Genomic DNA, 60948 nt, shown 5'->3' on the forward strand with positions numbered 1-60948 from the left:
TGATCGTAACTTTTAATAGCGTACATAATAAATAGACAATTTTATGTAAATCCATATATTTATTAGTGTTCGTTACTAAACAACGGAACTCTAGTGATCATGTATACTAGGATACCATAAATCATGAGATATATTAACTCGAGGTTGCAAATGTTAATATCGAAGCCTTAGTAATGGACGTGTCGTACACAACGTTTCGACCTCGCACGCATCGTATCAACTTGATTTCCAGGGAAAGCATCGTTATTATATACACGGAATTATCATAATCTACGGTGTTGCTAAAACGCTTAAAGATGCATTAGAAATTCATTATTTCTAGAATGATTTCTTCTCAGTAAATAATACATTAAAAGTAGTAAATGTAATTAAAATAAAATTCAAATAGATATTATGTACTCTGTGTATTAAAAGAATAGAAACTTAAATTGTGAGAAGATTTACGAGAGAAATGACGAAAGTATAATAGGTTACTGTGATTTAATTAATATCATTAATTTTGTCATATGTCAGTTATTTTTGAGAGCAAAATGCAGAAAATTATAAGATTTTTTAAAAAAAATGTCTAACTTTCAATCAAGCTGTTACAAAAAATCATCGTTAGTACTTCCACACGCGTTTATATCCTATCTTACGCCTATTTGTATTAACCTAAAAGACAAGTACCGAGCGTACATACCTAACTGACATACATTTCCACCTGACAAGCATATTAAGCTCACCGGTTCACACTCGTTTATCATGTAGTTTTCACATATAAGAAACGTTTTTAAATTCTGACCTGTCCGTCTTGATTTGCACCAGTTAATAATACTAAATATCAATATTTGGAGCGTTCGAAGGAAAGTTTATAAATGCAAAGTTTTCACTTTACGCCTGGTGTAATTACCTTCAAAAAAGTTTTAAACCTTCGATTTATATGACATACCGGTTTCTCAATACCGGCAGTCTTGCATTAATTGTAATTGAACTATATAGCTGTACAGACTTTTTAATGTTATTCGAATAATAATTCATAGCAAGACAGAATGCAAGATTTTTAAAGAATATCTCTTCTTTAAAATCTTGCATTCTGTGCATCTTTTAAAATAATGTATTGCATTATTACGATTATTTTGCACAACAACATTAGGTATTTCTATATGTAGGCACTCGGGATATGCCTTTACTATTTTTTTCCCGTAGCTATAAAAGACCCGTTTATTATGAAGGGCATTATAAAACAGTGGGTGTAAATGAAGATCTAAAACATTACGCTACAATTCATAATTGTGTTTGCAGGCAAACGAAGAAAAACCGACTTCAATTATATCGACAAGTAATACAACGTAGGTAGACGAAAAAATAGTCAAGTTAATACGCATTATCAAAGATTACTCCCAAAGTTGTAATCAGATCTCGATAAAATTTAAATGTGACCACTTGATAAACATCGGCTTTCGACTCAATTAAAAATAATCAACATCGGTGCACCCAGTTAAAAGTTATGCGGATTTTCGAGAGTTTGCCTCGATTTCTCTGGGATCCCATCATCAGATCCTGGTTTTCTTATCATGGTACCAAACTAGAGATATCTCCTTTCCAACAAAAAAAGATATGTCAAAATCGGTTCATAAACGACGGAGTTATCACCGAACATACATAACAATATATATATGAACGGTCGAATTGAGTAACCATCTCTTTTTTTGAAGTCGGTTAAAAAGTACGAAAAAACAATGACATACGCACATATCTACGCGGACAAAACATGCGCGTCTTAATAGGATTACGGTGTTTACCTATTATTATATGTATGTATACGCACGAGTATATACATATATTATGTGTGTATTATATAAACACTGTATCTTAGGTCTTGGTAAACAACACGCGAAAATGTATTTGTTACTAATTTAAAAATGTTTCCGCATTCATAATTATTGAGAAAACATTTATTTTTTTATTCTTTATTCATTTTAATTATATGTATATGTTTTTATATAAAACTATTTATATAATTGTTATTTAACAGGTGAATAAAGTTTTATAAAAATACCACTTGCAAATATGTGCAAAAATAATAATAATAATAATAATAATAATAATAATAATCTATTCTAGAGCTCAGTCTCTCTGACCTCTTTGCTTATTGTAATAAGTTTTTTAATCTGAACTAGTATGTTAATTTATTTGAATATGCATTTCGGATAAGCACTTACAGCATAAAATGCTAAGAAAATATATTAATCGTAATTTCTATCTGAATTTATTATATTATGGTACGAGTTAATCTTTTTTCACGAAGGCTGTTTCAAATATTTATATTGTACTAGCTGATCCGGCAAACGTTGTCTTGCCACTAAACGCCATTTAAAAAATAGGGGTTGGTGGTAGAAGTGTGAAAATTTAGGGCTGTATGTATTTTTTAACGCCAAATCATAATAAAATAAAAAATAAATAATTTATCTATAAATTAAAAAAAATTGGGGTGAACTACCCTTAACATTTAGGGGGATGAAAAATAGATGTTGTTCGATTTTCAGACCCACCGACAATTCGATATGCACACAAAATTTCATGAGAATCGGTCAAGCCGTTTCGGAGGAGTTTAACTACAAACACCGCGACACGAGAATTTTATATATTAGATTTATATAAGCACTACTTTGATAATAGAATAAAAATAAAATATGGTTTATTTAATAAGGTGATATATGAAAAAAAAGCAATTTTGTATCTGTGAATTTCTAAAAACTAAGTATTATTTTTTATGACTACATCAGCTAATAAATTGTTCTACTTCATATAAAAACATATTTATTAACACATTTTCATTTATAACTCGCTGATTAATTTTTGGAAAAAAATAGCAACCAAACAAAAGGTAATTTAATGATCTCGTTTATTGATTTAAATAATGTTAAGGCTCCGGTTAATGCCGGATTTGGTTAGACGCATCGTTACTATGCGTTTAATTCATTGGACAACACTGCAAATGATCTGTCATTATATCATTACAGCCTATACAATCCACTGCTGGATATAGGCCTCCACAAGTTTACGCCAAAAATAACGTGAACTCGTGTGTTTTGCCCATAGTCACCACGCTGGGCAGGCGGGTTGGTGACCGCAGTGCTGGCTTTGTCGCACCGAAGACGCTGCTGCCCGTCTTCGGCCTGTGTATTTCAAAGCTAGCAGTTGGATGGTTATCCCGCCACCGGTCGGCTTTTTAAGTTCCAATGTGGTAGTGGAACTGTGTTATCCCTTAGTCGCCTCTTACGACACCCACGGGAAGAGAGGGGGTGGCTAAATTCTTTAGTACCGTAGCCACACAGTACATACTACACACTGTCATTATAAGGTAACTGATTTTTGAAAAGTCCACAAAAGTAAAAAGAGTGTATATTCGTCATTGCCTTTTATATATGACTAATTTCGATATTTCTGACATGGACAGTTTCTCATTTTAATGTGTATTTAAAGAAAAAAATAAATTGTTTAGCTATTCTAGTCATCATTTGCAAATAAAGCTATTTGTATCTCGTTGTGTAAGATAAGATCAACATCGTAAACTTTTAATACTCAACGCTAGGTTATCCCCATAATGTAGGAAATTTTTAGCACTAAATACATGCCTACACGGATGGTAAAGAAAGGCTCGAACGGAGAAAAAAGTACGTCGGTTTTTCCAAGGACAACAAAGAAATAACTGACCATAAACTTTAATTGCGAGTAGGTATTAAGAAATTATAGCTTTTTTATAAAATTTTATTTCAAACTTCCAATGTTTTAAATAAACATTTAATTATTGTATTAGTTTAGCAGTAACTTAAAACAATAAATTTCGTTAGGCGAAAGAGCCAAAAAATTCATTGACAACGATAGATAGAGAGAGAAAGAGAGCAAATAAATTTAAATGAGCAATAATTACATTTGGCCCTAATTGCATTTATTTGTATATTTTACCAAAACGTGGTCAAATATGTGTCATTAGCTTCTTCATACAACTTACAATTATTATATTCCATGTCTTAATTTTTTTTTTTTTTTTTTTTTTTTTAATATTCACCTGAATTGTTTTATTATGTTTTAATTGTAAAGTCGCGATAATTTTGAGATACACGATAACTTATTTTCATTAATATGTGTTGAACTTCATTTATATTCTATCTAAAAATACCAATATCTAAAAGCACATAAATCTCAATTAATATTATCCATAAATAAGTCACATAACTCAATTCGTACAAGAGTTAAACTTGTATCTTTTGGGAACAATGGACTCTCCTGTAGTTTATAGCTGCCTTCACGTAAATGGAACGAATAGTAACATTTACTGTTATTAAGAAATAGAATGTAACATAAGCGAATAAAATACAATTAGATCACGAGATGTTAGTGGCTGAACACAGTATATCTTGAAGTACCGATCTATGTAAATGGTTTGCTGGGACATTAAAAGCGGTGCATCGATAATGGTCAGCCGTCGCGCTGTTTGCCATCTCAAGGTTCTCAGTGAAAGGATACGTGAATCTGGATCATCCCGCATCTTAAGCTATGAAACTTATGATCGAACAACTTGAAATATCTATTTTTTTTTAAAGTTATCGCTATTTTTTTTAACACTATCTACTTCAGCCATTCACATGACTTTTAATGGATTTATGATAATTTTTTTTAATCAACTCCAAAAAAGAAGGAGGTTACTCAATTCGACCGTATATATATACATATACAGGGTTACAGGAAAAGTCGACCTACATCCGTTAAGGGCGTATAGTACACACCATTTCTGAATGATTTCACTATGGAACCCCCCATCCTAAACTTAACCGTTTTCGAGATATTCGAGTTTTAATTTTTTTTATGAAAATGCCCAATTTTTCGGCTATTGAATTGAATATTTTAAATTTTTTTGACTCTTATGATTATTTTTTTGGTTTTTTACATGAAGAATGAGATGCTTAATGACCTTAATGACTAAAATTGCACGTAAGTTAACTAAATAGGTCGTTGTAGACGATCGAAAGTTAAGAAAATAAGTACAAATTATAAAAAAATATTTTTCTTTTCTGGATATCTCAAAAAATTATTATGGCACTTGCTCTGCAGATATGCTTAGGAACATCTACATTTTATCAGCTATCCAATGAGGTATAACAACCAAGGGTTGTATTTAAACTCATAGAAAAAAACATAGTTGAAAAGGTTCAGGTAATAGGTCTAACGGGTCGGCTATTGTCCTTCAAGTTAATCCGGTGCATGTGAGCGAGACAACTTAAGATTTATGCAGGTGAGAGTGAGAAAAATAATGTGCAAAAACAAGATCTGAATGGTGATACTTATGAAAATTTCTTAAGAGGTGACTTAGGTGACCTTCTAGATGATCTCCCATTAAAATTACTGCGGGACATGTGGTTTCAACATGATGGCTGCCCTGCTCATTTCAGAAGAAGCGTTAGGGAATGGTTGGACATCTAACTATCCTAACAAATGGATTGGACGAGGTGGGCCTTTACCCTGGCCAGCCAGATGTCCCGACCTGACCCCCATAGATTTTTATGTATGGGGGCACATGAAGAGCCTCGTTTACAGTGAGCCCAACCCCATATCGTCAGTGGAAGTTCTCATAAGACGACATAAGAAGAACATTAACCATTGGTGTAGTGAAAAGTGGACTACGTGAAAAAATGAGAAAATGTGTGCGAAATAGAGGTGGACACGTGGAACATGAACTTCAAAAACATTAGGTGAATAAATGTTATTTTGAACTGATTTATTGTTTCATTTAGCTTACTACAATCACCGACGATCTTGTAATGATGATGATGCTGAACATAAGTCAAATTAATTAAATAAGCGCTATTTATTCTGACTGCCATGTAGCCTTAGAAACTAAGTTTCACCTTTGAGGTTAATAAATACCCTAGAGTGTTATACCTCATTGGATAGCTGATAAAATTTAAATGTTTTTAAGCACATCTGCAGAGCAAGTGCCATAATAATTTTTTGAGATATCCAGAAAAGAAAAATATTTTTTTATAATTTGTACTTATTTTCTTAAGTTTCGATCGTTTACAACGACCTATTAATTAACTTACGTGCAATTTTAGCCATTGAGGTCATTAAGCATCTCATTCTTCATGTAAAAAACCAAAAAAATAATCATAAGAGTCAAAAAAATTCAAAATATTCAGTTCAATAGCCGAAAAATTGGGCATTTTCATAAAAAAATTAAAACTCGAATTTCTTGAAAACGGTTAAGTTTAGGATGGGGGGTTCCATAGTGAAATCATTCAGAAATGATGTGTACTACACGCCCTTAACGGATCTAGGTCGACTTTTCCTGTAACCCTGTATATGTTTTTATAACTTTGTCGTTTTGAACCGATTTTGGTGATTCTTTTTTTGATGGAAAGGAGATATGCTAAGGGTGGTACCATGATAACAAAAACCAGTATCTGATTATGGCATCCTAGAGAAATCGAGGCAAACATTCGAAAATTGTAGTGGTGACTAGTGCTTTTGTTAATTTTTTTCGTCTACTTAAGTTGTATTGCTTGTCTATGTAATTGAAGTCGGTTTTTTTCCTTTGCTAGCAAATACAATTATTTGACTGTCTAAAAGATTAATTTAATTTAAATTAAATAATAAACATACAAGCACTTTAAATTTCAATATTCTGTGGGTGTCTTTTACTTACAGCCTATTTATACCTATATATTATAACCTATTACAGCACTAAAATTTTCATTAGTTGATGGGATATATTGCAAGTTCTTATAAGGCGGACTAAACATCGACACCGTCACGGAATATGCAAATGGTACTAAACTGCTGTGTTACGAAACATCACCGACCGATAGACGAGATAATACCTATAAATAAGGACAAACTCTTAATGGCGAAATAAGCTGATGGTGTGAGATCACGATTTGAAAATTATTAGGCGAAGCAATTTTCCCAACAAAAGTACTGTATTTGATTAGTTACTATGGTCGCGTATAATAATAAAGCTTGCCTATATATAAACTTTTAAGATTATTCACCAACGTAAATGATATATATTGACGTGTTTTATACTAAAATAAACTATTGCCTTGAAGCAAATATAATCGTTTAAATACTTGTCTTGTTAAATAATTTACTGTCGGCACATTTTACTTGTTTAGTTATATGCCGATCTGTGTGTACGCTACTACTTTAAGCATTCAGTGAACATATATTTAACTTCCCCGAGTAAAATGCCTTATTTAACTTTCAAATGTGTGCAATATGGAAATCTAGTCTACGAATATATTTATATGGATCTCGAACCTTTTTCTAGTGCCTATTGAGTTAAAATAGCGGAGCGAAGCAAGTAGCATAAATGTCGTCTGAAAAGTATCATTTAAAACAAGTAGGACCAAGCGAGTCTTCTAGTAGTTTATACTTATATTAAGCTATATCGTTATTAGTATCTTGATTTGACATTTGTTAAAATAGTGACCGATCAGCTAATAACTGTTATTATACAAAAAGATAATATTTTTTTAGTATGGCATGGTAATCTAGCAAATTTTTGTGTTAATTTCAAAACCTTTTATTATTATATTTTTTACAACATTTTGTTTTGGATTGAAAATATATAAAAATAAAATGCGCTAATAATTTCGTATTAATCCCTAAATGGTCATTCCGTAATAAAATTCGGCAATTATATCGAAATCCTTATCGTCTCATTGTAATGACCAGCTATGAAATTTTAAAGTAACGCAATTACCTTAAAGATTACCAAAGCAATTAAAAATTTGTCAGCTATTTAGTTGTTAACGTTTGCTGCACGTTAACACTTTCATTTCTGCTTAATCTTTTACCGCAACATTATTATGTATTCCTCGATTATCTTCCCACCTGTCAATATACATGACGCGGATTTGCTTCTGTAGCTACATTTGATTAACTGGGCATCACAATAACAAGCTAACTTCCAATTAGAAATACTTTTAATTTCCTTAACAAAAGAACATTTGTGTCATAACGTCGTATTCCTGACTCTTGTTGAGTCATGGATTAATGTTTTGTAAATTGATAGTTTTAGCAGGCTTTGAAACATCGCATTGTACAGATGACTGTAATTGACTATCTAAATGAATTTCTATAGTCAATGTTTTGAATGTAAGATTAAATAGAAGTGTATGTGTTGAAAATATTGTAATACAGAAATTGAAATACAAGTTTCGATAATATTTACATTAATGTGACAGTGTAAAATTATTTGTAATTTAATAGTTTAGTAATTAGTTAAAAAAAAACGACATTTTCTAAAAATAAATCTTAGCTATTATATATCGATTTATCGCCCCCCAAATCCCCTGCATACTAAATTTCATGAAAATCGTTGGAGCCGTTTCCGAGATTCAAATTATATATGTATATACAAGAATTGCTCGTTTAATAATATTAGATTTTAACAAAATATTTTATAATAGCATAGTCACCTTAGATTATAAATTCGTTTACAGTTTGAATTCATATATTCACTTTACGACAGATTTAAGATAGTTTTGACGGTTTACTGATGTCAAAATAAAAAATAAAAAATCTTGTGTCGTGTGTGCACTTTAAATTATTAATGTTACATTAACGCGGAAGTTTTATGAAGCCGTAGTTGTAAACGAGTCAAGTTTTTTATTGAAAGTACTAATGTCCTTGATGCAACAGGTAATGTTTCATGTAAAAATGTAATAAAATGTGTAACTTTCTCACTTCATACTGACCCTAATAGAAATTAAAGTGTCACTAATAAAACGAAGTCAGACAAAACACGCATTTCGCAAATTTAAAATAATAAAACTAACTGTTCTTATATTTTTTGGAAGCACAAACATAATAAATCTTATATATAATGCCGTGTCACTAGCGACAATACTCCTCCAAAACGGCTGGACCGATTTTTATGAAATTTTGTGTGCTTTTATTGGGTAGGTCTGAGCATCGGCCAACATCTATTTTTCATTCACCTAAGTTATAAGTTGGGGATTAAGGGGGCTAATAACATATATATAGCAAAACAACGTTTGCAGGGTCAGCTAGTAATTATATGATAACTAGCGGATCCAGCAGACGTTGTCCAGCTCGGAAAACAGCTACCGAATTCAATTGCTTACACACCGAAAGCAGCGCCACCTACCGGATCAAATTGAGATAAAAACTACCCTATCTCCCAAGTTGGACCAAATTACAGATGCGTATAAAATTTAATAAAAATTGGTTCAGTAGTTTCGGAGTATATCTGGAAAATACATCGTGACACGATTTTTTTTTATGTATAGATGAACACCTAAATATGTAACGCGTAAATTTTAAAAATATAACTACATTTATTGGAAACTAGCTGCTGCCCGCGACGTCGTCTGCGTGAACAGCACCAAAAATACCTACGATTATACCTTTTAAAATAACATTCATTTACCCGTTTCTTCTTGACATTTAATATCTACAGAAAAATCTCATAGATGGCGCTGCTTTAAAAATGTCTTGTCTACTTATATTCATTTAATTATGTTTATCGGCTTAGTTACTTAAATTGCGTGATTATTATAGTGTGGAGCTAGCTTATATAGCATGGTTATTAACATAATAACAACAACATTCAAACATGCGTCGTTAGATTACACGTTGTTACAGAATACGTTGAAGAAATAAAGGTTCACTGCTCGTTCCCCGTAGGTGATAGCGTGATAATTTGTAGCCTATACGTTGACCCGACTTCTTAATAATATTCGTGCTAAATTTGAAGTAAATCCATGCAGTACTTTTTGAGATTATCCCGGACATACATTCAGACAAACAGACAAACAGACAAAAATTCTAAAAACTATGTTTTTGGCTTCGGTATCGATTGTAGATCACACCCCAAGTATTCTTTTAAAAAGATATTCAATGTACAGTTTTGACTTTCCTACCATTTTATTATATGTATAGATTTATACTTTTAATAAGATTGTAACGAAACATTGTATTCTATACATTGTAGTTAGTTTGAAAAAATTTTTTCTAAGGTATGCTATAGTTGATACTGAAGTGAAAACTCAGCTTTTTTATTTTTGTTGGTAACATAAAAATAAATGCAATAAATGCCGTAAGTTGAACGCCCATAACTTTTTCAAATGTTAATGAAATTAGGCATAGTTCAAACTACTCACTTGGACTCAAGTCTAAACTCAGAGATGTATGGTTATGTATGGTTCCTACGCAATAGAGCTGAACATTGAAATGTGTCATAGTGAACAAAGTTTCGGGTACAGCTTGTTTTACAATGACACTGTAAACGCTGTCTTAATACAAGCATGAAATAAGTCACAGTTGAAATTAAAAAAAAAATTAAAATTTATAAATACCCATTAATATAAAATTACACGTTGATATCGTCGGTACAAGGGAGCACCGAATAACAGTGATTAAATACTAAGAGAGTGAAGGTAGGTTCGCACGAAACATCAAGAGCAAACCGGATCCAAATCGGGGGAGCGTTTTCTGTAACTGGAGCAGACGGCCGTCTCAAATATCGCCCCTTATGTCGATAATAAGATTTTCTTTTCAACGCGGCAACGCTGCAATTTCTCTTTTTTGTAAGTGCACCTGCGATGTAGGACAATCATGACTTTTTGACACAGCATCGTGATTGATCGTTATCGCTCTAATCGCACTCTATAAATATTTCGTAAGGAGGTGAAAATTTACCGTTGTCGATATAAACGATGGTTATTTTATAACAATAAAAGCAATTAAGCTCAGTGTCATCTGTACTGTAAGAAAGTTCATTAATTCATTTGTGATACAAACAAGTATAGAAAGAAAATTCGTTCAAAGACAACCAGCAATAGACATCGAGTCGTATGTCTTAACGATGTTATAATATGAAAATAAGTACAATAATGGTTCCTGGTGTAAATATAGTAAATATCACAGGAAGTTTATTTAACGAGTCATAGCATAATATTCATTTATGTCGATACATACATAGTAGTTAGTATAGTCACTGAATGCCAGTTGCGGACAGGCCGCTAGACGCGTGGGAAACTCGAGCAGTGGTACTGTTAAATGTACTCAACCATATTTTACGTCAGAATTCGACGCAGTCCAGTTACCAAACGATCGCGTAAGAAATCCACGCCATTAAAGACGCGAATAGATTGTACATCCTTGCGAAGTCGTCACTTACTGCCCTGCTCTTACATTTATAGAAACTGTAGAACTGGAAGAATCTAATATGCTAATTATATATATTCAAATCCTTAAATGCTATCTTGCGTCTGCCTTAAATTGCTGCTATGTCGTACTTTGACAAACAAACTGATTCGAATAACTAAATAGAATTTACTAATTATAATTATAGAAATAAATATTAGAAAGTAAAGGTTTTTAGAATTAATTCGTATATGGTATAATAATAATGTTATTCTTTCCATGTTTAATACTAGGACAAGTATTTATCTATTATGCCTTTACTTAATTTTCCAGGACTAATTATATTATAGGTATTCTACTATATTATTATTTAGTTATACGTCAAAATTTATATATTAATCTAGGATACGAACTAGACATGACTTTCACCCATCTCCTTAATGGATAAAAATTAAATAAAGATTTTCTTTAGTGTGTGAAAGATAAATTGCAAGAAGTTGTCTGGAAAATTCCTGGCCAGGCTATATTATACTAGGCCACTGCCATTCAAACCAGACTTTTAGCAGGTAACCCTATGTCATTGTGTTTGCAATGAAACAGCACTCATTTTGATGTAAGATTTATATATTAAACATGTGGATAACTGAGATAATATATTATATACTGTTCTATTTGCCAATCCATTAGTTATGCCAGGAAAATAATAGACAACCCAACGTTTGTATTTTCTACTGCCTTCATACTATCGGTAGGTATTAAATTTATTATATAAACTCTAAATAAAACTTTAAATAAACTTAGATTGTTCAATTTTGAATCAAATGTAGCCTGGTAAGGATTTTTCAGGCAACCCTTTCGCGTTCTAATATACAAAAATACTCATCATCCATGCAGATGGGTGAAGTTTGTCTTTTTTTCTTATCTCCTACAATAAGTTGAAATTTAATTTAACGTCAAGTTGATATGAAAAATAACATAATTGCTATACATTTTAGTATGCCGGAAAAAAATATGTTTACCTTTTCACTTTTAATACTATTGAACTTTAAAACACTACAGTCGAAACAAAATCGTACGAAACACGTGTGTAAGAAAGATCAAAGTTTACCACGCAAACGGTCATCTTCATTGAAATGTCAGAGGTGAGCAGCGCGTCCAAGTGTGCCGATCTCGACTGACAAGATGACGTTCTGGTATGCGCCAGCGCTCCATTTTAGTGCTCAACTCGTTTATTATTCATGGATCACAGGCAGTATTTTGTTATCATAGTCTTATTTTTGCATGTCCATCCAAATTAAACGTTCAAATGAAATAAAGTTTCCGTTGTTAGTTATTTGATACAGCGCATATATATATATATATATATATATATATATATGTTGCACTAGAGGAAGTAAGATATTGCATTTGTCACAACGCAATAGGTGCTTAATAACTCAAATAAATACTGGTGAGCTGTGACTCTTACATAAATCAAAATGACAACTGAAAATTTACTTGCCAATCACGCGCTTCGTGGCGCACCTGCGCGTGTACTTCGATGTCCCGTTTTCGAAAACGAACAGCTTCTCGAGTTGTTGTAAGACATGTCTATGTAAGAGCGCCAATTAAAACCGTCGCATTGTCGTCGAGCGCATATCGCGGTTGGAAATCACAGACCATAGCGAGCCCCACGGCCGCGCGCGGGCGACACTATCGCTCCCATCTAGATTATACCATTAATTGTTGCTTATTTTTGCAGTAAATAAATACAATACAATTTGTAGACATCATTCGATCACTGTGAAAGATAAATTGGAGTTTTGTAGTATCGATTGGGGTTATACGGCTTCATTTTAATTAAGATAAGAGATACCTAGTTTTCCTAATTTACCAATAGCCGAGTAATTTATTTAAAGTTAGATTGGGAGATAAATTATTACGAACTAGATTGCTGAGTTATGATTAAATTTACGTACAAGCTTGTTGGAGTCATATTACTTGTTTACGGCTCTGATTACCCTTAACAAGTAATGCCTGATATCATGATACAGTCCTACAGATTTATTACTTTAAAATATATGCATTTTGATTATTAAAAAAAAAACAGCATCAAATATCTTAAGTATATGATTTTTTAGCTTATTCAAATTTGTATATATTATGTGTATTTTCGTCCGCTTGATTTTTAACTACCTGAATTTTTTTAATCAGTAATAGGGCAAATGTTAAGAATTTCTTAACGCTGTTCGTTTATTTATATTTTATGCCTTTTGCGACTGAGATTTTATTTTTATGATATGAAAAAATAAATTACAGAAATTGTACATAAAGTGTAAAATAAAAAAAATGTGTGGAAATATTAAGAATCACAAGATGTATTGTAGGACAAGATGCCGTGCGCAGTATAACTTGTGTTGTATTTCGATATTTGACGTTTTATGATGCACTAGTCCTGAAGTAGGGCAGACAATCTCGATTTTAGAATCCGCCGAGATTTCGCAATGTCGTAAATCCAGATACGTAAATTCTAATTGAAAATTAAGTAAATATTGCTAACTTCATCTCGTAATTATTTAGAGACATAAATATGCAGCATAAATCACTTGTAATTAATAATTGTGTTTGTTTGCAAACGAAAAAAAAACCGACTTTAGTTACATCGACAAGTACGCATTATCTATATATTAATATGTGAAATAAAAACTTTGTACCCCTTTTTACGAAAATCGCGCGGACGGAGAAGTATAAAATTTCGTACACATATAGTTTATGTAGAGAAGGAATGTAGAATGCTAATATATATTTTTAAATTATGTATAAAAATATATTAAATAATAAAAATATATTAATTATTGAAATCGGGCCACCCAGTCAATAGTTCTGAGGTAACACGCATAAAAACACAGTCGAATTTAGAACCTTCTTCTTTTTTCGAAGTCGCTTTAAAAAAATAATTAATGCAGCAACTTTTATTATTACAGCCTATACAGTCCACTGCTGGACATAGGCCTCCACAAGTTTACGCCAAAAATAACGTGAACTTATGTGTTTTGCCCATAGTCACCACGCTGGGCAGGCGAGTTGGTGACCGCAGTACTGGCTTTGTCGCACCGAAGACGCTGCTGCCCGTCTTCGGCCTGTGTATTTCAAAGCCAGTAGTTGGATGGTTATCCCGCCACCGGTCGGCTTTTTAAGTTCCAAGGTGGTAGCGGAACTGTGTTATCCCTTAGTCGCCTCTTACGACACCCATGGGAAGAGAGGGAGTGGCTATATTCTTTAGTACCGTAGCCACACAGTACACAAGCCTTATGCTGCAGTAAATCTTTGCATATACATATTATAATATAATTATGAAAGTTGCGTTCTAAACTTTATACCAGAGTATCTAAGCAAAAATTCAGAGTTCTTAACAAAATTATAAGAGATGATTTCCTGCAAAATATAGTCTTCTATTTGGTCTTAAAGATCATCTCTCAGGTCTCATCTCGATTTCGAATTTGATTTAAATATATTTATTTATTTTCCTTTACTTTTAGAAACAAAGACTGTTATAATACTGAACAAACAACAAATAAAGTTTTGTTGAAGTTAAAGTTTTGTAATTGTAGTCTACTAGTGATTAAAATAACAATTTTTTAACAATACTTTTAGATAGTACTGTCGTTTTTACCCTAGGACGCCGCGTTGGCGCAACGGTTACAGCCATGGATTGTACCTGTTGCGTTGGCGGTTGCGGGTTCGATCCCAACAACATTTGTATTGGCCATACAGCTGTTTGCCTTGGTCTGGGTGTTTGTGCAGTCTTTCTGGGTCTGCCCGCCGTGCCTCGGAGAGCACGTTAAGCCATCGGTCCCGGTTGTTATCAAGTACACCTGATAGCGAACGTTACTCATAGTAGGGAATATATCCGCCAACCCGCATTGGAGCAGCGTGGTGGATTAAGCTCTGATCCTTCTCTCACACGGGAAAAGAGGCCTATGCCTAGTAGTGGGATATTACTGAAGCTGGGCTGAAGCGTTTTTTTACCCTAGAGCCAAAAGGCGAGCATACGAACTAGATAAATTATAGTATTATAACTAAAAAAACGTCAGCCGAAAAATTTCATTGAACGTAATAGATTATTTATTAACACGTTCAGGTTTCACGTTTTTACTTTTCTCCCTTAATTTATGGGGCTGCAAATTAAAATGCCCGGAGACGCTGAATCTTAAAAAATACTACTGACTGTCTGAGTCGTGTCGTATTGCATCCACAATATTGGTTTTACTATATACTAAAATAAAAAAATAAAATAAAAACATTTATATAAACAGTATTTTAAAATTTTACTTTGTTCCAAAATTATGTACATAGATTAAAAAATATTTAAATTCTTCGCAGGGATATAATAAAATCTTTCCTCAATCATTTCGTAACTTCAAATAATTAGTATTGTTGTCGATGAAAATCGTAAAATGTAAACGAGAAGCATTATGATTATGGTGATATTTTCATATCGATTATGGCACAATACGACGATTGTGTCGTGATCCAATTGCTCGGAGGCGCAACGTGGCGACTGCGCAGTGGCGCAACGCTCGTTAACCCACATGTGCAGGACTTGAGTTCGAATTCGCATCCCTTCATATTTATTTAATACTAGCTGACCCGGCGAACTTTGTATCGCCTAACAGTGACTTTTAAGTATTATCACAAATCTTTTGTATGGGAGTATAGAAAAGTGTTGTTTTTAGACTTTTTCAGGAAATTTAAATTTTTTTTTTTTTTTAGAATTTTTCTCTCCGTAAGAACCATCCTCGTACTTCAAGGAATATTTTTAAAAAAGAATTAGCGAAATCGGTCCAACCGTTCTCGAGTTTTGCGCATAGCAACACATTCAGCGACTCATTTTTATATTATAGATAACTCAGCGATAAAAATAAAACATAAACCTCCTTTAATGATTGGCCGTTGACTTGAAAATTAAGAAAGTTGTCATTAACTTCATCCGATTTTTCTTTGTATTTGGGCATAATTAAAATAAAATATATTATTGTGTTTTGTCGTGTTGTTGTTTAAATATTTCATTTGAATATATAGTAAAAGTCGAATAAAGAAACTTCTTATGTATACTAGAAGTTCATTTCTCGTGTGAGTGTGAGCGATTACTTAAAGTCGTAATATAAAGTACGCTATTTAGTTTTAAATACCTTTGTGATGCAATGACGTAAATTACTGATGAATTTCGAACTTTATGAGCCTCAGACCGATGTAACATGCACAAGTATATAGATTAATTTACGATTCTCATTATATAAATTTACTCAATTCTCTTACTATGTAGTAAGCTTAGTGGATAACAAAAATATATTAACCACTATTTGTGGTAAATTGAAGTTGCGACAACGAGTGATAATTAACCGTGGATAGTAATTTCATCTAGTAAAGAGCATGAGGTCAAATGATAAATAATAATATAGGAGCATAAGCTTAAGTTAGCTTTACAGTTTTAATATTTAGCCATCTTAGCAGGTTTTCTTATTTATTATTTTAGTACTACTATACTGCCCTTCTTCCTTGATTTCTCTTTTAATTAACGTACACGCTCAGCAATGTTGATAAACATTTTATATTAGACCTATTATTAGACTTACAATTTTACAATTATTTACACATCTTAAATAATAATTATTAATATCTCTTAAGTCTTATCCACAACAAACATTTAGAGAACATCAAACTCTTTAACAGTTATACAACTATATTATGTTTTGCATATTATATTTGTATATAAATATATAATTGGATCAGTTAACAGATGTAATATAATATGACGTGTTTCGGTTCGCGGACTTGCTCCAATTCATCGTGTCGTTTGACAAACCTTTCTCATTTTACATATAATTATCATGTAGGTATATGTATTTAAATTGAAAAATATTTTTTTGTTGGACTCGAAACATTAAAATATATGCAATTGTATTAAACAAGGTAAGGTATGGAATTTTCCATAGACGATTTTTTATGTACCTACGTACATTTAAAAAATCACTTGAAATACTATGTCACATTTTCCTATTCTTTTTAGGTTAATTATCTTTGATTTACCATGACAGTCAGAATTTGTCAGAACTTTCGATGATATTTTATTAGTGATGATGTAATATCTAAGCCTATAGAATTTATACTACAGACTAGGAAATCTTTTTAAATTCCTACTAAAGTATTTATCAGTTAAAAAAATCAAATAAGGAAAGGTCATGTAAAATATATTATGTAACAAATGTTTAAAATATCAAACCTAAATTTTCTCATTTCGAAACGTATATTTATAGAGACGTATTATGCTATTTATATTTTGGAATATCAAACCTAAATTTTCTCATTTCGAAACGTATATTTACAGAGACGTATTATGCTATTTATATTTTTTTGTTTCTTTTCTTTACATTAATACTCGCCAAGAGCTCAGCGAAGGCGTTACGTGATGCCTGGTAAGCACAGCGCGTGACTCGATCGCCCTGATTTTGTACAGGATCTAAGCACACGAACCGACTAGATTATTAATTAAGCATTCAGATATGAATTATTTTAATATGATCAATATAAATACAATCAATTGTCTAATTATAATGATTTTTTTTTGTAAACAACCAATTAATTTAATGTTTTTGTTTTGTTTTCAGATAAAAAAATCATCTCGAGCAACTTCGCTGGATATCGCTCTTATACATGATAATGGGTATAGTTAAACATCTTAATAGATCTTCAATCAAGTGGACGAATTGAGTCTTTCAAGAACAGTGTACGGCTTTGGGGTGAATAATGGGAAAAAGGAACGTTCGGATTAAGTTTGCACATTCCATTGGTCCTCCCATTGATTTGAGTCCATTGGGCACTTTCGAATAGCAACCCAAACCAAGTCTTAACGCACTGTCAGTTACCGACGCACTAGCGCTGCCAATAAAAGTACAAGTCATATCGGGTTAACTATAACTCATTTAAACTTAGATTTACTTACTTAAGTACAAAAATAATAGCAAAAAAGCACGAGATTGTTTAATGTACCGAGTTGTCGTCCTCGGTTAGATTATTGAAAAGGTAGTCATGACGACCACTGCACCAGAACTATCTAAATCAGATTTTTTTGATTTTGTAACTTCAAATGAAATAACTGATGCTCAATATAAGCAGCAAATGCGATCTGTTAATGTATTTATGGAATCGCCTGATTCGAGATCAAATCCATTATTGTCTGAAGACCCCAAAGAACCCAACAACAATAATCTGCTGAGTGTAACCAACGTGCAATCTTCGACAAGTAGCAGTATGACAACCACCGCGAGTTCGAATCCACTTCAAAGTTTTGACTCCATATGGAATGTGGACCGAGATAGAGATCGGTTGGAGACGGCAATGCTAGAAGATCTTAATAAATTTTATTGGAATCAAGACAACGAAATTAATGGGACACATGCATCTACTGATACTGCGATTTCGAATAAATTAATTAGTAATAATACTGATGGGCAGATATACACACTGACTGTTCTTAATCAAGATATTAATGAATCAAGTACGAACCGCACATACAATTGGGGAAAAGAAGAAGATGTTTCAATGTCTAGTCCAACAGATTTGGAACCAAATTCTTCATTAGACCTTGAAACAATATTGAACATGAATGGATTTCCTAACGATTTTAGCCAAGACACACTTAGTTCAAATATTCTACCAAAAGTAGAAAGTTACAATTACGAAGAAGGCGATCCCGAAAATCCTATTACAGAAATAAGTACAAGAAACTTGGTAAAAGTAGAACCTTATAATTACGATGATAGTGAATTTAGGAGTAACGATAAAAAAGATGACTCAAGCCACGGCACTATTATCAGCACGCCAACTTTGTTAGAAGTTGAATACAATAACAACAATAATGATTGGAAACTGACAGATCAAAATACAGAGTCAAATGAGTCTTTATTACGGAGTGCCTTGCAAGGAAAAGCTTTTATTAGATATAGTACAATACAAAAAAATACTGTTACCAAGCTTGACGCAGAAACAGAACTAAAAAGGGTTATCATAAATAATAACAACAAAGCTGATGTACCGTCTATGTATCAAGACAATAAAGAAACAGATACTGAATTATTAATGTCGATGGGTCCACCAAGTGGCAATGTTAGTATATCTATACTATTAGAAGAACCTACTGCCGCTGTCGTACCTAATGGCGAGAATCCTACATCAACACAAAGTGTAGACGACATTATACTGTCACAGCTGGATACCAGCTACCCCGACGATTACGAAAAGTTAAAACGGATAGCAACAGAATTAGGTGAATCGGTTCAACCATTTTGTACTGTTGAGCCAATTGATCCTACGCGTAGTGTGTATAATATACACCATGTAAATGGTGAATTAGTAACAATGATTCCTGCTGGAGAGGTTCAGTTACCGCAACACTTACAAATAGTAACAGCATCGCCTACTGTTTCTAGCACAAAACCAATTGGAAAAAAATACAGTAAACGACCCCCAAATAAAAATTCACCGCCATCGACCCAGGCTCAGTCAGGTACAGCTGTTCAAGCTGCTACATCCACATCTAACGGTGTCAGGAAAGAAAGATCGCTACATTACTGTTCCATTTGTTCGAAGGGATTTAAAGATAAGTACTCTGTAAATGTACACGTAAGGACACATACAGGTGAAAAACCCTTCACTTGTTCTCTCTGTGGAAAAAGTTTTCGACAAAAGGCGCATCTAGCAAAGCATTACCAAACTCACATCGCCCAGAAAAGTGCCGCGGCTAATGGCGCCTCAAAACCCACCAAACAGCGGTAACTGAAATGCTCACGCCGTATTAATTTTTCCGTTCCATTGATAGTCAATTGAACTTAATGACTGATAGCGAGTGTATTTTTAAATCAAACACGTAAAGGCTGACATATCACAGATGAATTTGGTAAGGTGCTAAATAAATGAATAGTTTAAACGTTTAAGAAAATGATATAAGGAAAAGATTCTCAGCCATTATCATGCTTGTTAATTTGTATGTAATTCCGCCCGTTACCGATTACTCTTAGCTTTAGCTAGTTTTAGCAATGTATGTACATGTACAAGTAAGTGATTTTATAAAAATATATTTAAACTCTACACTCCATATAAATTAGTCATATTATTATATATAATAATATTGAAATCATGGTATAATGGACTCTATAATGACGTCTATATGCACCCAATATTCTTTCGGTTCCTGATATAATAAAACTGTCCATGAATTATTTATAATTATATTTTTTGATGTATATTATTAACAAAAGAATATTTTAACTAATCAAATAAATAACCAACAATAATGAGCAAATTTAGGATTACCAATAGACAGCTTACACTGTAATTTCTCCGACAGCGCGACCAACCAAACTTTCTAAAAATAATAATAAAAAAAAAACAAAGTAAAATAACGAACATTCAGTACAAACTCTCTTTCACCGCTCGACTATCGTATCTCTATACTACCTTGCTCTTAGTTCGTTCGTTTTTTCCTCATATTGACTCGTGAAATTGCAAAGCTTTTCTTAAGATTAGACATTACTTTTTTGTAACGTTATTTTATTTGCAAGTTACATTACATTACATTAAATATTTTTCGAATTCTTTTACTGTAAATTAGGTACTATAATCTATTGATCGATTACATGGCTATTCAATATATAAAAGAGAATGGTGAAGGGTAACTCACTCCTGAAATTAAATCTCGCCTGATACTGAGACCTGATTGCAGCCAGATTGCTATAAATTTCAAATAAGAGTGATTCAATCGCTGTCTTTAAAATTGTGCTCCCTTTCTCATCTTACAAATTGGCCTTTCTTTGTTCCTATCGTGCAGTACCGCGCCCTTCCATTTATAAGAGTAACTATTACGAATAGCAAGAAGTATAATAAGCATTTATATAAAACGATTTTTAATCAATAGATGGCTATTAAGTAAAATAACTATAAATTTATTTTAATTGCTCATAATAATTATTTAAAAAAATCATCTTCTCTATCACAAATATTTTTATATATTATAGTTTAACAATAATCAAGATATCACCACGATATCACAACAAAATGATAGTTCATTAGAAGATATTATATAGAAAAATTTAATAAAAATCTGACTGACCTCTTTAACAGGAAACGTGTGTCTTTTATAATAAGTACCAATCGCGTCGTGACACAGCAGTAATTGTGTATCGTTGTAGCGTCAAACTGTAAGTGTTATAGATTCGCCAAGATTCATTGTTCAATTTTATTCACCTTTTAATATGTGTGCTATAGGCACTTTGGTCTTTCAGGTATTTATTATGAAAAAGGCATATAAAAATAAATAAAAATAATTAATATATAATTATCAAAAATCACTTTTTTAAAAGTGTGTACCTATTGGAAATATGTATTTGTAGAACTTGTATTCATATAAATAGTGAATTTTATCTTCGATACACACTGTTCTCTTTTTTGTGACTTGACGATATTAGTTTAACTACCAGTCACGGGCTAAATTTAAGATAATCAGACTTTATGCGGCGACGCGGAAGCAGAAATTCTACGTCCGGGTGGTCAAATAGTACCTACAGCTTAAAATCTTATTAATGTTTTTTTATTCCTTAATATCGACAACGAGTCACAATTTCAGTATTATGCTAGGTGATGACCGCACAAGTAAAATGTAATTACAATAATATGACAACTTTTAATACTCATTAAATGTAAAACTTACACAAGTCTGTAAACACTATTTGCATTTTAAGAATGTAATATTTTTATAGGGTTATGAGTAGACATAATTACTTCAGTATAAACCGATATATTTTTCTTGCCAAGAAAATTCTGATAATGCATATTTTTATTTTAAGTAGGTAACAGAACACTGCCTTTAAATGTTTCTATGTTATTGAAAGACTAATTTTCTGTCAGCATAATTATTGCTAAGACTTTTTCACGATATGTATTAAAGTATAATTTTTAATGAACATTTTGTTAACTGTAAAATGAGCCTGTTTTGTAAAGTTTTATTTTTGGACTCTGATCTACAAAACTATAACTTTTAAAAACTTTTAATTCTGCCCAATGTCATTAAATACGTCATACTGTTATGAATTGTTTTTAAACAAATTAGTGCATGATATGTATTGTTTGTTTAATATTAATATTAAGTTGTAAGTACATTAGAGAATTCCTTTAACAATACTCATTATTTGTATATATACCTATACACGTGTAACCTACTGGTTAAATAGGGGATAACTAATTTGTGACGTAAAAATTTATTCTTTGTATCTCATTAGATGGTATTTGAAATATTAGCGAATTTATAGATATTTTATGATAAGCATTAAGAAACATTTAAGAGATTTACCATTTAGTTATAGGAAACTTTGGCTACCTTTATATTATATGCGGTTGCATAAATGGTTGTTAATATATTCATGTAACATATTAATTTATGTTGGTTTTTGAATACTTATTCGAAAAGAATTCTTTTTCAGTTTAATCAATTATTATTGCATTTGTTCCTGAGTTGATTATTATATTTTATTGATAATTCTTTGTTTATAAGATTTCTATTATTATTGATCGAAATAAGAGTAATTTAATGTTAGAATAGAAACTTTAAATCGAGGACGCCGTTGAAGTGTAATGGAGTGATTGTTGAGGAAGTAGCCGACACCTTGTAAATATATTATTATTTATTTGGAATTTTCATTGTTGCTCAATATGTGGACCGCTAAATTGAAACATTTCACTTCATGGTTATGCTGAAGCCGTCCTGTACAATAATTATATTATTTATTTATAGAATTACGGATAAGATGAAAATGGAAATACAAAAGATAATTTTATTTCGATTAACCCGAGCTGTGATTTTTACTAATGTATTTCTATTGATACAGTATCAGTTTCAAGGTAAAATCGAGTAATAAAGTCGTAAAGTGCAAGTCTTGGACGTATCAAAGTCGGCTTAAGATACAATTTAAGGTAACTACTTCGAACAATAACGAGAAGTAGTTTGTTCGGCTGCCAACAGCGAGTGTGATACGGCTTCAAAGTTGAAGCTGGACAAAATTACTAAGGTCTTCCAGTGCTTATCTATTGTTACAGATGTCTATCTTTTGCATGGAAATATAAACCAACAAACATTCTCAGATCTTTGTTTCTAATAGATGTAATTTATTATTTTAAATACATACAAATAGATATTAATCTATTATTTTAAATATATAAATTTATGAATAAAAATATAATAATGAGTTTGAAATTCCATTAAATGCAAAAGATACACATGAAATTACCTTTTGGAATGTTCGCTTAACTCTGGTCATTCATATCAGTATCAATATAAGCTCTATACGTAACGTAATGAAATTTGTAGCTACCATAATTTTTACACATTTACAGTTTTGTATTAAATTTCTTATATTTTTTACTTTCCTACTTAAGTTTGCTAATAAAATGTTTTTTTTTATAATATAATAAACATGTTTTATTTTCCAACGTCAATCCTTTTATGCACTTGAAATACATTTATTTTTTTAATTTAACTAAGTTTTGAAGCGATAGTATAAAAATATATAATTTATAGTGCATTAAAGTAAATAAAAAGCTAATAATATAAATAATTAATCTTGACATTTAAGCTAACCGGAACTATGATATTTATGGAGAGACCGCTACCGTAAAGCACGTGAAGATATTAATTTATAAATATATAAATTGTGATGCGAATCTCACAAAATACTTGTATATACCTATTTTATCTCCATTGATAAGGCTTCGCTTTTTCTTGGGAAATTAAAAAAATAATAATGCAAAAAAATCTATAATTAGTCTACATCTAGTTTGGATTGATTTTATGTTATTATTAATTTTATCACAGTTTTAATGTATTAATCATAATTGCATACTTTTATGCTGTTTTGATATAAAATGGATATTTTATTTTAAAATTGAGTGAAAGTTCAAATTATGCACTAATGAATACGTGATCAGCATATTATGCACATATTACAAAAAAAAAACAACAATGATTACTGTTTTAAATTAACTTGTTACATTTTGCTAGATAATTTACTAAAAATATTAAAATCTAGCAGTATCACAAAAGAGAAGTATATACTAGTCTACTATCTCTACTCTGAAGCGATAAAAATTTGAATAATAACTTCATTATAATGCCATTAACTCAGTAAAAATACTTATTATACTATTTATATAGCACCACGTAGGTATACTGCAAAAAATGCTAAATAATAACTCTAAATTATAGAGCTACGAGTAGCTACAATACAGTTTTATTTGGATGGTATAAATAATTCGCTTAATCCTATTGTGATAAAAGTAAGACAAGTGAACAAAAGGCACATATAAGATAGATAGCAGGTCTCCGGCGCAGAGGGGCATTGTTTCGGCCGTGTTCCGGCCGCGGCGTCCACACGTCGTAATTAGCTCCATTGTGGGCAGAGCGATGCTATCGACGACGCTTCCGATGGATTTACCTATGCACGTAAGTAACCGCTTTCCACTCATTGTTTACTGCCTTAAGCTTATTCCATACTTTTGCCATAAATGAGCAAATACTATAATCGTAATCTTTTAAGAATATTACGTGCAATAAAAATCAAATTAACTTTCTTTGAAAACCGTATGGCTAGACGTTGATTTCAGAACCGGTTTCCTTATTTTTGTTCAATTAAAATTAAATCATTGTTACCTAAAATAAATAAAGGAGTATCGTATTAATGTGTCATTACTGATTTATGTTAATAAACTGGTTAGAAACTTGATTGAAATAAAATTAAGTTGTAAATAAATCATATGTGTCTCTCCTAGTATAATTAGTTTGTAATAGTTTATAGATAGTAATAATTATAGTCTTTGTTTAAAATTAAATGTTTGTGTTGTTTTAGGGTAAGGTGTAATAATGATAGTCTGACTAATTTGCCTGTTTTCAAAATTAAATTAAGACTGTTATCTCAACTGCACCGACTAATCTCCTTCATGTATTCTCCACTCTACACTACATTGGCAGAATCAACCGTGCCCCACTAGCACAACTGAAAGCCATTAAAGCAATCAATCAATCAATTAGAAACTTGATCGACATGTTTAGGATTATAGAATTATTAATCAAACAGTACTTTGGTTAAGCATTTCATCTGTTTATCTTCCACATTAACTTATAAATTACTGAAATGGTGGATAAAAAGATTGTTATCTTAATAACAAACTACCACGAGTACAAAGATAAATTGCTACATTCAGTCGGCGACAAATTAATGATACTCAACTATACTCCAAAGTTCATAAGTAGATCTAGAAAGACTGATGTATAAAATCCAATTTAAAAATTATTGCTAAAATAGTTATTTCTTACATAACCATAGTGCAATACGACACGATATAAAAGTAGCGGAAGTCTGAAGGTGTATATATATATGTGTGTGTGTGTGTACATATTTATTTTTTTTGTTTCAGACATAGTCTATATCTTAATGTTAGTATTAGAATTACAAAAATAGCTTATATATAATAGTTAGTAAATCAATATAAATATATATAAAAATATCAAATAACCAATAAAATCAATAAAAAGCAAAAGTAATAGCTATCCGGAGATGACCCTCGTCAGTCAGAATGTAGCCGTTTCCAGTGGCGCAGTATTGCCGAGTCCCAGAGGTCCGCCAGTGTACTCAGAATGCCGTTCGAGCTGGTTCGCAGCCTCCGGAGCATGGATGCACGCCTCTTACGAATAATGGTATTAAAGCTATCAACGCGCCTCGTAGTAAACATTTCGGAGGCACTGAAGTAACGCGGCAACTCGAGTAGCACTCTGAATGCATTATTGTACTGGACTTTCAGGGCGTTGTACGCACGCTGCGTATACCTGATCCAAAGGCTGCAGGTGTGGAAGGATTGGCAATATGCCTTAAACAGAGTTACCTTCACACTATCAGTACACCTTGCATACCTTCGGGCCAGCATGTTGCATCGCTGAGGTTGTCCGAAACCCAGTGACCCAGATACTTAAAACGTTCTACTCTATTTAAAGTAACACCTCCAAGACATAAAGGTGGCACATTCGAATAGACTTTCTTGCCGGCCTTAAGAGCCATTTCACAAAAATCGGTAACAATCCGCGAAATTGTAATATTTTGACGTCGTTAATCTCAGTATTGGATGCAATAATGTAATTTATATTCTTGAAATATAATAGAGCAACCTTTGTTGTAGTCCATAGTCAGATCAGAATTTTGATTTATATTATGTGTATAAAATTATTAACCTTTTCATCAGCCTCCTCCCTGGGTAAACGGTCGCAATGTATACTTTGAAGTCCTACTTTTCAATAACCTCTACGTTGAAACTATTTTTAAAAAATATCATAATATGTGGAATATAATTTTGTTGCGCACTATCGCAGATTTTTATTCCATTTGTATCTCTATTAAACGATAAAAAAAATTTAAAGTTACGAATATTTTCCAAATAAGTACAATTTTAAAAGTGATATTTCTCTTAGAAAACTAAGAAATTTTAACGAACTATCTTCATCAAAGTAAACTTACATCATTAAGGAATACAAAAAAAATAATTAAAAGATGTAATTATTTTTAATACATTTTATATTAAATAATAAAAAGATAGTATATATTGCCACGCATCAAGCCCGGTAAATCAGTCGAGCGCTAGCGCTCTTAGAGGTAAGGTCCACGCCAAATTCTGCGCAGCCGTCTCTTTCGCTCACACGCGCCAAGCGCCTGTTGTTATAGCGGATAAAACGCATTTGATAATTTCATAATAAAATATAAATAAAATAAACATATTATGAAAATGACTGTAAAATAATATAATGATAATTTCTGTAAACAAATGTATAATTTAATTTTCTTTTCTCACACTATCAATACAAATAGGCATTTCAATCTGTTTGTCTTGTTATTTGTTAATTAATAAGTTTGTCGGTGTCGATGTCATTAAATGCTTTTTTATTCATATCGTAAATATTAGATTTATTCGTAAACTGAAAAAACTAAATCAATTTAAAAAAATTGTTTCATAAAATTGATTTTTTTTATTTTATTTTAAATTTATTGACTGTTGTTATATAACATACTTGAAATTTTTAACAAATGAATTATGTAAAAAACATTTTATACCATAGTTATAATTTTTATTATACATCAGAAAATGATCACGATGGTCTTTTGGTTGTCACACTATACGTACTAGCACAAAGATCGCGCGGCTCGTCCGACTCGCGCGATGCGACCAAATTTACCTAAACTTGCAGAGCGTAAAATTGTGAAATGGCTCTTAAACACTAGGAGTTCACTCTTTTTCGAGTTGTATCTGAGTTTCTGGGCCTTAGCATACTTTTCACAAATCCGCAATAATTTGCACAGTGCACCTATACCTCCTAATGTTAAAAATACAAGTATGTAAACAAACAATTAGAATATGAGAAACATACATTCACTTACATAATCTATACATATAATAAAATGGTAGGAAAGTCAAAACTGTACATTGAATATTTTTTAAGAATATTTGGGGTGTGATCTACAATCGATACCAAAGCCAAAAATATAGTTTTTAGAATTTTTGTCTGTTTGTCTGTTTGTCTGTATGTATGACCGGGATAAACTCAAAAAGTACTGCATGGATTCATTTCAAATTTGGCACGAATATTATTAAGAAGTCGGGTCAACATCATCATATCAGCTCACGGACGCCCACTGCTGAGCATAAGCCTCCCCTAATGCTTTCCACGACGATCGGTCCTATGCAGCACGCATCCAGCGGCTTCCCGCGGCCCTGACCAGACCGTCGGTCCACCCCGTTGGGGATCTGCCAACGCTGCGGCGTCCGGTACGCGGTCGCCACTCGAGAACCTTTCCGCCCCATCGGCCATCTGTTCTTCGAGCTATGTGGCCTGCCCATTGCCATTTTAACTGTGTGACCCTTCGAGCAATGTCGGTTACCCTGGTTCTCCTACGGATATCCTCATTTGCGACTCTATCATGTAGGGAAATACCGAACATTGCCCTCTCCATCGCCCAATGAGCGACTTTGAGCCTTCTTATGAGGCCCATATTTACCGACTACGTTTCGGATCCGTATGACATCACTGGCAACACATACTGATTGAAGATTTTCGTCTTCAGACACTGCGGGATATTGGACGCGAAGATTTTCCGTAGTTTCCCGAACGCTGCCCATCTGAGCTGGATTCGGCGAGAGATTTCGTTCTCGAAGTTGGACTTACCTAACTGTATTAACTGTTCTAGATATATGTATTGGTCAACAACTTCGAGAACAGTGTTCCCAATGCGAACTGGAGCGGGTGCAACATGGACGTTCGACATAATTTTTGTCTTATCCATGTTCAGCTTAAGACCCACTCTTTGGGAGACACTGTCGAGATGCTCGAGCATTGTGCTCAGGTCTTCCAAGGTCTCAGCCATAAGGACGACTTCATCGGAAAACCAAGGGTATAATAATATATGCAATTATGACTATTTGGACTTAAATATATAAATATTGCGTTAATACGAGTATATTGGCTGATGTCCGACGTACGGGATGATTATAAATAAATTATTATAAATAGTTTTTTTTTAATTATTTTTAAATATCTACACAATACACACACGGTCATTTGTTCCTAAAGTAAGCAACTTAATGCTTGTGTTATAGGTCTGCCGACTTGTATAGCTACAATTTTTTTTTTTTTGATAAACATACTTATAAATAATACATATATATAAATAAAATATTTATATTACACCCAGACTCACCCCGAATCGAACACACAGCTCTCGGAGCAGAAAGCAGTTCACATGAACACATTATTTTGTAATGTGCACGTGATGCGCTTTCATTTGAGACCCCACTAGATTATATTTGCAGACATTCGGTTATTCTTCAATTGCAATTAATTCCAGTAGGCTCGATAAGAGCAGGAACGTCGATGGTGTACAAGAGGTCTTTTTATAGTTTCATTTAGGGAACCGTGGCGGAAAAACCTACCTAAACTCTTGTTGCAGGAAAGGCCGTCTAGGCCGAACGAATCAACCTCCTTTCCGCACGGACATCTATGTTCAAAACACAATGAAGCTCCCAACCGGAGACCGACAGCAATTCTAAAACTTTCATTAGTTTGAAGTGTCCCAAGGTTTTTTGATGGCATGCGTGCAACTAGTAAGCTGACTCTTTATTTGACACAGCTGGCACGGTTTTTGTCACTTGTAAGATTTAGCGTCAAATTTATATGAGTGTTGTGAGCTGATGGCACATCCCAAAGTTTTGTTTTGTAACATTTTTGGGGTATCGCCATTAGGACAGCTTAACTTCCAATTTTCTATTGCATTTGTAATTTGGACTGAATTTGATTCTAAGATGTCGAAACATCAAAGAAAATGCGGGAAGAGCGAAACAAGAAATTTTTCTCACTTCGATGTCACCATTTCTAATTAGTAAAGCAAATTGGGTCCACGAGTTTTTATCAAATGATTATTTTCACTTTTTTTTTTTTACTGAATTTCGCAAAGTGGCATCATATTTTTCAATCTCATTACCTACCTTACAAAAAATTACGAGCCACGTGAACTGTTGCTTCAAACAACAAACTACATGATATAGGTTATTCGCACCATACCTTTATTATCGTTTTTTAACGTCAAGCAATATTTAGATATACTCGTAATTATAATATACCTATAGCCACTAGCGAAAATTCGTGGTTTTCTACAAAGTTACATTTACATGGGTATAGCAGATTTAAAAAATCTGTGCCAGTCTGGATTTCTGCTTATATATATTGATATAAAATATTAGAAGATTAGATATATCGATGCTTTTAACATATCTATAAATAAAAATGAATTTAGAAGGACACCAAATTTATTTATTTTTCTGTTGCAAGATTTGTTTGTATAAAATAAAATTTGAAAAAAAAATTCTATTTATTCACAAAAAAATAATGCCGGTACAAATTTCACCGTGTTGGCTACTTTTTAATAAACTAAACTAATATATTTATAAATATAGCACAAAAAAAAAACAACTTTTTTCTTACTTTCAGTTTACAACAACTAAAAGTTATTGTAAATATTAGTAATTTTTTTTTCTAAAATTACATTTAAAAAACCAATTATAAGTATTTTCTGGTATGTGCGTCTATATATAAACTTGTTGTGTATACATTACCTTGGCACATATGATCATAAATATAACGCAGATTAATAAGTTATTTCGCAAGTGTTTACAAAACACGTTAGTTTAATCAACTGCTTGAGGTTTTAAGAACATTATTAGTTGCAGTATCTGTTAATAATTCGTTTAAAGCATTAGCGAAGATATGCAGAAATCGGTAAAGACGAAGAACGACCTTATGTCTTATTAAGAAGAAAAAGGTTTAGGTTAAAAAAAAACTATATAAGACTACACGTGTAATAGACTATATGGAGCCATCAAAGTTCAGTAGTATACGTGTAAGACAAATTAATAGAAATGAATTATTGCTAACGAAAATGGTACAATCGTTTTTTTTTATCTCCTCTTGAAGGCAGTAAATTTGAACACAAATAAGTGCACAACGCCCCTAACTAAACGAGTTGAGCCACGCAAACAATATAATATAAGAAATGTAAACTTACAAATGCTTTTTAAAATATATAAATAGCCGCTTGCGATTATTATGAAGCACGCGAACTTTCTAAATCTGATGGATCGTCAATTTTATAACAACAAGTTCTCTACTATGTAATTTGTTATTATTAGCAAGGTTAACTTCGGTTAAAGGTACAAATTTTTATCTCATATAAATTATATTTGAAATTTTAATAGGTGTATTTTACCTACAAGGAATTGGATTTCTAGGAACTGAATAAGTAATATCTACTCTACATAATTTTACAAATGGCTTTTCTTCTAACTCTTAGCTAAAAACTTTTTACACATTAAATAATACATTAAAATTTAGACTACGATAAGTTACTACTTATTTGAAGTTCAAAGCTTTTATTGACTGATATTTTATAACTAATAATAAAATAATAGGTAATATATAATGGCCTGTGGTGTTTTGGTCTACTCGTATAATTTTGGCAACACAGTGTGGACATGTATTTTTTGTTATTTGTGCAGTCATTATTCTAATCTTAATAACCTGTTTCAATACCGGTGGGCAGATTTTTTATTTGAATATTTCTTATAAAATATTTAAAGTACGTAATAGTTGCTACTGTGTACCTACTTATTAAAATAATTATCACTGGGTACAAATGTGGTGCTGACAGACGCTTAAATATTTAAAAAAACTACCTAATGGGTATATTTTTATTTTAAAGTAAAAATCAAGAACGTATTTTGTATTTAGCAAACAGGTTTCAAAATAAAATATTTGTGTTAAGTGTTTGTCGATTTTTTTTATTGTTTTAAATTAAGTAAGAAATAATTATAACTTAACTTAATACTTTGATATTAACTGACATTATTCTAAAAGTTACAAAAGGTAACATTACAAGTTTTTCTTTGTATTCAAATACTAGTAGAATATACCAATCATACATTAGTTACAAAAAATAATAAATTAATAGTAATATTACTCTTATCGTAAAATATATTTATAAAATTCGGTAAAGGGTAACGTCTCTGTTTAGTTACAAAAAAAAAAAAAAAACAAAACTCAGTCTGTAGAGGCTAAGTCAAAAGCTTGTTTATTTTATACTTAGAGTCAAATAACTTCTAATGCGGAAAAAATAAAACCTTGAGAACAAAGATAAAAATAAGACTTAAATCACGCCTAGGTCGAGATAATATGACTCAGCCTCCAACGTCAAACTATGTAGTAGAAAATAAATATTTCCTTGTTTTTTTTTTGTTGTTTACAAAAATACTATTATTTAACCAATTTGAATTTAATCATATATTGCCCAACATAAAAGCAGATATGTCACCGTTAATTTAACAATATGGATTTATTTCTTGGGGTCTCTATAGACTCCCATAAAGAGCACTGAGTTGGTTGGGCGTTCGTAAAGGATGTATACGAAGGGGAAGTTGGCAATGAACTTGCTTGGCTCTGCGGGACGCGATGAACGGAACCCGAAGATGGCGGTAGCGGCTGCAGCTACGGTACCTAGAAGTAAATAATTGTTGGGTCTTCGTTATACGCATTTCGTAATACGCAAAATATAAAATATACACGACCTATCGACAATTAATAAAAACAATAAATAAACATTTGTTTCTATTACTTTCAGTTTGTTGTTAAAATTCAATAATTTAATATTTTTTTATATAACTAGGTCGTAAAACAAGCGTACAGCTCACCTGATGGTAACGATTACCATAGCTTATAGACATCTGCAACACTAGAAACATCGTAAACGCGTTCCCGACCCTATCCCTATTCCCCCAAGAGCTCTGGTCACCTTACTGACCAACAGGAACACAACACTGCTTTAAAACGTTATTATTTAGCTGTGATTTTCTTGTGATCGTATATTAATATAATATATTGTTTTAGTTACTTTCACCCACGGGTTTAATAAATAAATCTAGCATCAAAATGAGCGCTATTTCATAGCGAATGCGATGACATAGGGTTGTCTAAGTCTGGTTTTGAATGGTGGTTGCCGAATATAATATAGCCTGGTTAGGAAAATTCCAGCCATCATTTTGCGATTTATCTTTCACAAACTAGAGAAGATCATTATTTAATTTTTATCTAATAAGCAGGGTGAAGATCGTGTCTAGTTCGGATCTTAAACTATAATAAGTATTATAGGTACTTATTTAATTTTAAAACGTAACAAACACTTATTGAAACTAAAAACATGAACATTTAATAGTTCATAACAAAGTGTGTAAGCCAAATAATATTGTGTGGTTTGAACATACCACACATTCGATAAATGAAACAAATCTTAAATATAATAAAATATTAGATTATAAATTACGTCGAGATGTCAGTGACACTTATCTTAAGGAGCTAAAACTAAGCAAAACTTACCTTCCTCATCAACCTGTATTTTGGCTTTATGGATGGCATCTTCGAAACTAATGCCATGGTCATTAGACAACGTGCTGAAATCTGCAGTTGAGTTGAATAAGTCACCTACACCAAGAGACTCCAGGATCTAAAAGAAAAATTATACATGAACTACAGGTACATTACATATCTCGTAAATTAATAATAATTTACGGCGAATTATTTTACTAACATAATTTTTAGTTAAATGACACAACTCCATAAAAAAACTTGTTCGCGTAATATGTACTTCTAATGAATATAAAATAAAAAATAAAATAAATAAAATTTTGTTTTGAAAACATTTATAATATAAAAAATAAACAATGGAATAATTTCTTCTAATGTAATATTTCATGAGTGAAAACGTTTTTAAAATGAAGATAAAGTAACACGTCCTGACTGATTGACTGATTAATTAACTAAGTAATTTATTGTTATTGTGCCTACGCTATTAAATAAGATATAATTTTGTATTGATGACATAGGGAATTACGGTTTCGAGTGCATCCATAAATTACGTTACACGAATTTCACGATTTTTTGACCCTTTCACCGTCCTTGTCACATCTTGTCACATTCATGAGATCCCCTACCTAGTGAAACGTATCTAGTCAGATATTTTGCCATTTGGCACATCGATTTCGACTTTCTTTTTATTTTAATTAATGTTAATTAGATAATAAATTCGCCACAAAAAGAATTTAAACTTTAACTTTTTAAATTAATTATTAATAGGTAGGTAGTGAAAATGTAATAGTAACTAATTAGATGAGGATTGCGGAAAACTGGGATGTCTGGTGCGAACTTGGAGAGGCCTATGTCCAGCAGTAGACTGCAATAAGCCAAACTGATTGAATGACCAACTCAGGTAGTTAAAATATCATGTTTCAATACTTACAAAAATTTTGACCCCTCCCCACTCCTTTTCATACAATGTCACTTCATAGACTTCCCCTCTTAACGTGTGACGTAATTTATGGGGGTCTTTTGTGAGAGCCACTAATTTTTTAAGCAAGAATTATGAAAGTTTACTTTAGGGTTTTAATTATAATATAAATAATTAAACACATATTTCAGTGTTGATAGAAAATAGTACTTCAATTGCAGAAACATAGGTATGTCACTGAAATCCTGAATGATTACGTTAGTCTATTTTTTGTGAGCATGGGCGAGAATGCCGTTTTTATGGAAGACAATACTCGCCCGTATACAGCTCAGATAGTGTTTACTTATTTTCGAGAACTCGGTATAACGCACATAGAATTGGCAAACATGGGCCGAACTGGGACGACGTATAGGTATATCAGGGGAATCCGCCATCAACCGCGCTATGTGAAATGAGTGCTCTAATAGAGGAGTGGCAGAATATTCTGCAGTATCACCACAAAAACCTAGTTAAAGTACTAAAATGCGCGCAAATGGCACATCTGTAGCCAATCTTCATTTACGAAAATAGTTGAAAAACTACGCGTATTTATTAACTTCACATTTATTAAAAAAAAGAAAAGCTTGAATTCTTTTTTTATTTTATTAGTAACACTTTAAAAATCTTCTTTAATTTGTGTTTTTTCATAAAGAGATATTGAAGATTTTCTAACGGATTCTTTTTCTTTGCGGTCCAGTGTAATATTGTTTTTGAGTACGAATCAACCACGTAGAAGTTTGATTACATTAAACCATCTTCCGAAAGAATGATTTCCATACGGCGAAACTAATTTTCTTAAAGTATATTTGAGATTAATCTCAGAAAAGTTCAAATAAAAGGTAGAACACAATAAGTCCATTTGTTTTGCCAACTGCAATGACATAACTTACGGAACTAGCCTGTACCTATTTACATATCTGTTAGATACATAATATCTAAGTAATAATACGAGTATAATCGAAAATTCAATTTAAAATTATTTAAATGAAATGATAATATGGCGTGGAATTATTTTCTTTAACACAAAAAGAAGAAGAAGAAGAAGCAAAAAAATGAAGAGTTGCATCACACTCGATTGTAATATAGCAGAAAAACCGTAACCAAATCTTATAACTATACCATATAGGTACTTAGATTTTGCAGTCTATACTATTTATAATGCATCGCGGTAAAACTAATTAAAATTCAACGAATACTACCATACAATAAATATACAAGGTATCATTTAAAGAGATGAATAGCACTCGAAAAGTTGATTGAGAGTTTTCAATGAGTGTTTTGAGCTAGTTCAACACATTACTATATGAAAAGGTTTAGAAAGTAGTTTGACAGAAAATAAATACTAATATAACTTTTTTTCGGCATTAAGTATAAATATATTTAAAAAATATTTTTACAGTTGCTTATTAATATAGGTATTTAAAGTATATTTCGAACTCTCTTTAATAAAGATCCTGTGGTTTAATAACACTAGCTTAAAAGAGGATTATAGTATTATTGCTGGATAATACATCTCTTAAATTCTTTTGACACTTCAACTTTTGACACTATTTCAAAGATGAATAATGTTAAGTGGTAGTTTCCTATTACATACATACATGATATAATTGAATATGATATTTCAAAAGTTCTCTTAAAACCAAGTTCAGTAAAGTATACTGTGATACGTCACTATGACATCGCTTTTAGTAAAAAGTATAATTATTACTATTCATTATCATTATACATTAGTTGATTAGGCAACTTAGTCATCATTGGAAAAATATCATGCCCACGTACATGAAATATTAACCCAACCCTTTTTAAATGATATAATACTTTAAAGTGGACGTTATTACAACAGGATTTTTTTATATTGACTAAATGTAACAACTTCGTAGAATTATAAAAAAAATTTGAATTGAGTCACCATTTTTCTTTTGTTATTCAAAAGTTTCCGACTAGAAAAAAGGTCAGGCTCAACCAGATCATGTATCTGGTACGGATCAGGATAGAATGAGGCATGCCAGATCCGGCAAGCTCTATCAGGACCAGGTCTGGTCCAGACAAGGATAGCCTGATGTATAATATAATCAAGTGTGGTAAGGCATACTGGATCAGGACCCGGTCCGGTGTATATTAGAAGTTAATAAATAAAATTTAATTAATAATAATAATTAATTAATAACATAAAAATAAATAAAAATAATTAACATTTAAAGTAAAAACATAAATAAATAATACATTAAAAAAAATAAACGAAAATAAATATCATAATAATTATGTTAAGTAACATATTTATAATATCAATTCGCTTTTTTTTTGTTAATTTTTTCAAGAATATACATTCGTGTTTTTTAAAAGGACCGGACCGAAACGGCTGGTCAGGATGAAATGACATTTCCTGATCGGGTCCAGATCGGGAAATCTCATCTCATCCTGATCAGGTCCAGACAAATCATCTCCGTTACATGCCTTATCTAGTCCTGATCAGGCATGCCTGGTCCAGTCCTTATAAGGAAGACGAAAAAATTTCTACTCGGGTTGTATGTATTATACAGAGATTTATAAAATCAATCTTAGGATCAATTTATTATATTAAACAAAATTTATAACCCTTCGTAATCATAGTAAATATAGTGATATGTACTTACAGATCTCATAGGTAGAGTTCTTTCGATTGTAAACTTAGGAATTTCGACGATAACTTCTCGGCCCATGTAGCCCTCTTCCACGACGGCAGCGAGTCGCTCCGGAGTCAAGTTGGCGATAATGTTTGTCACACCTATAATGCAATCAAAATAGTTATTTTTTTATAAAATTCTATGTTTATATGCAAATTAATAGAAATAACGCCTTTCTTTTCTGCTTACGCAAAGATTTATTGTATATTAAGTGTATTAAAAATGATATGAGGACATTTTTTGTCACGCAATTTTGGAGAATATTGACTTTTATAAAAAGCAAAACTTATTAAAATTCGGGTAAGAGGCCACCGCCGCGCCACAATCGTGACATCCAGTCGTCGGCTCCCTTTGGGCCGTCCGACACAAGTATTCACCAAAGCAGCCGTGCCCGGTGAGAACTTGGGTCAGACGGAAGGTGAGGGGCTTGCACTTACGGCGCATCCATCGCTCAAGGACCGGGCGCAAGGCAGCCGTTACGCGACTGTCATAAGGCTGCTCCGCCAGGTCCTCCTCCCACCTCCGCATTAGTGCTTCTTGCCCCATCCGGCGCACCCGTAGGATTCCGTCCAACGTGGGGTTCTCACCGAGAGTCCTCCTACCCGAGAAGTATGAATAGGTCTCGGCAAGGACCTCCACCACGAGCTCCCACGGGGGGGTTGCCAGCTAGAGCAGTAGCTGCAGCCCACGATACCGTACAGTACCTCCGGATCACCCTCACCGCGATGATCCTCTGCGCAGACCGCAGCGCGGCCTTATTCCTCGCAGTGAGGCGATCCGCCCAAACCGGGGCACCGTACGTCGCCATACTCCGGCAGACTCCGGAATATAGTTGCCTGCAGGCGGCGCTGGGTCCTCCGAGGTATTTAATCTAAGTCTAATTTATCTGATGTTGCCCAGCTTAATTCATTAAATTAAAATTAAATAAAAGATCATGTGATTATTTTAAAAGCGCAAAAAATATATGTATGATGAATGATGATGTTGTTGTCATACTGACCTTCCTTCATCGAGTAGGGAGGCAGTAAGATGTACATGCTGATGTCATTTCCTTTGTACGGGAGCTCCAAGATCTGCGCACCGAGTTCATCGCTGACCACTAAGAATAATGATAACAAATAAGGAAAAAAAATAGCACTTTAGTCGAATGTTAATAAGAAAGTTATTAAAAATTAGCTGACTTGGTAAACTTCGTACCGCCACAATTTTAAAGTGAAACTTTTATTACATCGCCCTAAAATTTTTCGTTCATCTATCGCATGTCGCATGTTGCAAATGTTCCTCTTCATTTGTGAGTTTCACTTGCATTGTGGTTTCATAAAAACCACACAACCTTTTTTTAATACATCAACCTTTTTTTTTAAACAAATCTAGTTATTACAATAACAAACAACACGATCGGAAGTTATGCGCGAAAATACATTTCAGCGACTCATTTATATTTATAAAGTATGCCTAAGCATATTTTTAAATGCATTATTTTGAATATACTCATAATATTAGTACATTATAAAACAACGAAATTAAACACTGTCAAATTTTACCAAAATAATATAGAAGTACATTAACAAAGTATTAGCAATTTAAAGCTTTGTCATGATTTCATTTTTAATTATATTCGTATAACTACGAAACCGAAGACACCGAGTTGGCGCAACGGTTACAGCCATGGATTGTACCTGTTGCACTGGCGGTTGCGGGTTCGATCCCCGCACATGATAAACATTTGTATTGGCCATACAGGTGTTTGCCGTGGTCTGGGTGTTTGTGCAGTCCTTGTGGGGTCTCCCCACCGTGCCTCGGAGAGCACGTTAAGCCGTCGGTCCCGGTTGTTATCATGTACACCTGATAGCGATCATTACTCATAGTAGGGAATATATCCGCCAACCCGCATTGGAGCAGCGTGGTGGATTAAGCTCTAATCCTTCTCCTACATGAGGAAAGAGGCCTATGCCCAGTAGTGGGATATTACAGGCTGAAGCGTAACTACGAAAGCGAAAACAAAAAAGTACTTACTATAATGGAATATTCCTTTCTGTCTCATGAATGGTACTAGGGTCTGATAAGTTTCAGAAACGAAAAACACCTGTTTCTTCGTTCTCTCAGCGAGGAACTTTGAAGCCCAAACGCCTTTGAAATAAGCAGCGTTAGCCAAAACTAATTTCGTTGCTTCCGAGATGCCATCTTCAGGAATCAAATCCTTGATATTATTTTTAGTGATACGAGCCACCCAGTCGTTTATCTGTTGACGCGACTGTTGAGGGTTTTGATGGAAGTTCTGACAACAAAAAACACATAATTAAAACCATCAAACTAATTTTGTATTAAATAATAGACATATCGGTTTTTATATTTTACTAGCGAACCCGACAGACTTCGTTCTGTCAAAAAGATTTGGAATGTGGCAGTTTTTTGTTCCTACCTATTTTATAGTCTGCGCAAAAAAATCTCCTGACCAGAACCGTCACCCTGATGATAGGGTGGTGTGTAGGTTCAGCTCGAGTGACCAAAGTATATTCGCTTCCACAAACTTTGATGTCTGCTAGAGGGCTTCAAACTAAGAGGCGAACTTAGGGTTCAAACCTGATTGAAAAATAATCTAAAGGGACAGAGGGAACCTAAAGGTGACAATTATTTAAAAATTGTGTGCCTCAATGGTATAACATAGAGATAGACGGGTTATTAACCGACGTAATTGTATTTAAAAGTGGCGCAAGTCTACGTCACAGAACCCACGACGCATCGTGCCCGATCGCGTCGATTTGCCCTGATCGTGACATGATATTAAATTAATAATTAAAGATAATAAAGCCCATTTTTAACGCGATTTGTTTGGCAGATGTAATGACTTGAAAACTAATGCATTTTATATCGCTTGCCGAAGCTAAAACAAAAGAAATAATATCGCGAAGCCAACTAAAATAAAAATCAGTACTAATGATCTATAGCTGTTACATTTTTTGACTATTCAAATTGGTTGGGTTCGCGATATTATCACTTTTGTTGAGTTTCCGAACGCGACATTAGATCGTCCAACGCGAACACGCACACTGTTTTGATAGATATGATTGGATTTGAACTTTGTGCAGCGATAATAAAGTGCAAATGGACTCTTTAACGTTAGGAACACATCTACATTGCTTAGACAACAGTGAGTGCTTGTAATTTAATATGAACTTTATTGAATAGCGATAAAGTTTAAATTGACTCTTCATTTTAGTTAGAAAACGGTTGTATGGAAAAAAGAAAAGGGCTGTTTTTAGGGTCTTCCCAGAAATTATTCGAATTTTTCTCGCCGTAAAAACCATCCTTGGACTTCAACGACATTTAAAAAAAAGAATTGGTAAAATTGTTCCAGGCGTTGTTGAGTTATGCGCTTACTAACACATTTTGCGATTAATTTTTATATTATAGACTAGCTTTTACCCGCGGCTTCGCTTGCATTGATTTTTTTATAAACATTATGGTACGTTACTTCTAATACCTCCAAGAATATGTGTACAAAGTTTCATGATGATCGGTTAAGTAGTTTTGGCGTAACAAACAAACACATTCACATTTATAATATTAATTATAAATTATTAGGGATTACTTATACATATATAGTATAATAGTTGCCTTTGTTCAGTAATTTGTACAAAAAATATAAATAAAGATAGAAAAAAGTCAGAATCGTTTCAAGGAAAACATATCCGAATAAACACACACACACACACACACACACACACACACACACATATATATATATATATATATATATATATATATATATATATATATATATAATTATTAAACTTTGAACCCCTTTTTACGAAAATTGCGCGGACGGAGTATGAACTTTCGCACACTTATAGTTTATATAGAGAAAGACTGCAGAATCCTAATACTTTTTTAATTATAATTATCGAATATCGAATATCAACTGTGGGCGACCACTAATATATATATGTTAATACTCGTATGTAATTGGAGAATAAAAATAAACATTCCACGTATACGATCATTGTAATAAATATCATCATCATCATTTCAGCCTATTGTAGTCTTCGGTCTGTATATTTCAATGCCAGTTGAATGGTTATCCCGCCATCGGTCGGCTTTTTAAGTTCCAAGGTGGTAGTGGAACTGCATTATCTCTTAGTCACCTCTTGCTTCACCCACGGGAACACATCGAGGGTGTGGCTATATTTTTTACTACCGTAACAACACAGCATACAGATACAATAATGTAGATTTGAATACACAGACAGTTTGAGAAAATTTATTCAAGTAGGACACTAATCAGAATTATAATTGTTCACTTCTATATTTTTATTGACCCTATTATATGTCATATTATGTATATGGTTTGAATATATTGACAAAAGCTTATATTATTAAAAGAACAATTTTGTTTTAAAGTAAGATGATTTGCGCGATGATGACCGCAATGATATTTACGACTACCTCTTGCCTATGCCTTGCCTATATAGTCAAAAATATAACTTATACCTGAAAAATTGGCTTCCTAAAACAATAAGAATTATAAAGCCGAAGAGTTTGTTTGTTTGTTTGAACGCGCTAATCTCAGCGATTGCTGATCCGATTTAAAAAATTCTTTAAGGGTTAGATAGCCCATTTATCGAGGAAGGCTATAGGCTATATATCATAACGCTATGACTAATAGGAGCGGAGTTTCAAAGCGTGTTTGTTTTTCCTGTTGAGAGCTTCCACTGCGTGCCCTGCGTAAACAGTAAAAGTTTTGCAAAAATCATGTATGACAGAATTGTTCTATTCCACGTGGTCGAAGTCGAGGGCAGAAGCTAGTCTTTAATAACGGTCATAGCTTAGTTTTTTTCATATGTTTTAAACAATGTCAATTTATGCTTAATTATTATTCTAAAGAAATAAGATACTAAGCGATTAACACTATTTCACCCGCACATTGGTTGATATTTACGGTCATTGCTCTGTGAGATTATGTGACACGACGTTCTAATAGGATAATAGAGTAGCTACTAGATAATGAGGTATTTATACGTTTTAACTTTTTTACCAGATTTTATTACCAACAATTTATTATAAACATCCTAACGATAATTTTAAAATTTTATTTAAATATTTTTATTATTATTATTATTTGATAAAGTACTCAAGCAGAGCCTATGAAACTTCGAATATAATATTATCTACAGTTATTATTGTTCATTAAATATAACTTAATGTTTAAGGTTGAACTTGCTCTATAGGAAAGCTGGGTTCATTTCGAAGAAACTTTGAATACGTCTTTATAATTTAATATTTTTTGTATATATATTGAAATGATAAATTTAGTTTTGTCTATTGTACCATTTTTATCGCTAACTAACACTTGAAAAATGGTCCCAATAATATTTTTTCTCATATATCTTCCATATAGAGACAGCGATCGATTACATTTTTATTATTGATATTTATTTCATTTTATAATAATTAACACATTCTAAGGGCTTTTCCTATAAGAGGAATGAAGCCTTTGCCCAGTTACAGGACTGTAGAGGCTGAATCAACTTCTCAACTCTCATTGAACTTTGAGGATTACGGAATTTTTGCCAATTCTTCTCTGAAAAATCTATACCTATTCCGAATCGGCGGTAGCTTCACATCAACAATAATAAATTTATCAAAAATTAATATAATTTTTATTTTGAAAAGGATGAATCAAAAAGTGCTTTTGAAGCTTACTTGAATGAAGTAAATCCTTTTTATCTAAGATTTTGATTTTTTTTTTAGGACAAACATTCATTATTGGAGTGTGAATATAATTACCAGAGCCTCGATTTCTTCTCCAAGTACGTCGAGAAGACACTGCCGTAAGTTCAGCTCGTTGTCTACGTACATCTTGTTGGCGTTCGTGAACTCGTAACTGTCGCTGTTGTTGTTGTAGGCTCGCGACCGCTTGTCGACTTTATATGCCATTAGCAAGTTCACCTTGTCCTGTAAACGGCCACACTACTCTTAAAACTTATTATCGTTTAAAGTATGGTTGGTAATATTTTATCAAAGTAAATGTGTATGATTCATAAATATAATAATAATAAATATTGAATTGTCAATTCAGTTCATGTTAATCTTAATAAACTTATTAAAACAACGTTTCATATATAATACAATTTTGTCAAATCATATAAAAATAACTAGCTGACTCGGCAAACGCTGTCTTGCCGCTTAATGATATTTAAAATAGGGTTGGTGGTAGAAGGGTGATAATTTAGGGCTATATATATTTTCCAACGCCAAATCATAATAAAATAATAAATAGTTTATCCAAAAATTTAAAAAAATAGGGGTGGACTACCCTTAACATTTAGAGGGATGAAAAATAGATGTTGTTCGATTCTCAGTCCTATCCAATATGCACACACAATTTCATGAGAATCGGTCAAGCGGTTTCGGAGGAGTGTAACTACAAACACCGCGACACGAGAATTTTATATATTAGACTAGCGGACCCGGCAGACGTTGTCCTGCCCGGAAAACAGCTACCAAATTTGATAGCTTACATACCGATAGCAGCGCCACCTACCGGGTCCATTTGAGATAACTACCCTATCTCCCAAGTTAGACCAAATTACAGATGCTTACAAAATTTGATAAAAATTTATTCAGTAGTTTCGGAGCTACATACAGATAGCAGCGCCACCTACCGGGTCCAATTGAGATAAAAACTACCATATCTTCCAAGTCAGACAAAATTACAGATGCTTACAAAACTTGATAAAAATTGGTTTTGTAGTTTCGGAGCTACATACAGATAGCAGCGCCACCTACCGGGTCCAATTGTGATAAAAACTACCATATCTTCCAAGTCAGACAAAATTACAGATGCTTACAAAACTTGATAAAAATTGATTTTGTAGTTTCGGAGCTACATACAGATAGCAGCGCCACCTACCAGGTCCGATTGAGATAAAAACTACCCTATCTCCCAAGTTGGACCAAATTATAGATGCGTACAAAATTTGATAAAAATTGGTTCAGTAGTTTCGGAGTTAAATACCAATAGCAGCGCCACCTATCGGGTCCAATTGAGATAAAAACTACCCTATCTCCCAAGTTGGACCAAATTACATATGCTTAAAAAATTTGATAAAAATTTGTTCAGTTGTTTTGGAGTTACATACATTTAAAAATTTTATTGTTAACGCTCACCCGCGCAATCCTTATTGGGGATGAGTTATCCTAAAATTCGCTCATTGATCATTTCTACATCACATAAAGGAAATTCGTACCAAATTTGGAGTCGATAGTTTAAAAACGGGAATTTTCCATTGTTAACGCCCCCGCAAGAACATTATAAGTAATGTGAAATAGCTAGTTAATATCATTTTTACTGTATGTAAAATTAAATTAAAATTCGGTCTACAATTAAGATCAATTTAATCATTAATAACTTACGTAAAATGCGCCCTAATATATTACTTAACATGAACTTTATTGAATAGCAATAAAGTTCAAATTGACTCTATATTTTAGTTAGAAAACGTTTTTGTGGGAAAAGAAAAGGCATGTTTTTAGGGTTTTCCTGGAAATAATTCGAATTTTTCTCTCCGTAAAAACCATTCTTGGACTTCAATGAACATTTAAAAAAAAGAATTGGTAAAATTATTCCAGGCGTTGTTGAGTTATGCGCTTACCAACACATTTTGCGATTCATTTTTATATATAAGAGAAGATATATATAGTTATTATATATTTAGTTCAAATTGACTTTTAAGTATTATCACAAATCTTTTGTATGGGAGTATAGAAAAGTGTTGTTTTTAGACTTTTTCAGGAAATTTAAATTTTTTTTTATTTTTAGAATTTTTCTCTCTGTAGGAAAAAAGAATTAGCGAAATCGGTCCAACCGTTCTCGAGTTTTGCGCTTAGCAACACATTTTGCGATTGATTTTTATATATAAGAAGATAATTTAAGTGTCAGTTCAGTCCATGTTAATCTTAATAAACTTATATAAACAACTTTTATATATATATATATATATATATATACATAGGTATAATAGGTATAATTTTGTCAAATCGTACAAAATTAGTTGGCTGGTATATTTGTCAATTTAAAATTATTAATTAATTCTAAAAATACTTTGCGATTCTCACCTGTGCATCACTAATGCGTAAAGATTCTTTCAAAGACTTTTCTGTTTCACCAGCTGCGGCAAAATATCCAAGAAGTAAGGCATGGTACACCGAGAACGGCGAGAAGAAGATATTGTCATCGGGTACAGCTTTGTTTATAGCATTGAAAAGATTCAGTGTAAATTCCATTTGATTTTTGTATAAGCTCGAGCGTGCTTCTGGGTTAGGTTTCTTCGCAGAATCATCTTTGTAGAAACATTGACTGTACACCGTCGTGGTTATAGCGAAGAGAAATATCAAGCTTAATTTTAGCATCTTGTTCCTGAAACAATAAACAATTTGTTTTATATAATAATTGGACCATAAATGTACAGTACAGTTAATGTTAATATAAAATAATAGGTACTAATAGTGACGTAGGTAGTAATGTGACAATCATAGCAAAAGTATGTAAGTATCTAAATAAAAAATATCATACACTTATTTTATAAGTATGAATTTGCGAAATGGGGGAAAAAATATTTAGCAGTACAACAGTGCAAAGATAAATTTAAACTTATAAAATCGATATTTTATTATTTAATACAGAACTAGTTTTTAAAAATAATGTTGATATTACTACTACGATCTCCATAAAAATTAACATAATTGTGTTTGCTCGCAAACGAAAAAAAAACCGACTTCAATTACATCGACAAGTAATACAACGTAGATCGACGAAAAAATAGTCAAGCAACTACACGTTATCAAAGATTACTCAAAGAGTAGTTATCAGATCTCAATAAAATTTATATGTGACCACATGATAAACATCAGCTTTCGATTAAATTAAAAATTATCAAAATCGGTACACCTGGTAAAAAGTTATTACGGATTTTCGAGAGTTTCCCTCGATTTCTCTGGGATCCCATAATCAGATCCTGGTTTCCTTATCACGGTACCAAACTAGGGATGTCCTCTTTCTAACAAAAAAAGAATTATCAAAATCGGTGCATCCAGTAGAAAGTTATGCGGTATAATACAACGTAGGTCGACGAAAAAAGCGTCAAGTAAAAACGCATTATTAGATATAACTCGAAAAGTAGTTGTTAGATCTCAAATAAATTTAAATGGGACCAATTGGCACACACCACCTTTCGATTAAAACAAAATTTGTCGAAATTGGTCTACCCAGTCAAAAGTTCTGATGTAACATACATAAAAAAAAAAAAAAAAAAAAAAAAATACAGTCAAATTGAGAACCTCCTCCTATTTTGGAAGTCGGTTAAAAAAACCAGATGATTCACTGCCTAATGTTTCACAGGAAAGAGTTTATCTCAACGGTAATCGTAACGTCATGGACATTTCACCGTCGCTTTCTAGCGGCCAACGCTGCACGTCGCTAAATACGCAACGATAGAGAGAGAGTAATATACTAATTGTATTTAATGAACTCGGCGACTTCATCTCTATGTAATATATTCTTTATTGCACTCAAAAAAAAGAACAATAAAAACACAATATATTACAATTTTTATGTGCAAAGGCGGACTTATCTCTAGAGGAGGTCTTTTCCAGTCAACCTGCAGTAGTGAGTAATCTCGAGTCGAGTATACTAATATTATAAATTTTTAGTTTTATAACATTAGTATACATTATATAGTATAGTCTTTAGACTTTGTTTGTTCGTTTGCTTGAATGCGCTAATCTCAGGAGCTACTGTTCCGATTTGAAAAATTGTTTCAATGTTAGATAGTCTATTTATCGCGAAAGGCTGTGAGCTATATATCATCAAGCTATAACCAATCGGAGCGGAGCACCGATGAAGAATTTTAGAAATCCGTTTTTTTTTTCCTTTTGAGAACTTCTGTTGCGTGCGCTGCGTAAACAGTCAAAGTTTCGCAAAAATCATGAATGACAGAACTGTTCCCTGTTAAAAGTTCTAAAAAAGTCAGCATATTTCTATATTTTAAGGTTGGCTTACTATAACCTTTTTTATGCTAAACAAATTTGTTCTAAAATAGTGAATTATTTGCGAATTTGGCATTTTGCGTTTGCATTTGCAATTTTACATTGTTTTTATAAACATAATATTAATCCTTATCCAAATAAATTCGATATTCATCTCAAGTATTTTATTTAAAACAAAATTACCTGTACATCATTCGATTTCAATGAATATCTTAGAAGATATCGCAGTTATAAAATAACATCGCAGCAAAAATATTAAAAAGCTGTAGTTTGTTTTTTTGTTTGTTTGTTTGTTTAAAAGCGCTAATTTTAGAAACTATTGGTTGGAATTAAAAAATTCCTATTTTTTCCTTAAATTAACGCATGTGACCGCGGGGCACAGTATACAGGAGCTAGTAGTATTATAAAGCAGGCTAAGAAGTGCAATAATATGTAGTACTTTACTATCACTAAAGAAATAAAATGTGATTAAATATTATAATATATTATACTAGCTGTGCCTACGACTTCGTCCGCGTGGAATTAAAAAAAAATGTTTAGTTCGCAGTTGCAAAAAAAATGTTAAATAAAAGTAGCCTAAATTACTCGTTATTACATCAGCTATCTGCCAGTGAAAGTTCTGTCAAAATCGGTCAGCCGTTTCAGAGATTAGCCAGGACAAACAGACAGACGACAAAAACTGTAAAAAAATGTTACTTGAGTATATGTACTGTCCATATGCATTTAGTAAAAAGGGGTTATTTTAATACTAGCTGACCCGGCGAACTTCGTATCGCCTAACAGTGAATTTTAAGTATTATCACAAATCTTTTGTATGGGAGTATAGAAAAGTGTTGTTTTTAGACTTTTTCAGGAAATTTTAAAATTTTTTTTTAGAATTTTTCTCTCCGTAAGAACCACCCTCGTACTTCAAGGAATATTTAAAAAAAAAAGAATTAACGAAATCGGTCCAACCGTTCTCGAGTTTTGCGCTTAGCAACACATTCAGCGACTCATTTTTATATTATAGATTAGAAACAGAGTGACACTCCAATTTTATTTATTTGTATAGATTTCACTCTAAAGTTTAGAAAGTCATTGAAAAAATAGTATATCGGCTCCACCAGTTTTTTATGTTTTCTTATTTTTGTTGTGACTTAAATTCAATTAATTGTTATTTTACGTGATTGCGTTTTTTAACATATCTTCTCACACTTCTATCTTCACTTTCAAACTGTATTCTACCTAATTTAAAGCCAAGTTTTATATTACTTTTTTTCCATTCAGTGTTCGTATTAAAGCGTCTGTTCTTTCTTTACTAAGGAATATAGAATTGATACACCAGTAATACTGATGCTGCTAAAACTTATCTTTTTTTATTTTTATATTTAATTTTCATATATTTATGGTATGTAGTACAGTTTGATAACGTTTTGACTTATGCAAACGATTTTATTGTCTTTTTCTTAAATTTATTCTCAGCGACATCTTATTTAAAGTTTATTTGTTTAAAATGCAACACAAGTGCAGGCGTCTACGCGTCTGTATAGTACTCAAATAAAAACTAAATAAAAAGATTATACATAGTGCAAAACTGGCGTTAAAATAATCTCAGGAACTGCTGGTTCAAATTGAAAAAATATTTTTTATTTGGACGGTCATCATCGTAATGGTTTAAAAAATTTTTTAACCGACTTCCAAAAAAGGAGGAGGTTCTCAATTCGACTGTATTTTTTTTTTTTTTTTTTATGTATGTTACATCAGAACTTTTGACTCGGTGGAGCGATTTCGACAAATTTTCTTTTAATCGAAAGGTTGTGTGTGCCAATTGGTCCCATTTAAATTTATTTGAGATCTAACCACTACTTTTCGAGCTATATCTAATAATGCGTTTTTACTTGACGCTTTTTTCGTCGACCTACGTTGTATTATACCGCATAACTTTCTATTGAATGTACGGATTTTGATAATTCTTTTTTTGTTGGAAAGGAGATATCCCAAGCTTAGTACCATGATAAGGAAACCAGGATCTGATGATGGGATCCTAGAGAAATCGAGGGAAACTCTTGAAAATCCGCAATAACTTTTTAATAGGTGTGCCGATTTTGATAATTCTTCTTTTGTTGGAAAGAAGATATCCCTAGTTTTGTACCATGATAGGGAAACCAGGATCTGATGATGGGATCCCAGAGAAATCGAGGGAACTTCTTGAAAATCCGCAATAACTTTTTATTTGGTTTACCGATTTTAATGATTTTTAATTTAATCGAAAGCCGAAGTTTATCATGTGGTCACATTTAAATTTCATCGAGATCTGATAACTACTTTTTGAGTAATCTTTGATAATGCGTTGTTACTTGACTATTTTTTCGTCGATCAACGTTGTATTACTCGTCGATGTAATTGAAGTCGGTTTTTTTTTCGTTTGCGAGCAAACACAATTATTTTTGAGTTTTTTCTTCAAATAAACGCGGGTAAAATCGTAAAGCGCAGCTAGTAAGATAATAAATAAAACGACAAAGGCTCTCTGATATTCATCACAATAATGTTTATATATTCGAAATATTGTATGGACATATACTTACTTAGATAAAGTAGGATTCGATTTAATAATATTTTAGTTAATAAATAATAATTTGCTAAAATTCTCCATTGTAAGCAAACTGCTTTCAAAATACATTAGTCGCATGCCACAATATTAGCATAATTCTATATCAATCTATATAAATGAATGTTGCTAAGCGCATAACTCGAGAATGGCTCGACCAATTCGGCTAATTTATTTTTTATATGTTCCTTAAGGCCCATGGCAGGTTTTAATAGAAAAAAAAAATTGTTATCGTTAAAACATTAAAAATATACAAACAACAGAAATAATACCTAAATAGCATTTCTCGAACGTCACTCGTAACCTTTAATATTAGTCACACTGGATCGTACTGGCAACGATACGACTACGATAACCCTCAACATACTGGGAAATCCTAAATGAGTCGTGTGCATTGTTATTATGATTATTTAACAAGCAGAAAAGTCAACTTATCAGTGAGTCGAATTAACTTACTACGTAAAACATTGATATATTTGTTTATTTTAATAAATCTATGTAAATAGAAATTAATTACCGAAATGCGTGTCTGTTGTCATTCTCTTTTTAATAATAATAATAATAATAATATTTTTTTGATCCGTTTGATCTCCCTGCCGGGGCGTAATCCTTCACCCGTTTATATTTATATATAATTTATATATAATTTTGTAAGTATATGTAAATTTATTATTTTATTTATATAAAGTATTTATTATACTGTATGTATATATTATGCGGGTGGAGTGATCCAGTCAAATAATAATAATAAATTATTTATTGGAGCAAACATTACAATATCTTTTATTTTTGTGTTCGTTATTGTAAGGACTAAGTTTGCATAAAGGAAAATACAAAAAAAAATGCTATATATCTACAAATTATTGTGTTTATCAAAAAAAGCCGATTAATCATATTATATTATATCAACAAGTAGTAAAATGAGTGCATCATCAAAGTAGGCAGTCGAAAAAAAAAAAACGCAAGCAAATATTACATTATTAAAAATTACTTAAGAACGAGTCTGATCTCATTTAAATTTAAAATGGTACACAAGACAAGCACCAGCTTTCGATCAAAAAGGAATCGTCAAAATCGGTACATCCAGTAAAAAGTTATGTGGAATCACATAAAAATTCTAGTCCAATTGAGAAACTACTCCGTTTTTTGATGTTGGGTAAAAATATCTATAACTGTAATTATTATTCGACTTTATGTCAATGTGTTAAAGTGGAACGTGTGGATGCTGCAAACATGCGCTTATTACTACAATTAAACGAGACATAATAGGTAATTTCAAGTTAACATTACTTTGCTATATATAATAATTAACATTAGAAAAAATAGTAGTAAATTTTGAGTGTATTTTTTTACTTTCACTTAATAACAGTCGTAAATTTAAATAAGTCTGTCTAGAAGATTCTAAGTTGCAGTAGAGGATTCTGGCAGCGGCAATCTCGTATTAAAACAAAATATAACAATGGATGCAAATATTTAATTTATTAAAACAATACTATATATAGTACTATACTACAATACTATATAAACTCTTAACTATAACAATACTATATAAACTCTACGGCCCCAGTGCATTGTATATACCGTGTCGAATACTCAGACCATGAAAAACATCTGGTATTCCCATTTCAGGAGTGTATCCACTATATGTGTCTATGTATCTCTAAACTATAATTTCTAGCACAGCCAGTTGCTAAGTTGTCCATCACCGTCGTCAACGTTTAATGAGTAAAACAGTTCATGGAAAACCCACTCAGAAATAGACGTCAACCAAATTAAGACATTTAACACGTCCAATACTAAAAATCTTTTTGTGTGTTTTAAGCTCAGCAAGTTTGCGTTTTATTTGGAAATGTGTTGCTTACAAGCAAAACCTTTGCGATAAGTGGAACGATGGTATTGCGATATCGCTAACAGAACCTAGCAATGGAAGCATTAATTAAAAGAAATACACATAATTAACCAATAAACTCTAATATGCAATAGCAATAGAATCCTTTTTAGATTGTAAATTAATACACCTACAATATTTTGTTAGGTACACAAGTTTTAAAACGTTTTAACAGAAAATATGTGAATACGCGAATAGAATTAATGACTACAGATAACAGTAAAGTCCCGTGAACAATAAGGGTAAAAGTTGTGTCACTTATTGAATATTCCTGCATAGGTAATGTCGGCGGAAACATTTTATTAAGAGAATGTATTTTTAACCATTCCAATAATAACTAATGTACTGATTACATCAGAGGGAATCCCAAACATCCTTGGACAATAGCTTCATAAAGCGCGTATTTCCCTTCGTGTTTCAGATCAGTGTGCGGAGAAAGTCGACGCGTCATCAGCGTTTGTTACTCAACAACCGGACCATAAAGCGTGTCAATTCTTGTTATGTTTTATCAACGACGAATCAACTCAACAATGAATGTTTGTGCGTATATAAAAATATCAGATTAACAAATTTAAGATAAGTGTAATTAATATTAATTTCTTAGATGTTGTTAATATTTTTTTTATTAAATTAAAAGTTTAGTGATAACTTAAATAATAATTTTACAATTACTAAACTATTACTCATTTTAAGCATGAGGATTCATTAATAATCCAATACCAGTAAAAAATAATATATTTCTCATACCTGTGATAAATTATAATTTGATTGAAATCAATTGTTTGATTCTTTGTTATGTAAAAAGTTGGAAATTATGTCAATCACTTAAACCGTATCCTTTATTACAAACTAAATCATTTGTTACACTAACAGCTTCGTAAAAGGAAAAATGTGTTTCTGGCAGTACCGTTAACAATAAACCGTTGCATATTATGATTTAGCAAAATTAACACAGCAGAAACACATAAGAAACATATAAGAATGTTTGTGTTCATCATTGCCAAAATCATTTTTGTTAAGTGGTGCGAGTCATCTTCTTCATACTGGAGCCCGCAGATTAAACTCAGAATTTGTATCTGTCCAAATATTTGTTTCTGGTCTAGGAGTCCATGTAAGTATCAGGCCTCAGAGAACGCGTAAAGCCGTCGGTTCCGGTAATAATAACATATACCTGTTAGCGATCACTACTCGTGGTAGGTTGGTGGATTATGGATTAAGCTCAACCTCTTCTCCTACATGAAGAAGAGGCCTTTGCCCAGCTTCGAGATGTTTAGAGGCTTTCAGGCATTCAGTTTAGTGCATTTCCCATCACTGATTTACCATCATCTAATTTGTTGTCACATTATATTTTAAGTAAAAAACTAATTACAGTAATGGAAGAAAGAAAATAGCGTATGTTAAAAATTATACCATTTTTCAACATTTTTTTAAATAAGTATTTATTGTTATGTTAACCAAAAATTATAATAACAATGATTTAGTCCATTCATACTTTTTCAATTATTGAATATGTAATATATGTGTAAGCTGTGTAGCCTAAATATTTTAAGGTTAACATTTTCGATTATGTTTAGCACGAAATTACTTACCAAGTAATAAATAGTATAGGATATTTAACAACTTCTACTTTAACACAAACTTTGTGTACAGTTTTATTACACGGCATATTATAATATTTTTCGAACATCTTCAATAGGGTTTAAAAAATAAGCGTACCCACGATTTCGTTTACGATAACACTTTTATCTCTACGCCCAAGGAAACAAAAAAGTATCATAATTCGTAGAATGGACTCAAATCGTGCCTAGTTTAATTCTTAACCGTAGTTTCTGTAAAGTCCAACAAAAATCAAATACTCGCAAAAATGCAAAAAATACAAAATTACCCTCAATTTTTTTGTGAAGAATGGATGTGCAGGCTTTTTACAAATTTGTTGAAAGTATAGATTTCAGTTACTACTTAACATCTTAAATTTTTGAGAACAGTTTTTCCCAATTTCACTTATCTTTGAACTTTTTGTTCTTTTGACTCATTTTTTCATATATTTCGTCTAACTATAATTGATAAAATACTGAGATGCATATTTTACTTTATCTTTTATATGTAAAAGGTAAAGTTTTAAAGCGATATCGTAGTATAAAATATAATAAAATGTACTCTACTATAATTCCACCAGAACTTGTTTACAAATGCGTTCCTATTCGCCATAAAGTGATGCTGACTGATAGTGACGTCTCCGATAAACCAACATTTTCTTACGCAAAAAGTATTTTTAAAATCAAAAATATTGCATTCAAACAAAAAGGAACTCTTACGCTTGATATTATGAATATACGTTTTTTTTTAAATTTAATATTAACATCCACGGGCTCAAAACTATTACTATTATTATTATACCACAGGCGATATTTCATTAAAACTACAAATCAAAAGTCCTGTGACTACCTAGTAAAACTAGGATGTGGGCCGACGCATTATGAATAAACTGTAGATTAGATAAGTTAAAATCCAAATTGTTTTATTTTGTTCCGGTACGATGTCTGTAATACTTACGTAAGGGCGATGCCATGGACAGGACGCCCATTGATTTACAATTAGGTACGTTTCATGTTAGTGATTTTGACACCATTTTGAAATTTATGTTTAATTTATGTTTAATTCATAATAGTGTTACAAAGTAGTTGACATGTTCCAGAAGAGAGGGTAGTCTTAAATCGAAACGAATTGTGGAAGGTTTTAATCCAGCTTAACCGTCATCAAACACTGATTAAATGATCGTGAGGACAATTTCTTAATTTGAAGTATGTTTGAAAATTATTATGAGGAAAATTTCTTATTTCGGAGAATGTTTGAAACACGTATCCACTAATCTCTATTTAGCACCTCAACCTTACAGAACATTACAGACAAGTAATGTTGTTTTCTTATAGTAAGATAGCCCTCTGGCTCTATACTGGAGAGGGTCAAAGATTACTGGGTTCTGGTGTTACATGCCTCTATATATAGACTATAGTAACAGCTAGCTATCACGTGGGATGTAAATGTGTTTGCCATCATTTACGTATAAAAAAATAACGTGACAGCTTAAGCTCTAGTAATAATACATACTATCTAATTCTACGATTTTTAATGTATTTTTAATAATGATTATGCTTATCCGTTTCATTTTCTAGTTCCAATTACTTGTTATCAAAAAATTGTCTTTAATTGCGATATTTACAGAAATAATTGCCGGAGATTTTCATGTCTTTATTCATATTTGCATGACTGACAACCTCGTTTTAATGTTGCAACGGTTTAGGGTTTCGTATTCATAATAATTACTTGACCCAATTATATTTTTGTGGTCATGTAGGTTGTACTTTTTTATGTGTATAATTTTACAGTATCTGGTACACGATGGTATTTTTTCGTGGAATTTACCGAAGATATTTTCTTGATATTAAATTATTTGGATGCACAAATGGTATTTGGATTTTCGTTAAAGGAACTTGTTTCAACAGCTATACGTGGAATCCAAAAACGGACTTTTTTAAGTCTCTTAAGATTAAATATCGATACGATAGAAAGCTCCTCAAGTCATGCTGCTAAAGCATTGTAGCTTTTTATCCAAAAAAAGTATCAATATTTATGCAAGCGTTATTTTATAGAAATATTTCGCTACGGAGTCACGATTAAAATCTGTGAATAACAAGCATAGACTTTTAGAAAAACCTCAGGGTTTCTCGGCAGGAATTTTACATAATCTTATCGGCAATGAGAAGGCGGATAGTAGAATTGAAGTAACCTATGTATATCATAGATTAACTTGTCTAAAAGCTGACCCTAAAGTTCTGGAATATTGCATACAGCGGACCCATCGTAAAGCGAATTTATGTTAGTGAATAATTTAACTTTAAACTAGATACATCTAGATACACCTGTGTCCTGTCATCTGGTAATGACTGGCGATTACTACGTTTTGATATTAACGATTTGTCTAAAAATGTTTACCAATTTAAGTGTAAAGGAATCTAATATACATTTTATAATTTTATATGTCCAGAAATCTAGTGGGAGAAAAATTAGTATCCTAAATAAAAAAAAATTAAAAAAAAATTAGCATTACAACAACTATGAAAATACGTCTGTTTTTGAAACTGTGTACTTAGTATAGATACTATAATTATCTGCTAGTTATTTACAGTTATTTTAGCATTATTGATTTCCAGCCGAATCACTTGTAACATTGTATTATATCCATATAACTTTTATGACGGTTAAAAATACCCACTTATGTATAAAAATAATCTTCTATATATTAATACGTGAATCAAAAACTTTGTACCCTTTTTTACGAAAAGTGCGCGGACGGAGGAGTATGAAATTTTGCACACTTAATGTTTATATAGAGAAGGAGTGCAGGATGCTAATATTTTTTTGAAAATTATGCATAAAAATATATTAAATCAATAAAAAAAAAAAACTTAGACAACTACCATTTATTTGACACACACACGCATCTTATACACATACTCTTTTGTTGATTGTCAAAGGCTGTACTCAAATTGAAAAATTAAAAAAAGGTTCTTTATTTTCATTATTTTTTGGTTTTCTTTAATTTAAATTTTTAATTATGGTCGAATTTCGATCTCTGGGTGACCACTAGTATTAATAGTAAGTATAGTAAAATAACATCTAGCATCTCAATAAGAAGAACGAATAAAATGCGAAGCCAGTAAAGTGGTTGCGGCACACTTTCCACTTCTCATTTAACATACATTTCGTAGAAAAATATTGTTTAGCGCGACGTAACACAAATATTACGTTATTTTTAGGCCAGTAAATAAGTCCGGTAACAGAGTTTGCTATTGCTTGTGTACTACAGATTAAAGTGTTGTTAATATACCCGCTGATAGAGTTAATTATACTTTTAAAAAAATAAGTAGTTTAGTTTTTTAATCTCAATGTAGACATTTTTGTTTTCTTATCAAAGTTAGGTCAAGCCAAGTTGAAAATTAATGTAATAAACACATTCATCAAAAAGTTATGATTAATGTACTATATTTACTTCACACAATCACACAGGTATCTTTTAAATACTCCTTTCGATAACAATATAATTAGTTAACACGCTTTTAAAATAAATATTTATTGTAAAACAAACATACATCTTTACGATTTGTAATTTTACACTCGTATACTAGGTATCACTCACATACTGAGGTATCATAATAAATATTTACGTAAATTTAAAATGTAAAAACTGGACTCACCGTTTAGCAGACGTTCTTCAATTTAGTTTTTTTTTCACAATAGTAATTTTTGCTAAAAAGAAATATCTAGACTACCTATATCGTTAATTTCTATTTCTTAATTCGACTCACTCGACGGTTTGTTTCTTATTTATATCCGGATAAAATTTTTATATATAATATTGTTAGCTTCGTGCAAAGTAACGTCGTGCTACACTGAGACTCTAACTCTGACTGAATGAGGGCCAGCCGCTATCCTCTTTTATGTTTGTGTTGGTAAACTGGTATTGCTACTGCTCGTGTTCTACTCAAATGCGCCAGCTGCAATGGCAACAGATACACAACTGAAGGAAAATAAATAATAAAAAAAATTATCTCAATAAACGCTTTATATTTATTTATTGTTCAACTATTTTCCTAATAACTTACAGACCTAGTTTCTGATCAGTTGAAAATAGGGTAGGGATTGCAATCCTCCTAATTAAATTCCCGTTTGAATGAACCGTGTGATCAGTGTCCAATCCGTTTAGCGATCCCACAATCAACGTAATCAACAAAATCAACAATCCCGCGGGATTCCTCACTCTTTAAATAATAATATAAAATCTAATTGAAAGTACAGGTTTTAGTTTATCATATCATACTGTACATAATAAAATTTAATTTGACACGTCATATACAATTTTACAATCATAACTTGTTTCCTAACAAAATAATAATAAATTATAATCAAGTACAAAAATCAGTGATTTTAGGCCAATCGGGTAATTTTCCTGTCAATCGGAAATGCGACGATTACGATTAGCTAAGACATGGTCAAGCCTGATATCGATATGTCTAGAGTATGACTAATTTTTAGGGTTCTGTACCTCAAAATGGAAAAACGGACTCTTATAGGATCGCTTTGTTGTCCGTCTGTCTGTCAAGATCCTTTTTCTCAGGAACGCGTAGAGGTAAGCTAAAATTCATATCAAATACTGAGGTTTACTGTCCCTTGGAGTTGTAAAAAAATCAAACTTTTATGCCAACGCAATTAAAAGATACAGCCGCTTATGCTGCAAATTTTCGACACTCGTAAGGGAATCAAAACCTACAGGATACTTCTCGTGAACTCAGAATCTTGAAATTTGGTCCGAAGCAACGTTTTATAGTACAGATGAAGGAAAAATTGCGAAAATCATAAATTTTAAGTTACATTTTATAATAAAAATGTTTTTAATAATTTTCTTTTGTACGGAACCCTCGGTGCACCAGTCCGACTCGGACTTGGCCTATTTTTTTTAATATTTTACTAGGCGTGAAAAGTATATTAGACAGAAAATGTTTTAGTCTCTCGCTTGTACCGTAATAGTAAAGCCTCAGGTACGATGTTCTGCTTCCATCGGACTCAAAGCACGCCATTTTTTTTTACTTATAGTCCTGTCGATTTTTATTAATTTTTTACTTATTTTTTGAACATTACATCCACCAACCCACAGTAAAGCAACGTGGTGGATTAAGCTTCAATCCTTCTCCTACATGGAGAAAGAGGCCTATGCTCAACAGTGGGATGATACAGCTGAATGCGAATGCAAATGCGATTGAACAATTACAATGTTAGTACATAAATCATTTCAAGGTACAACATAAGCTTATAATAAAACTTTACAGTGTACGTCTTTTTTAACCGACTTCAAAAAAAGGAGGAGGTATCTCAATTTGACCGTATATACATATATTTCTCTACGTTTTTTTGTCGAAAAGTAGAAGAAGATATCCCAAGGGTCTAGCTGGTCTAATCTGATGATAGCATCGCAGAGGAATCGAGGAAATTCGTCGAAAATCGTAGTGGCGACTAGTGCATTCGTTAATTTTCGTCTACCTCCTTACGTTGTATTACTTGTCGATGTAATTGAAGTCGGTTTTTTTCGTTTGCTAGCAATAAATATATGTAACTATTTAAGTATTATATATAGGTTAAACCTATAACGGCATTTGATGAGGCTTCTACGGACAAAGAAGTGAAACACATTATCACTTTTAAATGTTGTCGGAAAAGCCTTATTTTGGTTGTATGGGGGTAGGTAATCCTACTGGTTAATACCTACTTGGTCCGGCTTAGATCATTTATTTACTTTGAAAAACAAAAGTGCTTAGATGTAATCATTTTAAAATATTAGTAAGAAAAAAACTATATTAACAAGCCGGAGCGGTCGATGTTAAAATATATATATATATATATATATATATATATATATATATATATATATATATATATATATATATATATATATATAAAACACTTGTATAGGGTAAGTTATACTTATTTTCGTTAATAAGTAAATTAAGCATAATGTAAATAATATACAAAACTTTTAACTTTATTTTGCTTAAATTTTATTTTTAAAACATAGTTATGTGCCTAGATCTAGATAATGAATGGATATGCAATCAAAAAAAGGTATCAATACAATTATCTTATAGAATTATGAGCTTTATAAAAAAATATCGTCCGACATAATTTAATATAATAGTGGCGAGTAGTGGAATCACTAGCCTCGTTGACTTCTTGCCAGATTAGCAATTGTTAACCGATATAACCGACATGTGTCGATTTCGCGAAAAAAAAGGGTATTTACTAAGTGTAAAGTTATTTATAAAATCCTTTTATCGTAATTTGCTAGGAGCATACATTATTTCAAATTGTCACTCGTTGGCTAAACACGGTTTTCCCAGTCTTTTTATTAACTACACTGTTTTTGTTACCCGTAGTTTCATGCACAGTCAAATAATAAATGATCGTCTTATATTCATGACCTTTGTGTTAGTGGAACGCTGACATTCACTTAGAAAAGTTAGAAAGTCCGCGATATTCGCATGATTGATCTATTGTTGGTTCTTATCATGGACTTCAGGCTAGTTGCGACCTCATTGTAATTACAAGCGCCCCAGTGAGCCTTGTGCCGTTAAAATATTACCAATTTAAAAATAACCAAGTTTTAAATGGAGGTACTATACGATATGTATCTCATGTGAAAGAAATACTAATTAAATTCGATGATAAATTAAGGAAATAAAAGATCGATTAGTTACTTAGATATAGCTAACTTGATTTATTGCAAGGGAAATGATGTTACTCGCGTCGGTAGGATTTACCACCTTCTCCTAGACTCACCATGTGTTCTTCGGATAGTACGAAACGAGTAATAACGCCGGGTTTCGGGCAACGGTAACTAACCTGACCAACCAGGTCTAACAAGCCTGCTCTGCGTTGGGAGAAAATGAGTGACACAGCGGACGAGGCCAAGTCTGTAAATGTAATATTCACCCTGAGGAGAGGGTCCTGCCCTCCAGTCACACTCATCGACCTAGAAATCCCACAAGCAGATAATGTGAGGTATCTTGGCTTGGCTTATTGTAGGCACTTTATTATAATCCTTATGTGAAGTGGATACAAGATGTTCTAGACTTCATTGCACTTTTAAATCTAACTTCACAGCAATAGCTCTCTTATATTTGCACAATTCAATTATCTTTTACTTATTTAGGTATACATGTACTAAGCCTGTATTATGTGTGTAGGCTAAGTGTTAAAAGTTAAAAGTTTAAATTGGTGAATTTTATGAAATTATATTTTTACCAAGACTATAGGAAATTATATAATTAACATATATTTTTGCGTCATTCTAAATATAAGACATCCAAAAATGTTGCGTCCGTAAATAGATTAAGAGATAAATTTTAAATCTGTTTTCATGTAGCTAGGTTTACTTCGTTTTTTAACGTAAATTTAATTATTGTGTCTAACGTATCTACGAACAAAAACGTTTAAATAAAAGCTTATAATGTATAAAAATTACTTAAAATAACTAACAATTAGTCTACACACGTAAATTACCAGTTATTAATCAATATAAATCCAGTGATGCCATTTATTTTCAACGCCTATTCGACGATTGCTATTTACCATATTATATACATTTATATATATTTTGCATTAAACATCCTATTATCATGTCGTTCATTTAAAGTATTTCTTGTAAGTACGAAAATTTTACAGAAAGATTTTTAACGGGAAAACGATGAACATTAATAACCATATTGTAGATATTTTCTAAAATAAATATTAACGACGACAAACAATTATAGTTTGTATGGCGCATTAGCTCATGTTTCCTCCTTTAGGTAGTCTTGGCCCATTACGGAATAATGACTAAGTTCGCAGTTGTACCTACATTTAGTTACTATGTCTAGTCTAGTCGATGGTCATGGATGTCTATATTTCTATTTTGTAGTATTATAAATTAAAAACGAACGCTGAAATGTATGTGCGTAAAAGTTCCGAACGACTAAACCAAATTAGATATATTTTTTTGTACTCGTTATTGTCGAGGCAAGGTTTGTACAG

The 60948-nt window shown here is 32.1% G+C and overlaps 3 protein-coding genes across 3 annotated transcripts; 1 reads left to right on the forward strand and 2 right to left on the reverse strand.

Moving 5' to 3' along the window:
- The first annotated feature begins 18222 nt into the window (after positions 1-18222).
- Positions 18223-20293, forward strand: LOC123660483 (transcriptional regulator CRZ1). Its single transcript, XM_045595553.1, has one exon. It carries the CDS (start codon positions 18223-18225, stop codon positions 19966-19968), a length of 1746 nt encoding a protein of 581 aa, XP_045451509.1. The 3' UTR covers positions 19969-20293.
- A 7904-nt stretch (positions 20294-28197) lies between these two features.
- On the reverse strand, positions 28198-28643 carry LOC123661502. The gene is made up of 2 exons (XM_045596465.1): positions 28445-28643; positions 28198-28346 (listed from the first exon to the last, which is right to left on the reverse strand). The coding sequence occupies exons 1-2, from the start codon at positions 28641-28643 to the stop codon at positions 28198-28200; spliced, it is 348 nt and encodes a 115-aa protein (XP_045452421.1).
- A 2944-nt stretch (positions 28644-31587) lies between these two features.
- Positions 31588-56901, reverse strand: LOC123664947 (serine protease inhibitor 88Ea-like). The gene is made up of 8 exons (XM_045599316.1): positions 56583-56901; positions 44924-45224; positions 42593-42760; positions 38822-39083; positions 37806-37904; positions 36776-36906; positions 33197-33323; positions 31588-32320 (listed from the first exon to the last, which is right to left on the reverse strand). The coding sequence occupies exons 2-8, from the start codon at positions 45215-45217 to the stop codon at positions 32160-32162; spliced, it is 1242 nt and encodes a 413-aa protein (XP_045455272.1). The 5' UTR covers positions 45218-45224; positions 56583-56901; the 3' UTR covers positions 31588-32159.
- Between the last annotated feature and the right edge of the window lie 4047 nt (positions 56902-60948).

This window comes from Melitaea cinxia, chromosome 2, assembly GCF_905220565.1.
Source record: "Melitaea cinxia chromosome 2, ilMelCinx1.1, whole genome shotgun sequence".
Classification (NCBI taxonomy): Eukaryota; Metazoa; Arthropoda; class Insecta; order Lepidoptera; family Nymphalidae; genus Melitaea; species Melitaea cinxia.

Bases quoted from the DNA above. Each gene is read 5' to 3' on its own strand.
- LOC123661502 (XM_045596465.1), bottom strand. From the start codon at position 28,643: ATGGCTGAGACCTTGGAAGACCTGAGCACAATGCTCGAGCATCTCGAC. The intron at 28,347-28,444 runs GTAAGTCCAACT...AATATCCCGCAG, and splicing joins AGAACAGTTAATACAGTTAG to TGTCTGAAGACGAAAATCTT.
- LOC123664947 (XM_045599316.1), bottom strand. From the start codon at position 45,217: ATGCTAAAATTAAGCTTGATATTTCTCTTCGCTATAACCACGACGGTG. The intron at 42,761-44,923 runs GTGAGAATCGCA...GGCCGTTTACAG, and splicing joins TACGCATTAGTGATGCACAG to GACAAGGTGAACTTGCTAAT. The intron at 39,084-42,592 runs GTAATTATATTC...TTTTGTTGTCAG, and splicing joins GAGAAGAAATCGAGGCTCTG to AACTTCCATCAAAACCCTCA.
- LOC123660483 (XM_045595553.1), top strand. From the start codon at position 18,223: ATGACGACCACTGCACCAGAACTATCTAAATCAGATTTTTTTGATTTT.